Source organism: Ylistrum balloti, unplaced genomic scaffold (genome assembly GCF_031769215.1).
Source record: "Ylistrum balloti isolate Yb309-2 unplaced genomic scaffold, AGI_CSIRO_Ybal_v1 Utg369808, whole genome shotgun sequence".
NCBI classification, from domain to species: domain Eukaryota; kingdom Metazoa; phylum Mollusca; class Bivalvia; order Pectinida; family Pectinidae; genus Ylistrum; species Ylistrum balloti.
The window spans coordinates 1,481,722-1,553,810 of NW_026781982.1; the positions used below are offsets into that span (position 1 = coordinate 1,481,722).

The following is a 72,089-nucleotide window of genomic DNA, read 5'->3' on the forward strand; positions in this document are numbered from 1 at the left end:
ATCAGTTCAAAAATCAAATGGGCACAACTAGGGACCAACGGAAACCTACAGATGAAATTTGAGAAAGATCCATCCAATACTTCTCAAGTAATAGCGATGACAAAAAATGTTTACAGACAGACAGACGAACAATGGAAGGACGATGTAGGCCATTTGAATATTCCACCCTCTGATGATGGTGGGTTAAAAAGTACAGTTAGGCCACAGCAGTTTGGGGAGGCAAGTAACTGTGAAGATGAATGGATAAGACCACCTTGAATTATTTTTAATGAAATTGAGGTTGGAAGTGGAAGGAGTATTCTCTCAAGATTTTTTTTTATACAATGCTTTCTCCCTCTTTGGTGAGTGTGTGTACTTTGTTGGTACACAATTAGTTCCCTCAACATACACACTACAAACAGGTTACACCATTTTTACTTTAGTAGAAAATACAACAAAACCCTGATACATTTTGTTCTTGAAAATTGTTTTTAATAAAAATTACAAACAACAACCATTACAAAATAGCAATTGTGTAACAAAAATATATAGCATAATATAAATAACAGTGTTGTTGATGTCTACCTTCCAAAGTATCTAACAACTTTACTAACACGAAAACAAGGAGGAGAGACAACAGGCCGTGCAAGTCATTTTCATACTGTTATAAATCCTTGCTGACAAAATTTAAACCAGAATTATAAGCATTAATTTATCTTCTTTTCCTTGCTTGTTGCAAATCTATTTTTTCTGGACTTGATGATAAATTATAAATCCTTGCTGACAAAATTTAAACCAGAATTATAAGCATTAATTTATCTTCTTTTCCTTGCTTGTTGCAAATCTATTTTTTCTGGACTTGATGATAAACAATATTGACAGAAGCTGTGATAAAGAGAGATTTCACGACTTTTTTGACAACTTGATTTTCTACTGTTAAGTTTTTACTAAGAACTACATAACATTAATGTCATCCCAGCTGAAGTATTGTAGTAACTAGAAGCCTCTAGAGTGCAGTAAAGGACATCACCAGGCAACACAATTGTAGGAAAATTCCGAAAAACTATAAGGAAAATACACCCTTAAACTTTTTCAAATAGTGCTACTATAAACTTTGTTGTGTACAATAGAACTTTGTACAATTGCATCAAAATCTGAAAGTATCCAATCCTGTCACTACTAACCAAATAACCATAACAACAGGGATAAACGAAACATTCTACATTAATTAAATTTTATCATATATGTCACTCTGTAATAATCTATACAGAATGTTAATAGTTCCAAAACATGTGATATTAGGCTTTCATGTCTATCTAAAAATATGTATTTTCAGTACTTTTCTTTTGACATTTAAAAATTTTAAAAATTAAACAAAATTAAAATTCAATATAAACAATAATCTGCCATTCAGTTCAGTTCAGTGTTTTTTCTTCTCCCTTACATACAAAAGCTACATAATATGGTGCATGGTGAAAACTTAAGTTTTCTTCAAATATCAGACATACTGTAAAAAACATATTTTAGTGGGGCTGAATTTCTTAATTTTTCAAAAAAGCACTATTTTGTAGACATTTGATTTCATTGATAAGTATAGTTTTATAAATGTACTAATGATGACAATTTGTGGACATCAGAATTTGTGGATCTAAAGTACCCACAAAATCAACAAACCCCCTCAAAAATAACTGAGTAACAGTATGATTCATATTCATGATTTGGGAGTCTCTGTGAATCATACCATATTGGCACATGGATGTCATAAAATGTACAATTACGCCTTGTAAATAATTACATTGAAAATTTCACTCTGTAATTGAAAACGAAAAAAAAACCCAAAATCCATAAAGTCTTCAATGACTTTTTGTCAAAACACCGTTTTCCAGTTAATACATTTAAACTGATAAAAGTAATATCATTCTTTTAGTACACTCAGTAATGCACTGCAAACCTAAGGATTTTTACAGAAATGAAATGTATCAGACGAAAATTAAATATCTCGCTTCTTTTTACACTTCCTTCCAATTTAGAACAAACCATGAAGAACTTCCCGAAATCCTAGATTTATAGTCATTTTCCATGACACAACAAATAATCTTATACAAATTCTAAACTATGAAGTTTCGGCTTTATCAATGGCAAAATTTAGTATGTTGAGTAAAGTAATCACATTCTATATGAAATGTGTAAATGCTCAGATTTCAAAATTTACAAAGTCTACTATATCCAAATTACCAAAGCACGTATTCAGTCCCGATTTTCTGTTTCGAGTCCAGGTTTTCAAAACTCTGCACTTGTCCAGATTACCAAAGTATGAACAAGTCCATATTTCCAAAATCTGTATTCATCCAGATTACAATATTCTGTCAATGCATGGTCAGTTTAGAAAAAATTAATATCTAGTAAATAAATGTCTCGATCATATGTAACATGTATGTGGGCATATTCTGAAAACAGTTGGAATCTGGAAAACTATTGATCAGAATTCAACCAGAGGTCATGTATCACAATGTCCTAAGTTTTGATTATTATAACAACCTGAATCTTTTTAAACTCAAGACACAAGTATAATATTGAATCCCACAAAATCAACAACAATTTAAACAACTCCAGTGGTATTGTTTACAGGAAGGATTTACAAAGATGTACAAGATAAAACTCAAAAGTACCAGATAAAATATTTGCATGGTGTCCAGTTGGTGTTCAAAATATTTCTTAAAATTACCTGAAACAAACAGTACTTATGCATTTTTTTTCTCATTATTACTGTAAGTAGAGAATCTTCCTATACAATAAATATAATAATGTTTTAAAAAGGAATAAATTTAAAGGCAGAAGTTGTTTGAAGTAATATGTCTATTTGAAATGATCTTGAATTACATGTCTATTTTTAGGTGATAATATAAAGAGATAATCTTATAAGGAGAGTGCTTTATCAAGGAAATAGGCTACAGCTATGAAACAGTGGATGTACATATAACATGTGTTAAATCAATTACTGTTTATAAAAAACATATATAAAATGTATGTAATGTACACATACTAATCACTAACATCAGCGTTTAAAGAAAAAACGTTAAAAAGTTTAAATTTGTGAAAATGAAACAATGCATGATGCTGTTACTTAGGGGGTTCAACCTCAATCATATGACATGTGCTTAAACGTTGTATACCACCAGGATGATGGCAGACAGCAGATGTTCCGTAGCACGATATATTATACAAATTAAGTTGAACTTCCTTGTTATAGAAAAGGAATGCAAATCACTCAACAAAAACACAAGAGACCCCTGTGACCTGAATCGCTAACCTATTTTCATCATTTCTCTGAACCGGAACAGAAAATGGAAATTCTGTTGACATCAAAGGTCAAAGTTATCAGCCATAAATTTCAGACTGTTATTATTGCACTCCTGTATGGTTACATAATTTGGACATTTCTACTGATGACTGACCCCCTGGTACCAAGTGTTTCTTTAGAACTCAAAATTACACATAAATCATGCCATACTGAAGGAGTGGAGGCTAAAATCTCTTTTTCCTTCAACTCTTTTGGACTGTATTAATTTAAAATCTCATCAGGTATAAGAAAGGGTTAGAATTATCAGGACATACGGACGGATGTTGCACTATGGCATAATGTCATTGGCACTGTACCAAACATAAACAGCAACATAAAATACACAATAACAAAAATGATAATTATCTAATGGAATAGCACTTTAAATAAATTAATCAACAACAATAATGTTTACAAATATCTAAATATAATCTTCTATTTAGATATGAATCTTATATATATCAAGCTATTGTTAAACACTTGTAAACAAAGTTTGGAAGATGTGTAGTTGAGTTGGACTACCACACAAACAATGCTACATTCAAATATAATTTTCATAAAATTCAAATACTATTAAGTTGAAATAATATAATTTGAATTCCAGCAACAATCTTTACCTATCAAAAGAATTGATAGCTGTACCTTGCTTGCTTTTTAAGACTGAATATATGTAATATGGTAGAGACAAAAGTGCTGTCCAGGTACACTGTAATATATAGTTTTAAAAAAGGTAATTTATATATACAATGTTCTGGATTTAACAGTAAGTTTGATTTATTTCAATAATATCTTGATTTTATGTTATTTAAATTTGATGATGTTAAAGAGACCATCTAGTCAATTTGAATAGGCTAATCAATCAAAAGTAAAGAGAACTACGGTATAACTGGTGTTTTTTAAAAGTTGAAATTTTTGTGATTTGCTGCAGAAAATATCAAATTATGTTTCACCAAATTTAAAAACTTTACAACCTGCATTAAAAAGGCTGTGCCTCACTCTTTCACAGATTAAATATTGCAAAAATATCCTCCTTTGAGAATGTAACCAGTAATACAATGTACATATCAAGCAGAGGTTCACTATATTTTACAAGATTACAAGCAAAATGATCTTAATATATGTATGTTACTGATATGTCATCACAATTTGTAAGTTATCAAAGTTGATCACCAAAAGAAAATACTTCTTTTTGAAAATTAAGGAAGATTTTCTCTTTGTAATCAGTGTTATTTAGAGGACCAGTAATATCTATATATAATTTCTTATATATTACATCTTTGTGTTATCACATCACCATTCACTTGGTCGTCCCAATATCCAGCCTTGGTGCTCCAGTCACCATTAATCAAGTTATCCAGTCTCCAGTATTTATCAAGTCATCATCAATGAACTCTCTATCATCATGTGTTAATCCAGCCATAACCAATCTCGTCTATTCAGTGAAAAAGAGTGACTTTTAATCTTCTACACAAAATTGTATCAAAATTTCATCTACTACAGAATTTGCATTTTGTCACTGCAGGAAATACGTTTTACGGGACAAATCAGCTGATTTGATAATGAATTTCAATTATACAGGAAACAGAATATCTACATCAAATTACTTATACCACAAACAACACTCCACAGCAACAGTTACAAATCATCTGTGAATTAGTATAAGGATTGAATTTTTGATGGTAAAAACAGGCTATTTTAAAACTTCTTGTATTTACATAACTTTTTTTGATGTATAAGACAGAGAATTTACATTTATTTACACAGACATATATATATATATATATAATAGCTGCCATCTTGTACTGTTGATACTATTGACTTAACACATCCTACAGTAAACACGCTGTTACCAAAATCCTATCCCCACACCAGTATTAGGATCGTCTCATCATAAATCCAGTGTCCAGTAGATAAATCAACATTGTTTAATCATTTAAACACCTCTAAATCCAACAAAATCTGATGAAAACAAAGACGTCTCTACAGGAGACAAAGGTGACTGGATAACTGACGAGGAACAAAGGTGGCCAGAATACGCAAGGGGAAGAAAAACACTAAACTATTAAAAGGAAACAAAGGTGACTGGATAACTGACGAGGAACAAAGGTGGCCAGAATACGCAAGGGGAAGAAAAACACTAAACTATTAAAAGGAAACAAAGGTGACTGGATTATCTAAAAGAGCAAAAGTGACTGGATTATCTAAAGCATAAAAGGTGATTGGAATATCAATGGAAACCAAGGACACTGGGTTATCTACTGGTAACAAAGGTGACTGGATTATTTTATGGAAGTGACCGAATAATCTACTGGGAACAATGAAAGATGCCTAGAATTTATAAGGGGAATATAGGTAAGTGTCATAGATTATCTCAGATCAAAGGGAACTTGGTTATCCTCAATTAGGACCAAAGATGTCTATATTATCTACGGAGAAGGAAAGTTACTTGATTATCTATCAAGAAGGAAGTGACTGGATAATTTACTGGGAACAAACGTTTTGCACCAACTTTTCCCCAACACAGTGACAAAATGCTTTCACTGCTTGATAATATTATCAACATTCAGAATTGGCAATGAAAAAATGCTTGAGGACCGATTCAATGAACATCACAACAGATGTATTTTTACCTGTTATATACTTACAGGTAACAAATGGATGGATATCAGATTTGATACGGATGGCTGGTTATCATAGAATATATCATAAATATTCGTCTAATCTAGATATAACTGTTAATATAAAACACATCATAAGGATCAGGGCCATGTTGTCAATGATGACATGAAATTAAATTTAGGATCGAATCTATTGCATTTATTTAACTGTGAAACAAACTGAAGCTCTAGTTTATAAAACCAACAACTTCACTTCAGTGATGATATAAAAATGTTTAAAAGTTAATTTAAAGTTTTGTTCAAAACAAAACCAAAAAGATAAAGAATAACTTACTCTAAAAGAACTGATATTCATAATTTTTTAAAAAAGGCAAATTTCTCCCAGGCATTTTCAATTTATAATATTCCTACATTCCCTTATATAATCATTTCTAAATGAGAAGAAAACCAAACTTAATAAACAGACATGATTTATCAATTAAAAACTGCAGATTTTCCCCCTTTACTATCTTAATTGTTTTATTATTACAACCATTCTCCTTTACACTGTAAACCTATAGATTCATATAACACTACATTTTCTGATCTAGTATATGGAAGGCTCTGTTTGGAATTTTATTGATCCTAATCACAAAGTAAGGCATTGTCTGTAGAATAAACTGATATTAAAGTAACCTGAAATGTTGTGTCTACCTCATACATATTTGTCAAGATAACAAAACCCCTTGTACAACTTAGCCCGACCTTAAAACACTAGAACTTTAAAGTCAATGTTATCTGTCTTCGGCAGCAACATGCCCGATAAGGTATATGTTGTCATAGAGATGACCTGCAAGGTCATCACTAACACCCTCAGCAGCTCTTCGTGTGTTCCGGATAAATTCTCGCTTGGACATCTTGTTTTTAACATGAGGACTTGCGAGATCAACAGACAACATGATAAGAGAAAAACACAACACGAACACTGCATCTACAAACAAAATAGAAAGGAAAATCCAAAATCCAGTAGCTGATTACAAAGACATACATTGAAATATCCTCAATAATCTATATCAATGTTTCTTCTCATACTAAAATTCACTTATTTCCGAAAATTCAACTTCACAGGAAGAACAACAGGCATTTTCATTTTATCATAACCATATATATAAATATGCATGGAATGTACAATATATAAATTCTATTATGAAAAATCATGCATGTATATTTGTTTTGTTAATTAATAAAATCATTTCACACTACAACTAATATCATTCAGAGGTGTACCTTTAGAAAGACCTAACTGAGGATTGCAGTTGCAAAACCGCTCGGAGAACTTCTCTATAATATCAGTGAGATAATCTCCCCTTTGATCAGGTGCAGATACTTCACCAAAAAAGTTCCTGAGAGCATTGGGTAAAAACTGGTTTTCAAAATTCTGTAGTTGCACCATCTTAGATAATGCATCCCTCCTACAAAGTAAAAATGTAACATTATTTTATTTGTTATTAAATGTCTCCTTAATTTCAATATATTTTGTAACTATGAAAGTAATGTTAAAGAAAAATAAAGAGACATTTTTGAAAATCATAAAAAAAATTGAAAGTAAAAAGCAAAAGGACAAACTGGTGTTTTCACAAAATGATAGTGAAGTGCACTGAATGGCCAAAATGTCAGAAAATAGTATGAGTTGTAATGTTCTCACCTTTGATCCAGATACTCTCTCTTCCTGGCAGGTCGGATCCTTTTTGTATGGTGAAGGAATCTGGCTATCTCTGTTGGGTTGTCGTTCAGTAGACCATGTTGGAACAAGTACCTTGCACCCTACAGTTTCCAAATCAAGATAAAATGGAAAGCTATAACCACAACTGTACCTAATAACTTATTAACAATTAAAATGTTGGAAGACAAATGTAGAAAGTCAGGCATGATACTTCAGTAAGCATATTAGAATTTTGTCATATCAAACTTTTTCAGAAAATTCTAAATCTATGATGGAAATGTAAGACAGCTACTGCAAGCTGGTAATTTTTTTTTACTTTAGATCTTACCTCAAAAGGATCAAAGTTGAAAGTGAGACTGGCTTCATCCAGCAGGAGATACAAACGTTTGTAGGTGAGACCTGTTGGCTTCTTTCTATAGGCACTAGTATATCCCCAGGAGTCTCGGCATAACCTGACCATATTATACAGATAAAACAATGTTATTTTGAGTCCTGACATAACCTGACCATACTGTACAGATAAAACAATGTTATTTTAAGTCCTGATATAACCTGACCATACTGTACAGATAAAACAATGTTATTTTGAGTCCTGACATAACCTGACCATATTGTACAGATAAAACAATGTTATTTTGAGTCCTGATATAACCTGACCATATTGTACAGATAAAACAATGTTATTTTGAGTCCTGACATAACCTGACCATACTGTACAGATAAAACAATGTTATTTTGAGTCCTGACATAACCTGACCATATTGTACAGATAAAACAATGTTATTTTGAGTCCTGATATAACCTGACCATATTGTACAGATAAAACAATGTTATTTTGAGTCCTGATATAACCTGACCATATTGTACAGATAAAACAGTGTTATTTTGAGTCCTGACATAACCTGACCATACTGTACAGATAAAACAGTGTTATTTTGAGTCCTGACATAACCTGACCATACTGTACAGATAAAACAATGTTATTTTGAGTCCTGACATAACCTGACCATACTGTACAGATAAAACAGTGTTATTTTGAGTCCTGACATAACCTGACCATACTGTACAGATAAAACAGTGTTATTTTGAGTCCTGATATAACCTGACCATACTGTACAGATAAAACAATGTTATTTTGATATAACCTGACCATACTGTACAGATAAAACAATGTTATTTTGAGTCCTGATATAACCTGACCATACTGTACAGATAAAACAATGTTATTTTAAGTCCTGGCATAACCTCTCTAAACAAGACAAACCAGTAACTAGACCATATGGAAACTTCACAAAGGTTTATATAGAATCAGTGATGCTGGTACATATATAGATATTGTTGAATGTTTATATATCACTGTTTGTTCTGTACAATTTTATATTACCATAACTACCCTACAGACAAATTTGGAAGAAACTTATGTTATTGGCTAATTTCTTTATACAATAAATAATGAAAAATGAATCAATCAAGGACAATGTACCGGTAAAATTGTACATCTGTATTTTTTCCACATTGTAGTTATGTGTATGTAAACTGTGTACAGCACATGTAAAAAAAAAAAAAAAGAAAATTCTTACCAGCGTAATTATCTGTAACTGGCGTACAGAAATATCATATAGTGTATCTTGTGCAGGAAATCTGGTTCTTAACCAACAACACTAAATCTATTGTATGGTAAAGTGCTTCCAATCATAATTTAGGATTTCCTTATGTAACATAAAGTACCATTTATATTTAAAAGTTACACTTGTTGAGATTTCACTTTACATTTATCTTATTCATGAATTTCTAATCATCGGATATAAAATGTCATTCAATGCAAATTACCCAAGCCAGAGAATTTCATCATTTGCTAGATTTTCCCAGACACACGCTGCTAGACAAAGATCAGTGGCATTGAGGTGGGAGAGAATGTTTAGACTGAGCTCTGGAGGAAGGTCCTCAATGTTAGGGAATCTTGTAATCACATGGTCAGTCTGTCTTTTTTTGCGCAGATGGGGACTATTGGTGGGTTCTTCTGTCAGTTCGGTGGGGCCGCAGTACCCCAGACGATCAAGTTCCTGTAGTCTGCGGAGTGTCTGGCCCATCCTGGCACTTCTGATTATGCTCCTTTCGTATCCCTGAAGTAAAGGGTTGTAAAGTGTCGAGAGCCTTTTATGCCATTTTCAGATATTTATTAAAGAGTATGTAACAGAGATCATTATTTATTTCAATGCCTCCGCTAGATTTTGATTATGAGATCCCTGACTTACTAGTCTGACCGTCAAACTAAAAAGAAGTTCTCTGTAGCCAAACAGCATATTGTGACTAGAATTTACAAGGGTTTCAGGTATACTTCACATGTATTTGTTGTCCCAGTGCATATGTGATAATAGGTCACATGTAAAGAACTTTTTTTTTAATTTCAAATTTGGAAAATGACTGAATTGATCTACCTTCATAGTTATCAAAAACATACAATCTATACACCATTTGTGTTTAAATTACAAGCAAATACTTACTTATTCTGTATACAAAATTCCAGAAAGAGGCGATGCGTATTGTTTGCATACATTGTATAGCGGATCCATGATATATCGAAGTCAAAAATAGATCCATCATTTTCTCGATGACTTTTTAATTCCAATGTCAACCGTTACAAACCAATAGCCGATCGCGAAAACAGACTTGTTTGCAAAATTACTTTTTCCCACCTATCTAGAACAAAACATTTTTTGATATCCGAGTACTGAAGTACCTAACATTGTAAACAAGAGTTGTTCGCCTGCACACCTGTCTGGACAAATCATTGATACGATGGTACTCTTTTATATAGCATTAATTTATCTTATCACTCGACAAAAATGCAAAAACATGCCTAAATATTCTGACAATGCCACGGGTCATCCTGTATCTGATACTGGTTTAGAACAGAAACTCATAACACTGAAGAAATGTTTTCGAGACAGTTGCTCCAGTGACCCAGATTTGCATCTTGACTGACATAGCAAATCACCACTTACCGATTATGTAGTGCGATTCACGAGGCGTGCCATTTATCGATAACGGTAGAAAACGTGTGTATGTGTCTTACCAGAAAGGGAGAGATCTTGAATACCCGGTTAAGGCTGCAATAATCGGCGCTCCACCCGTGACACAATTATTGCGGTCATGGTCGAAATGACGTGGAAGCGAAGGAAGTCAACAATGTGTTGTGATTATTCTCAGCACTGAAATTTCCTTGCGACTTGATTGGTTGATATTAAACATGGGTACCGATACATGTGTAGGAAATGTATTAATTTTCTTTTTTTTTTCGTATTGTAAAAAGAACAATAATTCATAATATATGCTGATTTTAGTCTTTACCATTTTGTCTATTATTGTTCAAATTTATCACCACCAGAAAATATCAAAATTGTAAAATACTAGACATTGATCTTATCAAGTCCCTGTGTCTAATATAGACGTAAGTTACCGTTATTTAAAAGCATTACTTCTATCATCCTAATGAATGTGTTCTATAATTACATCACACTTGGTAATTGACATGGATCTGACAATTGAAATATGAAAAGTACATTTACATATTACCGTAATCAGTTTTCACCAATTAACCAATATTCATTAAATGTGACATTTCACCAAAGTTATATGCTTCATAAGAGAGAGAGAAGAAATGATATTTGACCCGTGCATCTTCCAGAATAGATTTAATATATATATATATTGTCATTCATGTGAGGGAAGCTGTGGCATGAGCTGGTATACACCCTCCAGGATAACATATGCATGGAAAATTAGGACAAAACCTTAGAAATAAAGTATTTTCCCGCACAATGCACCAAAAGTTTGAAGTTTTGGCCATGATTCAACAAATTTATCTCACAGAAACCAGGTAACCATTCTTTAAAGTTTTACTGGCCAAAGCACTAGATTGAGAGCTGAAATTAATAAATCTTATTGTGAGGTCCATCAATTTTCTTTCAATGGTGGGTCTCAACACCCCAGGGGCATATTGGAAGGAGGGGGTGGAGGAACTCAATTTTGTATATGTAGCATGTTTGATCCCCTGGGGCCAGAGAGGCCAAACCCAATATATATGGGAAGTAGAGGAATATATTTAGGTATTTTGTTTAAATTTGGTCATAAGCATCCTAAGGCTAAAAAAAACAATTTTATCTATATTGTGAAAGTCTACAAAGGCCATAGCAGCCAAGTGGCTAAGACATCTTTATCACTTGGCCTCCACCTCTGGGCCACTTCCAGGCTTTCATAGGGCAGTCAACAGGAAGCTGGCTACAGGTTTTTCTCTGTTAATTCCAGCTTTCCTCCACCACCAAAATTTGGCTCATCCATAAATAGCTTTGGCTGTTTTTAGGACGTAAAGCAACAATAAACATAATTTTGTCTAAATTTGGTCAGAAGCATAATCAAAGTGTTAATGGAACTCAATTTTCCTGGGGCCCAATTGGGGAAAGAAAATGATTTTAAGATCCTTCTGCTTGGATAAACATACTTTTACAAAATCAAGTTTGAAGCATCCCATGGTGGAGGAAAACAAAATTTGCATGGTTGGTGGGTCTTGAGGGTCAGAGCCCAAGGGAGGAAATTCAGCAATTTCTTTGAAATCTTCTACTTCTGTAGGAATGATAGTGTTAATGGGACTCAATTTTGTATCATTGGAGAATTTGAACCCAACAAGTCCAAAGGGCTAAGGCCCAATAGGGGGAAAACAGGAATAGATTTGGGTGTACTCTGGAAGATTACATGATAAGTTTGTTCAATCTCGGAGGAAATCACACAGTGCTAAATAGTCTAGTCACATGTTACAAAACGTCCTGCAAAAAATTCCTTTCAATTGTTTGATCTGCAACTGGTAGAATACTGTTTCAGTAACCTGTAGTCACAAATTAGTCTCCTAACAGAAATGCTTCAAAACAATCATCAACCCTAGTAACAATAACAATAATAGATGTAAGACGTGAAAAAGGAAGAGACAAATTCTTTGTTATTGTTTATTTTTTTTTCTTTAATTGTATCAATGTTTGTGTAAACAACATAAAAATATATCTATATCTAACAATTAGTCTAGCGATTAATACAGTTAATAAAACACTCTTATTCTTAAAACATCAAAAGTAGAAAATCCTAAATTATGAGTTTCCAGAATTAAATGACATTTAATATACTGACCTCTATATGATATCTTTGACTTAAGTCTAAACGCTTGGGTATAGAGCAGTTTGTACTTAAGTCCTAGTCTGAATCTCAATGTTCAACTTCAATAGGAATATGACTAAATATGGTGAAAAATTAACGTACATAACATACTATGTTACCTAAAACAAAATTCAATTTAATTCAAACTTTGAATTTGACTTAAAATTTGTCCACTTTGTAGATGAAAGATACAGCTTGAATAGAAAAAGCATTCTACAGAAGTTGATGTGTCGCCTGCCGAGCTAGGTTTCTACAGAAGTTGATGTGTCGCCTGCCGAACTAGGTTTCTACAGAAGTTGATGTGTCGCCTGCCGAGCTAGGTTTCTACAGAAGTTGATGTATCGCCTGCTGAGCTAGGTTTCTACAGAAGTTGATGTGTCGCCTGCCGAGCTAGGTTTCTACAGAAGTCGATGTGTCACCTGCCAAGCTAGGTTTCTACAGAAGTTGATGTATCGCCTGCAATGTTTCTCGAGATGAGTTTTGTGGAATAATAGCCATAGATATTTATTGTATTCTATTTGTATAATTTGTCCATTTGTTTGAGATGTGAAGAGTAAACTTGTAGATTAGATGTACAGTGTCAAAGGAACTGAATTCCAAGGATGGATTTTCCTTTTTATACAACATAATGTTTTTATTTTGATTCTTATTTTTTAAGATAGTTAAAGACATGAAAATGTTAATTTGCAATAATGTCGATTTACAGTGTCTATGTATCAATATTTGTAATGTAAAGATGAGCATTTGCTATACATGTTGAAATAGATGTAAAACCAAGGAAGTAAATGTTATTTGTAGTACATTGTGTTATCTTGCAGTTTCTGTAACATACAGTAAAGAGTTTGGAAATAGCATAAGTTCTATGGATGAAATAAATATTCCCATAAATATCTCCAAATATTGACCAATCACTGTATCAAAACTACATATAATGTTACGTTGAAAAAATCTTTGACCATCAGACTTCAAAAGCAATCCCAACAAAGCACTTTTGATAAGGAAGCATTGTATGAAGTTTGAGGTTGTTTGGCCAGAGGGAACTGAAGTTATCGTGAAAAAAATAATTTTCTACTTACAGTAGTAATAGTGATCTTGACCTTTGACCTTCGGGCCTATAAAGCACTCCTAAGCAAGCACTTTTAGTAAGGAAGGACTGTACGAAGTTTGAGCTAGATTGGCCAAAGTTAACTCAAGTTATCAGGAAAAAAGTTTTGTGCAAGTGACACCACTGCCGTTATAGTAATACCTCTTGTCACCTTTGGCTGGTGACACAAAAACAAATCTTGTAGGACTTAATTATGTCATTACAGTCTTTTTTACACACATATTTTGTACTGTAAAATAGCAGTGTGACCATCTAACTCCACATTAGATATCTGATGTAGTCTGAATCTATGGTACATAATCATAGATATTTTTAAAGTTCCACAAATCTGGATGGACAATTAAGAAATGCATAGTTTATAACTGGAATGGCACCTCTGTGTAGTTAGACTGCCGTGATACAAGGGAGTCAGGACTTCCCCCCTGTCAGGGTCGAGGAAGGCTTTGTCAGCATGTGCTCCGTTTCCTTAATCCTGTAAAGAAAAGGTTAAAAAGGATGGTTAATATTGTTGTTTTCTCTAACAGATGACAGAACGTGGCAGAAAAAAGCTAGTATTCTGTTTAAGGTACAAGGACAGATGCCAACTGAACATTAGAACATATATACTACAGAAAAGAATTTGATAAGGGTGAGAGTATTACCAGCCACAGATTTATTGCTGGATAAATATGGCATTGTATTTTACACATACATGGTTTTGATCCTCAGCAGTCTCTCCTGTGATGTTGTGTCTCCAAAATGAAATGATAGGGAGTCTTCTAGGCTCTCAAGCATTAAAGGATGTTTAGTGGGTGTGCTTGAAAGTCGCTTCTCATCTTGTGACACTGCTGCAAATGTGTCATCATTGGTCAGATCAAAAGGTGGGAGTGTCGCACTATGGTTAACAGATAAATCTGTAGGCTTTCTAATCGGTGAGAGGCCCACAGCTGCTGAGTCGTTGATGTCACTAGGTGTCAGGTTTGGTTGAGGTTGGCATAAAAGGTCACTAAATACACTGCTTCCTGATAAAATATATACCAAATATCTCCATTTTAATCAATAAATCAATTACCAACATTTAAATCAATTATCAACATTTCACTTCAACAGAAGTATTGTTTTTTTAAACAATGCTTTCACAATATTTGAATGGAAATTGTCCTGATGACAATTATAATCTAAAATAACTATTCCACATTAGACTGTATAATTACATAACAAAATTGTACTATAGACACAGTAGGTTTTGACAGTATTTATACCAATTATCCATACTTCATACTGATGGTTCAAATATATAAGGAAATATATATGGACAGAGCCAAAGTTGTATTCAGCTGTTGTATACATTACATTATAAGAAACAAGGGGAAACTGAACTGAATCAACACTTCAACACATTGTTATATATACAATATACATATGTACAATATACACCATCCCCTGCTTGCTTTAATGCTGATGTGATTATTGACAACTTGGGAGATCTATATCTCAATGATTTTGTGTTATGAATTAGAACTTAATATTAAGGCATAAAAAGTTTTTTGTTTTAATTTATTGTCCTATGGTTGGCACAGGATTGAGGACAAATCTAGTCACCATAGCTAATATTGTATTTATTGTCCTATGGTTGGTACAGGATTGAGGACAAATCTAGTTACCATAGCTAATATTGTATTTATTGCCCTATGGTTGGTAAAGGATTGACGACAAATCATAAAACCATAGCTAATATTGTATTTGTTGTCCTATGGTTGGTAAAGGATTGACGACAAATCATAAAACCATAGCTAATATTGTATTTATTGCCCTATGGTTGGCACAGGATTGAGGACAAATCATAAAACCATAGCTAATAATGTATTTGTTGTCCTATGGTTGGCACAGGATTGAGGACAAATCATGTATCCATAGCTGATATTGTATTGTGATCAATACAATATTACTTTGCACATGAGATTCGAACAGTTCCTAGAATCATATCCAGGATCAGAATCTACTAGGATTACTGAGCGACATTGTAAATATGATTGAACAATGTTAACTGTAGCCAATATAAGCAGAAGGGTCAAACCATCACTAGACAGGAACATAATTTTTTATAAAAATATTGTTTCCATACTATCCACCAACTTCAACTGATTAGAGGTTCACTATAAATTATGAGATAGGTTATACATCCACTTTATTACTCAATTAAGAGGGAAGCAGAGGAGGGTTTAAGACAATGACATTACCGTTAGAGTGATTTGCTGTCAAAAGCTGCATCTGCTGGTCTGCAGGTTGAGCTTCCAGTGGTGTGACAGAAGAAAAGAAAGGTTGTACATTGTTTGTGTCCACTTTGTCTCCAGCATCTTTGCTTTGTACTGTGTGAATAATATCTGTTCCACCATGGGAATGTGTTTTACTCTGATAAATATTTGTAAAACTTTTTACATTTGGTTCCTGGTGAGATTCAGCTCCATGCCGGGTATACGTGGTGCCTTGGGACTGATGCACATTACCAGAAGTCTGTGCAGCTCCATGTGGTGCCTCGTTATTTCCATGTGGAGTGTCCCTGAATCCTTGACTTGTTGGCTCACTAAGTACAGTCTGTGTAAAAAAACACTTTCATTTGCACTGTACATGAATGAACTTTAAGGAACTTAAACAGACCTTCCAGAATTGATTTCTCAAGGTTTTCTATCTTATTTCATTTCATTAAAAATCACTTTTTTATGGAGTGACAGACTCATAATTGGAATGATAAAATAACTGTTTTAAATATATTTTATGTATCTATTACTGAAAAGTCATGCTCATAGAAAATACTGAAAAGACTGGAAACATTGAAAAATGGACAAAACTATAGAGTAGTAATGAAGATTAAGATATTTTCTCACTTACCCTGTTCCCACTAAGTCTAGCCTCTACCAGGGCTACTCTATTCTCTACAAGTACCATCCGGGCCATGAGAGTCTCCAGCTGCTGTTGGATCATGGTCAGTGTAGCATTCACCTTCTCATTGGAGTTGACAGCACCCTGTGACTCAACAAGTCCTGTAATGTTCTTTACCACTGTATCTAAACTGTTCATCCGGTCCACAACAGCCTGGTGTTCATGAAACAACTACATCTGTCAGTAATTTTTACATGAGATATGAAATAGGAGCTAAGCACTGTTTAAATAAGTCATGATTGGGGATTGTGTTTGATATCCAAACTTACAATACTTCTTGTCTCACCTACAGTCTAGATTTTCTGTTTCAACACATCATCAGTCTACTTTGTTTAAAATCACTCCATCTTTGACTTATGCAAGTAAAGGTCAATTATATTATATATCCTTTTCCACAAAGAAGTTTGTTTTTAGGGGGCACTCAAATTTAACTTTCATGGACAGTTTGTTTTAAAGAGCAACTTGCATGTGATAAGATCAAAGTCATTGATACCATCAAGACTGAATGGGAAATAAGTTTTCAAAGAGTCTCGAACTTATCGGATCAAAGAAAGTTACACAAAATGGAGGGCACCCTTGTCCAAACTTTGTTCATGACCTCTCTTCAATTTGTAAGACGGTGAAAATTGTTTCATTAAAAAGATGAAAGACTGTTGAGAAGAATTGTTTCTCTCGTGGTTGCACACCTTTTCCTAGTAAGAAACTGATGTACAAACTTTACCTGTATTGTCCTGCTATACTGTTGAGATTCATCATGTACTTGTGGCTGACTTTCAGGGCTATCTACCACGCGTGGTTCTAGAAAAGATTCACCACGAGTTACAGCATTAACAGTCTCTATTTCATCCTCCTCACTTTCTTCTTCATCCTCCTCTTCCTCCAGCTGAGTATCTACAAAATCAATGTTGCTTCCTTTTCACAATGACTGCAACTAAAGTTGAATTCAGAAAAAATGATGCCACAGAACAAAAACCAGGAATCGCTTTCATTTCCAGTGCTTTTAGAATATGTGTACTAACAATTTTTCTGACAACAGTTTTGTGAAATGCCTCTTAATTACAGGAAAACTCTCCTTCAAATTAGAGCATTGTTGAAAATAAGTCAAATTTTCTACCTTAATTCTGACAATTCTTTTCCATTATTTGTAGATATGTTTTTTTTCTTTCAATTTGTAGGTGTGGAATAATTGTACCTTGGGAAACTGTTTTTACAGGGACAGATCTGCTTCTGGTCACACTTGAAGTTATTGGCAAGAAGTGTACTTCTGATGACTGTTGAAGTGGTGCCCTTGTTGGCAGCCTCTCTTTGGTAATATGTGGTGGTGAAGCTACCTCTGTATAAAGTGGTGGGTGCTGCATATAATCTGTCATGTGACTAGTCATGTGACTAGTCATGTGACGTACAGGATGACTTTGAGGCTTGTGAGGTTGTAAAAGCTCGTTCACAACCTGTGCTTGTGGTGAATCTGTTTCTTCAGAAGGGGAAGTAACTCTAAGATGCCTATTTGTTGTCGTCTTTGGCCTCTTTGTCAACCCTGAACTGACCTTTGGTACTTCATTGGACACTGGCTCTGTTGACTTTGGTCGATTTCCCTGTTTTAAGGGTCACATGGAAAAATAAACATCACCTTATATTTTCTATTTGACAACAACTGACGACAAAGTTACAAACAAATCTGACTGGTTTACAATCTTAAATTTCCATTTGTTATCAGATATCATTTATCACATGTCATCTTTTTCTTATAAAGGATTGCTTCTGAAGTGCATCCAATCTGTCAACTTTTATATACCTTTTAAATGTATGGTATTTTATGATTAGTTTAAGGAGTACCTTTGTAGAACCAAGTTGAACAAGTCCACTGACAGCAGCGCCCCCTGTAGCTGACTTTTTGGCTGGGTTCAAGATACGGCTTTTCTCACGAACCATGTGAAGCACCTCAGAACACATAATAATCTTCCTCTCAGCAAAACCAGCATTGAAGAATTGTTCTTTTGTTATGAGGGGTTTGTAGCTAAACAAATCCCGTAGGATCTGAAGAGACAAAGGAATGTTTCATGTTCATCTGTATGTGCAAATGAAACAAGTTGAAACAATGATACTTGCAAAACCTGGACAGTAGGTTGATTTTTACATAATAAATATACTATATTATAGTTATACAAACTCAAGTTTTATGAAAACAAATCAGTTTTCATACATTCACTGTTAGATTTTTATTTTTAATATTGAAAACCTAATAGGAAACTCAAACAATAGAGCTTTGTTTTCATTTATTTGGAATAGGGGCATTTCAGTCTTTCAGTATAAAAATTTGATTAAATTGCAGTTCATTTCAGGAGTTTACTATGTTTAAAATCACAAGTAACAAAAAATAAAAAAACAAAAATGTCAACTTGTTTTTTAGGTAATAAATAAACCTAAACCATCTGATAATTTTTAATCACGAATCCATAAAATAAAAAGATGGCTGCCAGATTGACACCATTTCAAGAAAAATACTTATGATTATTTGTGAAAACATCAGAAATTTTGAAACTCTATAAACATGTACAACTGCAACACTATATAACCTTGTACACAGCTTCAATAAACCGGAAATCTGTCTTGCCGTAGAGCTCTGCATCTGATGCTGAGATAAGCTGTGCCAGTGCATGACTGTAACTTGTAAAGGCATAGTGATAGATTGGTAAGAAGGCTGTTGGTTTTCCAAGAGACATACTGTAAATAGAGATACAAAAGTGCCTAATATTTTCAATTCACACGGAGCTCATTAAAATCAAGCTATCAATCAAATCAATAAGGTAGGCCAGACGAGTTCTATAACACAAATACAAGGTCACAACAAAGAATAGATTTTCCACACAACATATATTTTTTGAACTTGGATTATTTTGCTTTACATGTAAAACATAAACTTAGTGACCTTGACCTTTTTAATTTGTCCTACCTTTGATTTTGAAAATCAGTAGGGATCTATTTCTCACCATATTTACAAAGTTCAACAAATTCAGTGATTTTTGTAGAATTTTTTCAAGACATCAATCCCAAAATTTTGATGAGTCCCACTTCAAAGAAATAAACTGGGTTCTCATAATCTGACTGGAGTCCCACAAGAAAAGCAAAATATCTGAGTCCCAAAAATCACTAGCTACCCTTCATTGCACCATTTCTCCTTGTTGTCCTGCAGATCACCATATGTGGCATTCACCTTTGACCCATGAATCCTGAATTTAATCACATTTGCCAAAGCATGAAGAGGAAAGGATAAGAATTTAGGCAAGTTTAATTATCCTAAATAACACATTTCTAAATGTATAACTGACAACCAACATTGACATGACTTCAAATAACCTTGACCTTTAATCCTCTGTCCTAAATTCGTTCATAACTAGTGATAGATAATAAGCCAAATCAATCAATCATGACCTTTGACTCCTCAATTTGAAAATCTTTCTCTATGTTCTCTATGATATATTTTCATTAAATATGCTGACATATATACACTGTATTGCATACAACTGATTTTTCTCAATAGCCCAAAAGCGACCTTGACAATTATTGACCCTTTCATTTTCATTACCATCAATGTTATTAGTTAATCATGCTAAAATGCTTTGTCAAAAGGACAAACAGAAAGATACAAATAGTTATGTTGTGATAAGCAAGCACCATAATTAGCAATAACCCCTATCTTAGTGAAATGTCTGAAGTCATACTTGGCAAGGTCAATGTCCTCATTGTACTTGATCAGCTTGACTTCCTTCTGCAACTTCCTTAGGTTGTTTGTTAAATCACCAGTAGGCATTCTCTGCAACAAAAATTAAACAGAATATAGAAAACATGGTTATAACAACCATGACACATGCATTGCTGAATGGTTACATTTATAAGTCCCTTACTGGAAATATATACCATACATTTGCACTAAAAACTGAGTTATATGTATTGTGTCACCAAAATAAAAAGGGAAATATCCCTGCCAAGAGCTTTAACAGAAATCATGGTGCTTCTGTACATGTACAAAACATAATAAAATGATTGAAAATGCATTTTTTATTATGGCCTAACAGCCAATGCGACACTATATATTTGCATAAGAAATATGAATTTCTGTTATCTAACTCTTTGATAGAATGGTACATAAATCGGGTTTGAACATACTTTTTAATTCGCGAGGATGCACAGGAAGCCCATCATATCCTCTCATTACTGTGGATTCAGACACATTTGTGATCAGGTAAGATTTCTTTTTTTTCGAATCTGTTATCTTTCTATATAGGAAGGAATTTCTGACTATAATCATCATGTATTAATAAAGAAATACTGAGTGATTATTCAATAGTAAACATATTAGACAACAGACGTTTGATTTTTTATTTACAAGTGTGGTCAGTTAAATGTAAATATGCCATTTTATGTGGTTATTGAGTTTAAAAGTTTACTACCTGTATACAAATTATTAAAATTCTGTAATGAGAGGATGCACGGACCTAAACTTCTCGGGCATCCCCACAAATAATAGGATCACCCTTTTATATATAAAAAAAAATATGCATTTTTGTTCAACTTCATGTGTTTCTATTTCAAATTATTCCCGATTGAGTAACAAATGCATTTTGTTTACCTTAAACAATAATTATCACTAATATACAGGGTTATTAACCGTATGCAGGGTTGTGCCAAACCTGATTACAATGGCTTCAGTCCATCAGACGTTTCATATGTGAAATATAGCCATATATTATAGCCTACTACAAAATAGTAGGCATCATCTACAACACTTCTCCCCGACCTATGCAGTTTGTGGTAAAATAATGTCGTTATTTCCAAAAAGAATTCATAAATAAAATTAAAATTGCAAACGAAATCATAGAGAATATTGCCTGTGGTAGCATTCCATTACAAAAAATTGGTAGCATACCTCAAACTTTTGTGATGACAGGCATCGACAGATCTGTTTGTTTATAAATGGCGCACCTGTCAAAATTGACAGGCGCGCCATCTAACACTTCCGGTTTGGAATGTCATTAGCTTCATTGTTATTTCGAAGGAAAAGTACACCTTGTCAATGGACTTTCTTCATTAACTAAAGTAAATGACAATGTTTCATCAAAAAATATTTTATTCTGCTTTAGTAAGTGTGGTTCTTTTTGTACTTTGACAGCGTTTCCTTCTGAAAAAGAGTGATCTCCCTTCTTTGTTTATTTTTGATACTTGATGAGGGCGCTCCACCACCACCATCACGTGTTGGTGGAACTAAACATACCCGTCAGTCGGTTGTTCTGAAAACGTGAACATGTCACGTTCTGTCAAGTGTAGTGTGTTTTTCTTGGTGTTTGGAGTGGTTTTGATAATACTGGGATGTGTTTTTATCCCTGTGTTCCATAATATGATCCACAATGAGATAAAGGAGGTAAGGTTATAGGCGCATTCGGTCACCCGAAAGAAAATCTCGGTGCACATGCACTAATTAAACAGGATCTCGTTACTGCAAATTTAACACAACTTTAAGCACTTCATTTGTACGTTTCGTAAAATTCGGAATATTGTATGTTCTTTATATACAGATGTGCTAAAGTGTAGTTTGGCCTCGAGCCTTGATCCTTTGACCTGATATAGCATGCTATTATGTACGTGTAACGATTACATTTCGGTTTTCTTACTTGTCTTGTTTTTATTTATTTATCTAGTAATGGGGAGGGAAAGGGTGTAAAAATGTTTAAGAAAATAGACGGCGGTTGCTTTTTTTTTCTTACAAATAAGGAAAAATAATTTCCTTATTTCTTTCCATACAGAACATATTAACTATGTCTTTGAGGACTTTAAAGATAGCTATATAGGTTGTCACTTTGTGGTGAAAAAGTATGTCATAGGTACATACATATATATAACAAACAAGTTATGTAATATACCAGAGTGCTCTTTGACTAATGTAATTATTTACACTGGATTAAAGTTATAAAACTGAAAAGATGCCACTTTTTTTTTTAAATATGTGCTTTGAAGGAAATTGATTGAATTTAATTTGTGTTATTGTGTAAATGTGTTTTTGGGTTTTTCTTTTTTGTCAGGGGAAGCTAATAAACTCAGAAAGAAAGAATAACATATTCATAACTGGAATGCAGACATCTGAGCTCATGCTTTGTATGATATCAGAATCAATCAGAACATATAGATTTATTTGTGATATTTATGAGATAATTAATACATCATGCATGTGACATGTTGGAACAAAATTAATCCTTATAATCTCTTCTGACAGTTGTCTAGTGTCCATCAGATATTTATAATGTCTGGTGATGGACAGCCAACCGAATTCAGGCTATAGTGAAGTTTAATTTGCTCCAGAGAAGGAAGTATCATGGTTTTTTGCACTTAAACTGAAGTATGTTATATCCTTTAATAGAATACAGGCTTTATGTACTTAAAAATATTTCCTGAAGTCAACGACCTAGATTCTAATCGGTTGTTGTTATATTATCTTCATAAAACATAAACATATGCAGATATAATTAGTTGTCAAAGATCTGTCTATTCTTTCATTGTCTGTAATGTAAACTAAGACATTGAACTTGATAAGAGAAATACACAAACTCAATTATCAGACAGCTAAAATGAGTTGAAACCGCTAACTGCAAAATAGTTGTGAGTTTTCTGTTACTTTAATGCATTGAGCAAGTTATATTTTTTCTTTGATAAATGTTTTATAATTACTGTACAAGGATTTGTATTTCCTGCTTATTGATATACAATGTATAAAAGTAATGCATTGCTGCTAATTGTAAATTACCTCTAAATGAACCACACTACATAAGGAAATACACTTGAATTCAATGTTTCTGTGATAAGTCATTCAAATTCCTGAACTCTAGCAATTTATGTTTTTGCAATTTGGCATTGATCAATCGGTAAGGTTTAGTATAAGTGGAAGTATATTCACACTGCTGAGTTCCTGCACTTCCTAAAGTTCTTTAAGGGCAGCAGAGAAAAGTTTATTCATAAGTTCCACCTTATTCACTTATGATTTTACCTATTTCATTTCCTTGTTGTTGTATTTTAGCAAATACCTCTTAAAGTTGGATCTAAATCCTACAACACCTGGTTGGATCCTCCTGTACCGATCTACTTCCAAGTGTGGGTTTTTGACCTTGTAAATCCACTAGAGGTTGTCCAGCAAGGAGCAACTCCAGCTGTGATACAGAAAGGTCCATACTCATATAGGTAAATTTACATGGCTTTAAACATGATGAACCTCAGAAATGATATTAAGCTGACTTTAAAAACCAAAACATGTTGATGCTATGAGACTGAGATTGCAAAAAGTCAGGAATCAAATGAAAACTTGAGTATATATATGAGGATAACCTAGTTTTACTTACTTCCTGTAGTTTTAAGAAAGACAATGATCAAACCTGATATATAAACTAAATATTGCCCAGTCCAGCAGTTAAGTAATTTATGTCAATGTATAAGGTTTCCAAATGTGATCTAGAATCTTCTCATTTTGTACCCTTTTTGTGATTTCCAAAACTTTAAGTGTCATGAAAATCTCAAGAGATGTATATGTCATTTAGTCATTGTAATCATTTCTTGATCACATGGGGCCGTGATAGCTCATTCAGTTAGGTCGTTGGTCTAAATAACGTCAGATGACAATATGACAAGCATGGTTTGATGCTCCCTATCCATAACTGTTTGTGTTTCTCTGGAAGCTGAGAAACAAAGCCGTCTTTGCTGATGTGGTTGTGTGCCCTTGGGTAAGACATTATACCCTAATTGCTGTGGACGTCATACAACAGGTCTTCTGTGTGGTGTTCAGTGAGGTAGCCAATCTCCAAGGAAACCCTGTGATCCAGGGTCTTCATTGGGCCTGAAACCCATCAAACAAACAAATCTGGAAGATATATCACAATTCTGTTGTAGGGAACACAGACAAAAGGTCAACATCACTTTTTTTGAAAATGGCACATTGGCCTACAGAGAAAAAAGATCTTTTACATTTGATCGAGAAATGTCAGTGGGCCCTGAGAGTGATACGTTTACCACCGTCAACCTGCCAATGATTGTGAGTAGATCTACCAATCTTTTACTACAAGGTCTTGTTTTAGTGCATTGTGAATCCTGTTATAGTAAATCTGACTATCATAGTGTAATGTCTTTGTTATACAGTTTCACTTTACAAATGGAATGTTGTCATTCCAGAAGTAGAATAGGACAAATATACTTTTTATACACCCATCAAAAAAATTGAACACAACATATTGTGATTTGTTCATCAGTTGTGATCTTAATTTATCTTTAAGATTCTCACAGTTTTCGACAGGTGTCTTTGGTCAGCTTTATTGTCAGGACATGATCTAAATATATCAGTAGTATTTATAGTAACATAAAAACACCAGGTAGCTATATAGTTTGTGTACAGTGACATTACAAACACCAGGTAGATATATAGTTTGTGTACAGTGACATTACAAACACCAGGTAGATATATAGTTTGTGTACAGTGACATTACAAACACCAGGTAGATATATAGTTTGTGTACAGTAACATTACAAACACCAGGTAGCTATATAGCTTGTGTACAGTGACATTACATACACCAGGTAGATATATAGTTTGTGTACAGTGACATTACATACACCAGGTAGATATATAGTTTGTGTACAGTGACATTACATACATCAGGTAGATATATAGTTTGTGTTTAATGACATTACATACACCAGGTAGATATATAGTTTGTGTACAGTGATATTACATACACCAGGTAGATATATAGTTTGTGTACAGTGACATTACATACACCAGGTAGATATATAGTTTGTGTTTAATGACATTACATACACCAGGTAGATATATAGTTTGTGTTTAATGATATTACATACACCAGGTAGATATATAGTTTGTGTTTAATGACATTACATACACCAGGTAGATATATAGTTTGTGTACAGTAACATTACATACACCAGGTAGATATATAGTTTGTGTTTAATGACATTACATACACCAGGTAGATATATAGTTTGTGTACAGTAACATTACATACACCAGGTAGATATATAGTTTGTGTACAGTAACATTACATACACCAGGTAGATATATAGTTTGTGTTTAATGACATTACATACACCAGGTAGATATATAGTATGTGTACAGTGACATTTCATACACCAGGTAGATATATAGTTTGTGTTTAATGACATTACATACACCAGGTAGATATATAGTTTGTGTACAGTAACATTACATACACCAGGTAGATATATAGTTTGTGTACAGTGACATTACATACATCAGGTAGATATATAGTTTGTGTACAGTGACATTACATACACCAGGTAGATATATAGTTTGTGTACAGTAACATTGCATACATCAGGTAGATATATAGTTTGTGTACAGTGACATTGCATACACCAGGTAGATCTATAGTTTGTGTTTAATGACATTACATACACCAGGTAGATATATAGTTTGTGTTCAGTGACATAACAAACACCAGGTAGATATATAGTTTGTGTACAGTGACATTACATACACCAGGTAGATATATAGTTTGTGTACAGTGACATTACATACACCAGGTAGATATATAGTTTGTGTACAGTGACATTACATACACCAGGTAGATATATAGTTTGTGTACAGTGACATTACATACACCAGGTAGATATATAGTTTGTGTACAGTGACATTACATACACCAGGTAGATATATAGTTTGTGTACAGTGATATTACATACACCAGGTAGATATACAGTTTGTGTACAGTGACATTACATACTCCAGGTACACTAAATCTAGCAAACAGACAAACAAATAAATCTGTATACACAGTGTAGATAAGTAATTTGATAACCTTGATATGATGAACAGTATTTATGTAGCATATGTTACATTAGAATGTTTTCCTGTCGAGAGTGGAGGGACCTCTGTACCACACATACTTACAGTATCTGTAGTATACCTCAAAGTTATGATTCACTGACCAGAGCTGCAGTGATTAAATGTCTTATGACAACACATGAATGGTACACACACTTAGTTGATGGTATAGTCAGTGTGACATGTACTTATCAGGGTTAAAGTACATTTACAAATAGCTTATACACATCATAGCATAACTAGTTGTACCCAAAATAAATAAAAACTTTATCTTTTAAAATTTTAATTTTTCTTACCCTTTCATCTTAAAAGTTATTGTGTAAAACTTTTTAAGCTCTTTATAAATGCAGTTATAGTTATCGTCAATTGCTCAAAGATATTGTGAATATAGATATTGGGTTAGTCTATCAGGGCTCTTGATATGCCAGATTTTGGGCCGATATTCGGCCCCATTCCCAATGCAAAATAGTATCCTTTTTCCCAATTTAGACCCCAAATTTAAGAAAAACAACACTATTTTTCCCCAATTCTAAGGGCCCTCCCCAGTCCCAAAATAGTATGTGAGAGCCCTCTATATGTATGGCTTTTCACATAGACTTCAATGTCATGAGCTTGCAAAGTACTGTGATTAGTCTCAGAACATTTTCTACAGGTTGGTAATCACAACAAAGTGCACGCATTGATATAACTGCACTGTCCTCTTTATCAGACAAATGACCAGAGAGACATCATTCAACCTAGGTTGATGACATTTACACCTGGATGTTACCCTACATTACAGGTACCCTAATTAATGACATTTACACCTTCATGTTATCCTACCGTACAGGTACCCTAATTAATGACATTTACACCTGGATGTTACCCTACAGTACAGGTACCCTTATTAATGACATTTACACCTGGATGTTACCCTACGGTACAGGTACCCTAATTAATGACATTTACACCTGGATGTTACCCTACATTACAGGTACCCTAATTAATGACATTTACACCTGGATGTTACCCTAAAGAACAGGTACCCTAATTAATGACATTTACACCTGGATGTTACCCTACCGTACAGGTACCCTAATTAATGACATTTACACCTGGATGTTTCCCTACAGTACAGGTACCCTAATTGATGACACCTGAATGTTTTAGTTCGTATACCCATGTGACAGTCACACCTGGCCTTGACTGTCAGATAATATATAGATTACACATATTATCATATAGAACTAAGATACTTTAAGACCTGTACACATTTTCTGACCTAGAGATGGTGGTTTTTATAATTCACCTGGTCCTGTAAACAAAGATAAGTTTTAAGTATAGGGGAAACAGACTCATTTTCTGAAATCAATGAATTTGCCAGCCCTTGTCGATTTTGTCTTTATATATAAACAATTGAAGATCACCATCCTATAATTGATTGACGATTAAATACAAATTTTACACCCAAAATTACTTTCCTGAAATTACTTTTAAGATACAAAATCCAAGATGAAAGTCCCAATAACAGGATTAGAGAACTATTCATTTCCCTCTGTTGACTTACCAAAGATACTTGATGTGGATATGACCTGAATCTCACTCAGCTGAATCCTCTAGATCTGTCAAAAATGGGCCTCTAACAATACCTCACAGACTTGACAGGTCATGACCACCAATTTTTACAGGAGCACATGCAATATGTATAAACACTGCTGGATTATGGGTAGAATCCTGGCGCAGTATTTAAATGACCCAATTAGGTTCAAATTTGTCATTTTTTAGGCTTACAGCACTACCTGCTAAAATTGATATCAAGAAGTTCAAGCCAACATATAAGCTTTTTCACTTTAAGGCTTTAAAATAGTCAGGGACTTTGTGAGGATTATAAAAATGTTAGAAACAAATACGGTAGTCCTAATCTATTCAGAACTATTAGGGATTTTGTGAGGATTATAAAAAAGTTAGAAACAAATAGTCTTAATCTATTCAGAACTATTAGGGACTTTGTGAGGATTATCAAAAAGTTAGAAACAAATAGTCTTAATCTATTCAGAACTATTAGGGACTTTGTGAGGATTATCAAAAAGTTAGAAACAAATAGTCTTAATCTATTCAGAACTATTAGGGACTTTGTGAGGATTATCAAAAAGTTAGAAACAAATAGTCTTAATCTATTCAGAACTATTAGGGATTTTGTGAGAATTATCAAAAAGTTCAGAAACAAATAGTCTTATCTGTTCAGAACTATATTCTTTAGTAATGACACTTTTGCATATAAGATATGAGCCTCATCAAAGCATTAAAGAATTCTTTGGAAGTTAAAGGCTAGGAATTCTGGTACATGATACAGGGAAATCTCATTATTAGACACTAGGGAAAGGCTAGGAATTTTGGTACATGACACAGAGAAATCTCATTCTTAGACCCTAGGGAAAGGCTAGGAATTCTGGTACATGACACAGGGAAATCTCATTCTTACAACCCTAGGGAAAGGCTAGGAATTCTGGTACATGACACAGGGAAATCTCATTCTTACAACCCTACGGAAAGGCCAAAGTACTGTTAAAAGTATTGATTCATCTGTCCAGAGTACAGTTAAAAGTATTGATACAGCTGTCCAGACTACTGTTACAAGTATTGATACACCTGTCCTCAGTACTGTTAAAAGTATTGATACACCTGTCCAGATTACTGTTAAAAGTATTGATACACCTGTCCAGAGTACTGTTAAAAGTATTGATACAGCTGTCCAGAGTACTGTTAAAAGTATTGATACACCTGTCCAGAGTACTGTTAAAAGTATTGATACACCTGTCTAGAGTACTGTTAAAAGTATTGATACACCTGTCCAGAGTACTGTTAAAAGTATTGATACACCTGTCTAGAGTACTGTTAAAAATATTGATACACCCGTCCATAGAGTACTGTTAAAAGTATTGATACACCTGTCCAGAGTACTGTTAAAAGTATTGATACACCTGTCTAGAGTACTATTAAAAACATTGATACACCTGTCCATAGAGTACTGTTAAAAGTATTGATACACCTGTCCAGAGAACTATTAAAAACATTGATATACCTGTCCAGACTACTGTTAAAAACAATGATACACCTGTCCAGAGTACTGTTAAAAACAATGATACACCTGTCCAGAGTACTGTTAAAAACAATGATACACCTGTCCAGAGTACTGGTAAAAGCATTGCTATACATGTCAAATGTAAGGAAATGTTGTTTCCTTCACTCAAATTTTTTTATCACCTCTGTTACAGACAATAGCTGAGTTGATTCGATTTGAATATGGCTGGCTTCAAGCATTCGTTGATGCATTGCTGGAAGCTGTTGGCGATGCAGAACTATTTTTGAAGCTGTCTATTGCAGACATACTGTGGGGCTATGAAGATGCTCTATTGAAATCTATTAAAGAAATTGCTGAACGGTTTAATCACACACTTCCTGATGAATTTGGTTTGTTCTTGAATGTGAGTAACAATGAATTAGAGATATTTACCTGTATAACAATGAATTAGAGATGTTTACCTGTATAACAATGAAATAGAGATATTTACCTGTATAACAATGAATTAGGGATATTTACCTGTAAAACAATGAATATTAGAGATATTTACCTGTATAACAATGAATTAGAGATATTTACCTGTATAACAATGAATTAGAGATATTTACATACTAGTCTAAGACTAATATATTGATATATTAATAGAGAAATTAAGAGAAACATTCAACTTTTAAAATAATAAATAAAGATTAAACACTGGTGGGTGCACAGATCCCTCTGGGTTCTCTTGTATTCATTAAAAAAAAACCAAAAACTTCAATGGAATTGTCACGTAACATTTGGAATAACACCTTGTCAATTTGAAATGTCACAGTTGTGCATAAATATTTATCACTGAAAAATATGTAGATTGTCAATCCATTCATGCCGACTTTGTGTGCATCTATGGTAAATTTAGTATATAAGAGACCTGGTGACTATTTTTAGATGAAGAAATAGGGGCATACTTATTGTATCATACTAGTTATAATGGAATAGAATGGATTTGAAATAACGTTAATTTTTATTTTGATGTTATTTGTTAAACAGAATAATGGCTCAGATGATGGCCTATACACTATTTTCACTGGATCAGATGTTCAGGGAATTGACAAGTTCAATCTTATAAACAAATGGAATTATAAACAGTAAGTTCTTTGATAAGCTATAAATATATCTATGTTGTTTTTCTGTCATTTTAAAATGTTTATTAAAGAGATAAAATGTTTGTGACTAAATCTGTGACCCCCAACACAGTATGAACATGCTGTATGAAAAAATGTTTGTTTCTAAATCTGTGACCCCCAACACAGTATGAACATGCTGTATGAATAAATGTTTGTGACTAAATCTGTGACTCCCAACACAATATGATCACATTGTATGTAAAAAATGCTTTGTCAAGTTTTTTGACTGTGTATTGTAGAAGTTCTTCACATATATTAACATGCACTGCGTAAAGAGATTTATGGTATAAAACTTATTGTTATGCTGGTGTTTTAGGAGACTTGGATACTGGAATACAGACTTCTGTGACATGATTAATGGAACTGGTAAGTAACTTTTACCATAAATAGTGATGTGATGTATTCATGTTGCTTAACGTCCAGTCCATGTCTACTGACCACCTCTCCAGGTATGTGAGTACCCATGTTGAGTACATGTGTTTATTCAAGGCTGTGATATTTTCATGTAAGTCTTATTGCAATGGTGTGGATCTGGAGTTTACATTACATTACTACCAAACTGCAGAATACTGTCCCAAGGCCCCAGCAAATCACACCGCCCTGTCATACTCTGACAAACATAAGTATGTAAGATTGACTAATTTTGTTTTTAATGTTCAGTGCTTTTCTTTTTTGCATATTGAAAACCATTTCAATATCATCATGATTCATATAAACCTCAATCATTGTTTGCTGACCGGACTAGAACGGCTAAGATAGGGTTCTATTGACTAAACTGTTTATATTTAAGTATTATAATTTTTAGAAACATTCTCCATTTTCTTTCTTTTTTTCAGATGGGACAATGTTTCCTCCTTTTCTAGAAAAGTCAGATAAACTGTACATCTTCTCCACAGACATCTGCAGGTAAATTTACCTTCTTACTAAATCATTTATTTACTTTTACAATTTGAAAATTGTATGGTCAGAATTACGTTCGGTACAAATATGTGGTGATGGTTAGTTCTTTTGTTTTATGGAAACCTCTTTCGGACTCATGAGAACTCTGAATTGTACTTATAACTACTTTAGACTGTGTTCTGTAAATGGTAGTCATTCATATTTTGATGGAAATGCTGAATATTATTGATAAACAACTAAATCTGCTGTAGGATTCAGTCTATTTTCCAGGGCTGACTGAAATAGTATCCCTCAATGTTGTTTTCCCAAAGAGCATTTAAAAAAAAAAAAAAAGGAGAGAAAGAAAAATTCTGTTTCCTTTGTTTTCCACCTAGTCATTAGCAGTTTGTGACATCAAAATATATACAACTCATAAAAAGGAGGAGTTTTCATCTTGATCAACAGCACATGAAAAACATCTGTTGATTTATTTAATTATTGTTATATCATGCGATGTTTTTATTTTGCATTCTAGACTTTCGATTTATGATGATTTATGTTGCTGCAGAAACGGCTTTTTACAAAATTTTGTTCGTTGACAGATCTATCTATGCAGCTTATGAAAGTGATATTAAACTGAAGGGAATCAACTTGTATCACTTCACTGTACCACCAAAGGTGTTTGAAAGAGCGTCTCTAAATGAGAATAATGCTGGGTTCTGCTCTCCACCAGGTCATTGTCTTCCATCTGGTGTTCTCAACATTAGTGTGTGCAAGTCAGGTATGATTTTGGTCTTCTCCCCTTGGTGTTGAATAGAATCTTACATGGGACTTCACTGGACAGGGACATCTCAACCCAAGTGTAAGATATTGGTTGTCTCCCCTTTGTGTTGAATAGAATCTTACATGGGACTTCACTGGATAGGGACATCTCAACCCAAGTGTAAGATATTGGTTGTCTCCCCTTTGTGTTGAATAGAATCTTACATGGGACTTCACTGGACAGGGACATCTCAACCCAAGTGTGATATTGGGTTATCAGGACGAGATTTACTAGTAACCAATTGTTAGTTATTGTGAAAACTTTTCATTCCACCATCATTAATCACTCATTAAAATGTGGGATGTGGTTATGCTACAGAAAATGTAGCGTCCGAGCACATGCAATTTGTTATAACCGGGGGATGACAGAGAAAACAAGGTACAACAAGAGACAAATCTGTGAATGACGTTAGAATATTATACTCCTTACTTATGTATGGGTGAAGTGGTCACATTATCTGTTAGTGGTAACTAACAAGATATCTCATACTCCTCAACAGTTTTGTTTCATATTCACATCATACCACCTAGGTCTTCACCAAATTTAATATTGATGGTCATTGGTCAAGGTTAAAGGTCAAAGGTCACTCTTTACCACTTTGATTAAGGGGTCATGGTATATCTATGTTAGCCACTGCTTACTTTGTTTTCATTAGTACATTGTGTATTTGTCTGCTATTTTGGAATTTAATGAGTCTTGATAATTCAATAACATTCAGTCAACCACTATTGGGTAATGGCTCAATTGATGAAGATTGAAGAATGCAATTCAGATAGCTGTCTGCCATTAATTTGTTGTTCTATGGTCAATATTACCACTAAAGCAGAGCGAATAACAACCATGAATGGATAGATTGCTGTCATAATATCCACACAATTTAACATACTGATGAATAAGCTTGTAATTATTTCATTTCTCTACTACAGATTCACTTGGGCCCTAGGTTTACACTCAACATTTTTTTAATTACCAGGGTTATATGAATTTTTTAAATATCTTCTGCTGTTGAAATTTTAGACAATATGTAAATGACATCATTTTCCAAAACAAAACATTGACATTTGATGATTGTATTATTACAACAGGTGCTCCTGTGGTGATTTCTAATCCACACTTCCTCCAGGCAGATGATGAAGTCATTAATGGGGTGATCGGGATGCACCCAAACAAAGAGGAACACCAAACAGTCCTGGATGTAGATCCAGTAAGGGTTCAATTTTGTTTTCTCAGATTTTCTTTTATGATTGAAAAATGGAAGCTTTTTTCATAATTGATTCATAAAATTCATGAAAATTCAGAAATTGAAATTTAGCTTTTACTTGGAAAAGTGCCAGAGTATTTTCAACTACTAATTGTTCAAAAAGTTTATCAGATTTTAACCATGTTTGGTTTACAGTAGCAATATATGAAAAGTGTCAAGTGATTTATAAAACAGAATGGTGTGCCATGATATCTGCAAGACCAAGGAACAGAAAACCTTGACCATGTTGTCTGAAAACTTTCAAAAAACTGCATTCATGAAATACATCCAATACTTTCTGTAACAATGAACGGTATCTAAAAGGCAGTGTTATAAACAGGTGCTCCTATCGTGCTGTATAATGTATAAGGCAGTGTTATAAACAGGTGCTCCTATCGTGTTGTATAATGTATAAGGCAGTGTTATAAACAGGTGCTCCTAACGTGTTGTATAATGTATAAGGCAGTGTTATAAACAGGTGCTCCTATCATGCTGTATAATGTATAAGGCAGTGTTATAAACAGGTGCTCCTATCGTGCTGTATAATGTAGGAGGCAGTGTTATAAACAGGTGCTCCTATCATGCTGTATAATGTATAAGGCAGTGTTATAAACAGGTGCTCCTAACGTGTTGTATAATGTATAAGGCAGTGTTATAAACAGGTGCTCCTATCATGCTGTATAATGTATAAGGCAGTGTTATAAACAGGTGCTCCTATCGTGCTGTATAATGTAGGAGGCAGTGTTATAAATACATTATTGCTAATTATAGTACATGGCTTGCATTTTCACTTTTCCCATCCACAGCTGACAGGAGTTGTGATGAATGCAGAGAAAAAACTTCAGCTTAATGCTTTTTTACAAAAAGTAGATAATTTCAAGTAAGTATGACCTTGCTTCAATAAGATAAACATATACATTGTAGTTACAAAGTACACACAGATTTACGGTGAAGATGGTAGATTATTTTTGCTATTTGAAGTTCTACAAAGATTAATTTTGCATTATTGAGAGGATTTCTGTACTAAAGTTTTGTTACTGATGCTGAAGTTATTTTTGTATCATTCTTCAGTGATTTAGCAAAACAGAAAATACCAAATATATCCAGTTAAACATTTTGATTTTCTTACAAATTTGAAATTTGTCTAATACTGAAAAATTCTTCTCTATTTTAGACAGTTTACATAGTTAAATTCTTATTAGAAAAACCCACTGATGTCAATGTACTAAGTACAGCAGGAATGATTTTAGGTTTTAGTTTTACTATGATAGCAAAGCAGCCCAGCTTCACTGCTCCTAAAAACTTCATCATAACTGTCATGAATTATTATTGAATTTACAGATCTACTTCAAATATAAAGGATGTTTTTTTCCCAATCATGTGGCTTAATGAGGTAAGTATATTGATTTATTGCAGTGAATAATTTGTCTTAAAAAGTAGGAATATGTGAACATTATAACTTACTCCATAGAGAGATACAAGTATTTGGTGTTGTGCATCATCATGCATCATTTGCCGTCAGTAAATTTTTCGTTAAAAACACTACTCCTGCTTAACGTGTCGGCAGATTTCAACCACATTTGGTCAGAAACATCATGGGGGGCAGGGATCATTTCTTCTATTCAACCCCCAGGGACCTGGGTATGTGGCTCCAAAAGGGTAATTAGACAATGCTTTGTATCAAAATGCTGCTCTTCCTTAATGCTTGAGTGGATTTCATTCAATTTTTGTCTGTAACATCAGTAGGGATTGGCAAATTTTCTTAAATTCAGAATTTTGATTCAACCCCTAGGGACTTGGGGGTAGTGTCACAGTTTCCCGTCATCATTGATAAGCCTCTCTAATTTTAACTGATATTCTATGAAGGATTTTAACTGATTTCCAATCTCTCTATAGAGTGCCTTGATAGATGATAAGTCAGCCAATGAATACAAGACAAGTCTGGTGACTCCAATAAAGATCACACAGGCAGTCCAGTATGGTCTCATTGTCATTGGAGCATTCCTCTTTATCTGTGCCTTGGCCTTCTTCATCAAACACAAAGTGACTCAGAAGGTAACCAGTTACAGGGATTGAATTGTGTTTCATATCTTTATTTGACTGTACATTAGACTGTTTAACCAAATGCAATGGCAGAAAATTTGACAATTATGAATTTTACTCAAAATCATTTTTATTGCTGAGATATGAGAGTAAAATGATTTTGATGTGGACTGGGTAGATTGTATGCTTCATCATTGACTTATGTTGTTAACACACTGTTCATAGATATTTCTTAAATTAATGATCTCAAAGGTCTTTGGATTTTACTTGTACATCTGTTTAACAGTTTGTTTATCATGCTAACAAACATCCACATGCTCATTAAACTTCAGATTATTTCAAAATTGATATAAACTTGATGTCTTAAGCAATTAAGTAAGGAAGATATTTTATTTGAATTATAGGGTTAAAATAAACTGAATTCTATGTCACCTAGTAATTTGATAAATAAAGAAGAATGATTTTATTTTTTCCTTATTTTTTTCAGAAAGCTGACGTACTTGTAGACATTCCAAATGAGAGGTTAACTAATGACCGTCCAGATACAGAGAGAACAAACCTCATACAAACATAACAGGGCATCATGGGAAAATTGGTGTGATTGTAACAGTAGTCATCTCCTTTCTGGAAAGGTTGTTCTCATACCAGGGAAAACATATCCCCTCTTGTGAGGACAGAAGCCCAGATGAGGCAGAGTCCATCTTTATAAAATCAGGGGAAATCAAAGGGCCTTATGGTAATCAAAAAAAAATTATTAATACTGGATTAAATAAAAATCTTGTTTTATTTCTGGATATGAATTTGATAAAGTTGATTAGGTAATGTTTATTAATACATAAAAAAGGTTGTAAATATAACTTTCATGAGCATACAATTTACATTTCTGTCTGCTTGAGTTATATCCCTTTGCTATCTGAATAAACAGGGGAAATTTATATTAAAATTATCAAATTTTTCAGCAACTTGCAGTGGATATTACCAGCACATAACATTTTAGAAAGCTGTGTTCTATATCACACCCTGCCTTATTTTGTTTGGTCTAACATGACCAAGTTTTATAAAAATTTACATCATGTTAAAACAATGCTCATCAAGTTATTTTCCTGACACCACATGCCTTATATCTGTATTTTATCTTCATGTTGACTGTTTTTTATGACAGTAGAAATTTTTGGTTGAACAAAAATTAGACATAATGATGTTTCACTATTGACCTGATGTTGTAACTTGGTAATAAAAGGAATATGTAGCTTTAGGCTTTAGATGATACAGATATGTTTGGCTTCTTCAATATCAAGACTTAAAATGGACTACTTTTATTGGGTAAATGCAGAACAAGGATAAAGTAGGAAAACCAGAGTTCACAAGGTATCAAAACATTTCTGGATGGCTAACATATGGTATTCTGTAGAGATTTTTGTGATTTTTTTATCATGATTGCCTAATGATCAAAACATGTAGAAAAACAACTGCCATGGACATTAAGGATATCATTAAACCTGACTTAAATTGTGTTAAAATTTGAATACAAGCTTTTGTATGAAAAGCAAATGTTTTGTTACATTAAATTACACATTCAAGTACAGCTGAATTTTTTTTTTTTTTTCAATTGAAAATTTTTTTATGTCGTTTTGAGATTTTATTCTTATTGTAAGGGTTTTTGCTTTTTTTTTTTTTTTTTTTTGTTCTTTTGAGGAAATGTAATAATAATCCAAAATGTGGTTCAAATACTTTACATAGCAGACTTACTTTCAAGTGTTAGGAACTTCAGTACAATGAACAACCTTTTGTTAGGCATTAGTTGAGCTCTTTTAGATGAATTAGGAACAATTCAGACAAAATGTGTCAGCAGATGATGATTTCAGGATAGCTCAGTTATCAGTGAATTTTTCACAAGAATAATTTAAAAGTGAATAATTGATGTAGTACAGAAGAAGAATACCATTTTAATTTAATTTCAAATTTTTTTTTTTTTTTTTTTTTTGACAAATCCATCCTCTGTCTCTGAAAAAGGAGTTGCCTTGGAATATAGCGACACTGTGATAAATCATGTATGCATGTGTGTGCAATATTGCTAAGTTTATTTTTACTGTGGTATTTAATCTATTTACTCAAGATGTTTTGACGCAATGTTGCGATGACATTACTGGATTACCTCCCTTGGTGTATTGAAGACCGACATAAATAGATTGAAGTCAAGGAACCTCCTCAGTTAGAACTGATCTGTAAATTTATATTGCTTGGATGTTTTTAGCAAATTTCTTGTTGTCCTCAGAATTTTGGTCCATTCATTAAAAAAAAAGACATTTGCAAGCAAGATTGTATGGACAGACACAGAAAACTTACAGAAGTAGGATATTAGAATAAGATTAAAGTAACTACCTCCTGTAATGTCTTGATGTGTGTTAAGTGAGTTAAATTACAGGTTATTTATAAAACATTACTTAATTTGTTGACTTTTGATAGATATTTTCTTTGACAAGAAAAATCTCTCACCATTTGAGTAATCCAGATGAGAGCATCATAATTGTGTTTCAGTTGTTCATGATATGTATTAATGTTCATCATTTTATGATTAATATGAAGGAGGTTTTGAAAAATATAAACAAGGTTATGTGCATGATCCATTTCAACCTTACATTACGTTGCTAATATTGATTTTTGAGTCACTTTCTTTTGTTCCTGGTGTGTTTTAAGATTTCATATACCATAAAGATATGTTTCAGTTTAAATTTCCAGATCAGATAGCATTTTCTTTATACCATTAATATATTTCAATTATCAGATTAATTAATAATTTCTTTTTTGTACTATGTATCATGTCTTTAGAAGACTCATGGTGGTCGAGGTCTCTGACTGTCTTTGTCACTAGCCCTGTGACTGTTGGCCGCTGGCTTGAGGCCTATGTGGGGCAATTGTCAGGTATTGACTGAAGGTCAGTGTTTTTTCCGCGGGAACTCTGGCTTTCCTCCACCATCCATACCTGGCATGTCCTTGAGTCACCCAAACTGGCAGGATGTAAAACAACAATACATCCAATGTTTACACTGGTCATGAGATGGCTGTGGTTACCTGTATCTAACTTATAAATAATCCTATCTATTGTCTGTTGTAACTTTTTTTGGTGCAGATTTTTTATCAGTTTTTATGTGTCACTGTTTAATGTTGATCAGGAATTATTTCCTTGTTTTTTCCTGGTTTATATTTTCTACATTAATGTCACTATCCTATTACATTCATACTGCTGTAAATGCAGGAAAAATAGTGTTAAGTGTGAGTCAGTAGATTTTTATACATATGTGAGTCAATAAGTTTAGATACGTTTGAGAGTCAATAGGCATATATAATTTTGTGAGTCAATAGACTTTCATACATTTGAGAGTGAATAGGTTTATATACATTTGAGAGTCAGTAGGCTTTTGTATACGTGAGTCAAAAGGCTTACATACAATTGTGAGTCAATAGACTTTTGTATATGTGAGTCAATAGGCTTAAATACATTTGTGAGTCAGTAGCCTTTTGTTTATGTGAGTCAATGGACTTTTGTATATGTTAGTCAATAGACTTTTGTATATTTGAGTCAATAGTCTTACATACATTTGAGAGTCAATAGGTTTACATACATTTGAGAGTCAGTAGGCTTTTGTATATGTGAGTCAATAGGCTTTCTTGTATATGTGAGTCAATAGGCTTACATACATTTATGAGTCAATAGACTTTTTTTGTATATGCGAGTCAATAGTCTTACATACATTTGTGAGTCAATAGGTTTACATACATTTGAGAGTCAGTAGGCTTTTGTATATGTGAGTCAATAGGCTTACATACATTTGTGAGTCAATAGACTTTCTTGTATATGTGAGTCAATAGGCTTACATACATTTATGAGTCAATAGACCTTTTTTTGTATATGCGAGTCAATAGTCTTTCATACATTTGTGAGTCAACAGACTTTTTTGTATATGTGAGTCAATAGACTTTTGTATATGTTAGTCAATAGGCTTTTGTATATGTGAGTCAATAGTCTTACATACATTTGTGAGTCAACAGACTTTTTTGTATATGTGAGTCAACAGACTTTTTTGTATATGTGAGTCAATAGGCTTACATACTTTTGTTAGTCAGTGGGCATACATATGTAGAAGCTGGCTGATCAGTATATAGCAATAATATGATAAAACACATTAGTAATGCTTCATCATCATGTTGATTTTAATATTTTGTTTGATTTTTCAACATTTTCATTGTTAGTACTGTGTACTATATATGTCAGTACATATTGGTGTGATGGTCCCTACCAACAGCAGTTTATGTTTCTCAGGAAAATGAGACAGGAACTGGTTTGGGTTGTTGTGTGTCCTTCGGCAAGGCTCTTTATTTTTTTCCTCAGGATGGTGTGTGATGGGCCTCCTGGATGTTGTTCAGTAAAGTAGCTACCAGCTACAACAAGGGAGACCTGCCTCAAAATAACCCTGGGTGTTCAAGGGGTAGTAAGCCCAGCACACTGATAAACCAAACTAATTAGGTAGTCATTTCTATATTTGTATATTTAGTCTTACAATACAACATTGTTATTTTCTTAACTGTAAACAGTAACTGTAACAAAGTGTAAATTTATTGTTGGTGCAAATTATTTTATTACAGTTTATCCATATAGAGTTTTTTCCCCTTATTATTGTCTTCCTGAATCAATATTTTCTACCAAAATGTTCCCTGTTACTTTTCCTACTGTATATATATAATGCTGTAATTCTTTCAACAAGTTTTTTTACATGGTGCTTTATTTCTGCCTTCTAATGAAATACCTCACTTATCCAGTCCTGTTGAGTATTCAGAACATATGTTTGTAAATATTCTGTCTTTGTGAGCATAATATATGAAGTCACTCCTCATCATCAATCCTTGTCTTAATATTTTATCACAAGGGTAGAAGTGGTTTTGGTTCCAACACCTTTCTGATGATGTGGATACAAGACATTACCTCACAATTGTTTAGAAATGAAGGACAACTAGGTGGATTAATCATCACACTGTTACGTACACATACAATTATATGGGTTTGAAGATATTGGTACGCTTTACTTCTAGTCATAGACTAAGTTTGAACAGAAAGATTAAAAAACAATACAACATTATCCAGCAGGATTACCTCAGGGTAAACCTTCTGACTGGTGTGCACACACATATATCATTCATTGTAGGTTCATGGTAGCCACCCATGATATTTGAGTCTGTTAGAGTGATGGCATACTTAACCTCAGGTAGAGATCAGAGGTGCGTAGTTCAACGCTTTGTTGGTGTTTCTCAGGGAGCTGAATAACGGTTTGGTGTGTGCTGACATGGTTGTGTCCATCGACAAGACAATTTACCATTATTGTATTGGATGTTGTGTGATGGACCTCTTGTATGTTGTTCAGTGAGGTAGTCATTACAAACGACCTCAAAATGACCCAGAACCATTCATAGGGCTATAAACCCTACAAGCAAATAATGGTTGTATGAAAAGCCATGTTGATGCAATATAATTCACTTAGATACAGACATGTTACTAATGATTTTGTTTACTATTTATAATTCATTCACTTGTTTATATTTATTTGGTGCATTTTCTTACATCATTTGGTGCCTTTCTATTACATTATCTTTAGGTACATAAAGCAGGTTTGATCATTCCGTTTTGTCACAAGTGTGTTTGTCAGGTCGGAAATTATCTGTTTCTGCCTGTTTAATGTAGTGAGAAGAATTTAACATAAATGTCAGACATTTTTATGACCTTCAAACAACTGCTGCTCTTTCTGCTGAAGAATAAATGATTCACTGGTGATTTTCTACTACTGTATCAATAAGTATAACATATAGGAATCCAACCCAGGACCTCTGGTTTACTGGTCTCATGATGAAGGGAAGTTCTCTCTAGTGTTACAGTGTACTTAGGATAGTATTTATCAGAGTTTAATAAAAAGAAATAAATATGTGGGTATGTTTTTTTCAATTAGAGCAAGTTGAACCAGTTTTCAGATTTATAAAAGCCATGCACATTGGTTTACCTGAAGCTCCGTCAGTTCAGAAGGACTGTACAGTATTACTTAGGAGGAACCTAGTTGTTCAACATAATCTAATTCATATACAATTATATATGACTTTCTTGGCATGAGAAATGGTTTGTTATTTGTTTTCAGTGGTGTTCAGAGGGAATGCTATGGACATATTTAAAGCTTGATTAAAACCTGATACAAATCTATTAAGGAAGAGAGTCCCATTACTTTGTTGTAATCATCAACAAGTTCGAAATTGTTTGGAATTTTTCTTAATTGCATTTGACCACCATTTTATTGTTGAGTAAGTTTCTGAGAAATCAAAAATTGTCTTGAGCATTTTTACCACTACACATTATTACATGCAATATTTTCTCTTTTCAAACAAATATATCGGATCTTACATTGGCTTCCATTTGTGTTACAGAATTTTTCACTTTAGTGAGCCTTTGGCAATCTGGAATGAAAAAATTTGTATCAGCTACACAATAAATGGAGATGAACTTCATATTTTTATCACATGATCCATTATCCCAGCAAATATGATAGAAAACAGACATTTCTATGTCAGACATGAGGTTTTGTCTGTTCTATATCTACCGTATAAAACAGACATTTCTATGTAAGACATGAGGTTGTGTCTGTTCTATATCTACCGTATAAAACAGACATTTCTATGTAAGACATGAGGTTGTGTCTGTTCTATATCTACCGTATAAAACAGACATTTCTATGTCAGACATGAGGTTGTGTCTGTTCAATATCTACCGTATAAAACAGACATTTCTATGTCAGACATGAGGTTGTGTCTGTTCTATATCTACCGTATAAAACAGACATTTCTATGTCAGACATGAGGTTGTGTCTGTTCTATATCTACTGTTATATTATATGGTAGAAAACAGACATTTCTATGTCAGACATTAGGTTGTGTCTGTTCTATATCTACTGTATAAAACAGACATTTCTATGCCAGACATGAGGTTGTGTCTGTTCTATATCTACCGTATAAAACAGACATTTCTATGCCAGACATGAGGTTGTGTCTGTTCTATATCTACCGTATAAAACAGACATTTCTATGCCTGACATGAGGTTGTGTCTGTTCTATATCTACCGTATAAAACAAACATGAGGTTGTGTCTGTTCTATATCTAGCGTATAAAACAGACATTTCTATGCCAGACATGAGGTTGTGTCTGTTCTATATCTACCGTATAAAACAGACATTTCTATGCCAGACATGAGGTTGTGTCTGTTCTATATCTACCGTATAAAACAGACATTTCTATGTCAGACATGAGGTTGTGTCTGTTCTATATCTACCGTATAAAACAGACATTTCTATGCCAGACATGAGGTTGTGTCTGTTCTATATCTACTGTTATATCATATGGTAGAAAACAGACATGAGGTTGTGTCTGTTCTATATCTACCGTATAAAACAGACATTTCTATGCCTGACATGAGGTTGTGTCTGTTCTATATCTACTGTTATATTATATGGTAGAAAACAGACATGAGGTTGTGTCTGTTCTATATCTACCGTATAAAACAGACGTTTCTATGTCAGACATGAGGTTGTGTCTGTTCTATATCTACAGTATAAAACAGACATTTCTATGTCAGACATGAGGTTGTGTCTGTTCTATATCTACCGTATAAAACAGACGTTTCTATGTCAGACATGAGGTTGAGTCTGTTCTATATCTACCGTATAAAACAGACGTTTCTATGTCAGACATGAGGTTGTGTCTGTTCTATATCTACCGTATAAAACAGACATTTCTATGCCAGACATGAGGTTGTGTCTGTTCTATATCTACAGTATAAAACAGACATTTCTATGTAAGACATGAGGTTGTGTCTGTTCTATATCTACCGTATAAAACAGACGTTTCTATGTCAGACATGAGGTTGAGTCTGTTCTATATCTACCGTATAAAACAGACGTTTCTATGTCAGACATGAGGTTGTGTCTGTTCTATATCTACCGTATAAAACAGACATTTCTATGCCAGACATGAGGTTGTGTCTGTTCTATATCTACCGTATAAAACAGACGTTTCTATGTAAGACATGAGGTTGTGTCTGTTCTATATCTACCGTATAAAACAGACGTTTCTATGTCAGACATGAGGTTGTGTCTGTTCTATATCTACCGTATAAAACAGACGTTTCTGTGTCAGACATGAGGTTGTGTCTGTTCTATATCTACTGTTATATTATATGGTAGAAAACAGACATGAGGTTGTGTCTGTTCTATATCTACCGTATAAAACAGACATTTCTATGTCAGACATGAGGTTGTGTCTGTTCTATATCTAGCGTCTCTTGCTCTGTCACAATGCCTTTTGTGAATGTATGACGTCATTTAGATAACACCACATTAACCTATATCATAGGTATTCAATATGCAAAAGATATGAAGAAGTGTATTTTTATTTTCACTAAATAACAAGACAATCATGTGATAAATTTTAGTTGGCGAAGGAAATTCTAATCTTTTGTTGCTTAAATTACAGGGAGCTTACCCCTAGTGCTCTCAGCCATCAGTTATTTTTATACTTATCTGCAATATTAAAGGAAATAATTGGCTCCCAAAAACAGGATGTATCTGTATAATATATATTGCTATCGTGTGGATGGAGAGAAAACATGAATTTCCTGTGAAGTTAGTCATTAGGAACATGGTTGTAAAGTGCAAGGACTGTATTCCTGATTAAGAAACCCTACTCAGTAAATATACTGTAGCCTTGCTGTACTGGTTACTATGGTAACTATTTAGATATTCCAGCATTAAAGGTCGTAAATAAATATAACAAATGCATCAGTCTATACATGTTTTCTGTTTTCTTTTGTATACGATGATATTTTTCAATTTTGTCGATGAATCTCGTAGTGTCTGATATATTGTTTGTCAACGTTATTGTTCTTCTAAATGCTTCAAGCCGTGATAATTAACGGTTATCAATCATTCAAGTTAGTGAATTTAACCCTCAATTAAGGTGTTGAAAATCTCATGTGTTTCCATATAGCAGGATATTATTGTGGGGATGATATTTTTGCTACTTTGCAGTATATTAAAGTGATTCCAAAAATTCATTCTATAAAATAATGAGATATTTGTGAATAAGATGTCCTTTTACATCAAGAGCGCTATATTTTAGAATATAATTTAATCGTTTTAGAAGAATATCACAAAAATTTTGATCCGCAAAAAATTCCAGCTGTATGATATTCAGGAGATTCATAATTTTAGCCAAAAGTATGCAGAGATAAAGTTGAAATCTTCCTGTAAAAGTATACAGTTCTACCATAAATAAAATGATGATTTTATAGAGGTTAGATACAAAACCGCTGAGATACAGACATATCTGACACATTCTCAAGAAAAGCACTTCATATAATGTCACCAGGTTCAATATTGTAAGATCTTCAAATAACCTATTACTGGTATGAAACCTTTTGGTGGAGTTCAGTAATATTCTTGGACAAGTAGATTTTCACGTGACACAATCAGCAAAGTCTCAACAGCACGATCATTCTTTTCACCTCACTGTACAATGTAGGTGCAATCTTACAGGTCACAGCATTAACTAATTCTGCCCTATATGGAAGAGTTAGATGGGAGTTCTGATGCGTGTCTTGTATGGAAGGTCAGATAACAGGTCTTACAAGATACAACATGATATATTTGTATATGTACAATAAATCTAAGCACTTTATTTTACCACAAAACAGAAATTTCCACCACAAAAAATATTTTTTACGTCTTGTTTAATCTTGTAGGGATCATATTTTATTATCTGGTAGCCGCTTAACTTTGCTTCCATGTTCAAGAGATTGTCCATTAAGGTGTTCCAGCATTTCATCAGTACTAGAGGTTTAGACTGTTCCTCTTGGCAGCAAGTATATCTATTTTTGTCTATATTGTTTTAGGGACCCGAGTGCTGGATAATGTACAAACAATTTCTATAAATGGTATTTCAAGATTTTAATGTGCCAGCTCAATGATATAACTTTAACTCTTTCAGTTTGATTGGGAAGGGTTGGGGTGTTACATCTAGGTATTCACCACAGGTAAATAGACATCCTCTGCTTCGCAGCCATATAAGCATATAGAGACCAACCCTTTGGGTAATAACAATGGTGTTCTGAAGTTTGTAGACAGATATAAGGCTTATTTATCTAGGTGTTATAGAACCACTAGACGTGTAAGGACTCTCCATCTTAACACGATAAAAGTCACTTTGAATTTTATATGAAAAGTTGGTGTGATAAAGCTGGTGTAAAGTTTAAAGTGCAGCCACATTGAAAATTGACCCAGGATCCATTTTCAACGTCAAAGAGGGAAACAGCTAGTCGCGGGAACTTGTCTGTTCTATATCTACCATCTCTTGCCACCATACCTTATGTGAATGTATGACGTCATTTAAATGGCATCACAATAAGCTATATTAGCTATATTCAGTATATAAATAATACTCTGCCATTGAAAATAAACCCAGCAAGAGGGTCCAAGGGTCCATGTGCGCAGGTAGGTCTTGGAAAAGTGTCTAAAAAATAAACCACATTCAAATACTTCTGTTGAGATTGTCACTTCTGGGAAATCAAAATTGCTCCCACAGTTGGCCTAGGGGTGTGTTGCTCCACCATTTTGATATTTGTTCCAGTTCAGTATAGTTTATATATTTCTTTGTCATTTCGGCCAACCAGATTTTACATATCACATAGAGCATACACATCAACGACACAACATCGTGGAGAGTGATTGGGTATCACAACATTGCATGAATTGCTTACTCAGCACTGTAGTTGTTGTAACTTATGACTGAGATACTGAGTAAATATAACAATACAGAACCAGGTATAATGTAAGTAAGCGAGGGCGGTAAGATTAAACTTAAAAGCAAAAAGTCTTTTTTAGATAAAAAGTATGGATATGCAGGAATTTAAAATATATATATATATATTTTTGGGTGCATTTTTTTACTTCAGTGAATTTCCCCTCCTTGCTAGACATTTTTCTCACTTGTGTCTTGTATTGTCTTTGTTGCTATGCTCTTCGGAACTAATACAAATGAAAGTAGTAACGATAGGATTTCCATTTATTGTATTTTTGGTAACGATTCCAGGTAAAAGGCGCGATGTGTAGTAATGTTCGTCCATCCAAGACACGACGTAGATTTAAATTTAATCTCTGTGATGTATTGTGCTTAAACATACCTAAATAAGTCATCATCGGTTAGTCGAAGGTCTACTCAACTTTGATCAAAATGTATGTCTGTAGAGAATATGGAGAGAGAAAGTTATAAAATATTTAACGAGACCAAATTAGGTTTAATCGCTCCTGATGTGTTTGGTCTGGAAGTAGTGGTCATTCCATGAGAGATATTTCCAGTCTCTCCTCGTGTTATTTGCTTAGCATAGACAATGTATTTTTAACATTTTCAAACATTGCTGTTACCTGTGTTATATTAGACAAACAACATCGATATGCCGGAATTCAGAAAATATATTTTTTGGGTGTATTGTTGACTTCAGTAAATACATTCTCACCATGTAGTCCGACAGCGAAGCACAAATTTTCCCTTCTCTGTCCATCTTTTTGAAAAAGAAGATGAAGTTATTTTTTATTATTGGATTGATGTACATTTTGTATTAACAACCAATGATGTGATCAATATGCGGTAAAATGGATACATTCAAAACTCAAGATGGTATTATCACAATGAAGACAAAACGAAAATGGCTAATTCGAGCTCAATTTAATGCACTGATTCAAGCAAAGTGGTATTAAGCTATATAACAGAATGTTATCATCAAGGAAATAAAGGATTTTGTTGTAATGAATACACTTTCTGATAAAATAGTTTTATGTAAGATCATCAGCTATCAATATACATATTACTCTGAGTCATCAGTGAAAAATCTAACATGATTTGTGAAATATAGGAACCATTCTAATGCTGTAGATATTGGAGACGTGGAAATGTCTTTCATATTTAAATCTTTCAAATTATATTTAATGTGAAAATCAATGAATACTTATTCCGATGTATATTAATATATACGATGCATTTCGTATCACCTGGCACACTAAACACACATTTGTTCTTGAAATAAATTAGGATTACTCTATTCTTTATATGTAGTTTCCAATTTCACTTTTCAGTTAGCCAGCTGGTTTAAAACTTCTGTGTAAAATTTATAGTTTAGTGTCAATTAAAAGTCAAAACAAGTTCATGTCGTTAGTTCTCGAGTCTATTTAAATTGGTGAATCCAAACAATGTTAACAGAAAGTCCACAATTAAATCACCATCTACGACTTTTCCCCGGCCGTTTCCTCCCTGATACACGTCAGCTACATTCATTACGGTTTCGTTCCAGTGTTTGATAGAAGACATATATGTGTTATGATTGTGTTTGAAATAAGCAATCTGGACAAACAGAAAACACTCCAGCTCTAATGAACCTGGTTAATCTTCATCTGTAATAGAAAGAAAATCTAGTTGTAATCACTGACATTTTCGATCAGGGCAATGAAATGATGGTGTACAAATTCAAGTTAAAATTGGTTATATCTGCTATGTGATTAGGTTTCGATTATCTTCATCATATTATGCAAAAAAAAACCTGAACACTGTTGGATAAGTTGTTCAAAGTTTTTCCTGGTATCACAGCGGTAACTCGATTTTTTATCGCTTTTCAAGTGTTGGTGCATATTGGGGTTCCTATTCATAAGCAAATTATTTGAACTCAAACGCAATTTGTTAGAATTCAAAACAAGTAATATGCATTTCAAAGATAACCTTCCACTACCCAGTATCCAATTAACTAAATGAAAGGATGCGTATTCTTTTATCAAGTTCGCATTGAAAAAATAACACACCTACTATCTAGTCATCGTCCCACATAGCCTCGCCAACTTTACCAATGGCTTTGAACGGGTTGGTAACCGTCCTTCCAACCACATTTCCTGGCAGTGTACCAATGGCTTTTGCGGCGCTGTCTGATTTCTCACCGTCTTCTACCGAATCCCCTATCGCTTGGAATGGAGCAGCCACCAAACCTCCGACGGCCGCCACTGGTACCCAGACTGGTGCCGTTATAATTGTGAACAATTTACGGAGACCACTTTTCTCTCCCTTGCTAGACATTTTTCTCACTTTTGTCTTGTATTGTCTTTGTTGCTATGCTCTTCGGAACTAATACAAATGAAAGTAGTAACGATAGGATTTCCATTTATTGTATTTTTGGTAACGATTCCAGGTAAAAGGCGCGATGCGTAGTAATGTTCGTCCATCCAAGACACGACGTAGATTTAAATTTAATCTCTGTAATGTATTGTGCTTAAACATACCTAAATAAGTCATCATCGGTTAGTCGAAGGTCTACTCAACTTTGATCAAAATGTATGTCTGTAGAGAATATGGAGAGAGAAAGTTATAAAATATTTAACGAGACCAAATTAGGTTTAATCGCTCCTGATGTGTTTGGTCTGGAAGTAGTGGTCATTCCATGAGAGATATTTCCAGTCTCTCCTCGTGTTATTTGCTTAGCATAGACAATGTATTTTTAACATTTTCAAACATTGCTGTTACCTGTGTTATATTAGACAAACAACATCGATATGCCGGAATTCAGAAAATATATTTTTTGGGTGTATTGTTGACTTCATTAAATACATTTTCACGATGTAGTCCGACAGCGAAGCACGAATTGTCCCTTCTCTGTCCATCTTTTTGAAAAAGAAGATGAAGTTATTTTTTATTATTGGATTGATGTACATTTTGTATTAACAACCAATGATGTGATCAATATGCGGTAAAATGGATACATTCAAAACTCAAGATGGTATTATCACAATGAAGACAAAACGAAAATGGCTAATTCGAGCTCAATTTAATGCTCTGATTCAAGCAAAGTGGTATTAAGCTATATAAGAGAATGTTATCATCAAGGAAATAAAGGATTTTGTTGTAATGAATACACTTTCTGATAAAATAGTTTTATTTAAGATCATCAGCTATCAATATACACATAACTGAGTCATCAGTAAAAAATCTAACATGATTTGTGAAATATAGGAACCATTCTAATACTGTAGATATTGGAGACGTGGAAATGTCTTTCATATTTAAATCTTTCAAATTATATTTAATGTGAAAATCATTGAATACTTATTCCGATGTATATTAATATATACGATGCATTTCGTATCACCTGGCACACTTAACACACATTTGTTCTTGAAATAAATTAGGATTATTCTATTCTTTATATGCAGTTTCCAATTTCACTTTTAAGTTAGCCAGCTGGTTTAAAACTGTGTAAAATTTATAGTTTAGTGTCAATTTAAAGTCAAAACAAGTTCATGTCGTTAGTTCTCGAGTCTATTTAAATTGGTGAATCCAAACAATGTTAACAGAAAATCCACAATTAAATCACCATCTACGACTTTTCCCCGGCCGTTTCCTCCCCGATACACGTCAGCTACATTCATTACAATTTCGTTCCAGTGTTTGATAGAAGACATATATGTGTTATGATTGTGTTCGAAATAAGCAATCTGGACAAACAGAAAACACTCCAGCTCTAATGAACCTGGTTAATCTTCATCTGTAATAGAAAGAAAATCTAGTTGTAATCACTGACATTTTCGATCAGGGCAATGAAATGATGGTGTACAAATTCAAGTTAAAATTGGTTATGTCTGCTATGTGATTAGGTTTCGATTATCTTCATCATATTATGCAGAAAAAGACCTGAACACTGTTGGATAAGTTGTTCAAAGTTATTCCTGGTATCACAGCGGTAACTCGATTTTTTATCGCTTTTCAAGTGTTGGTGCATATTGGGGTTCCTATTCATAAGCAAATTATTTGAACTCAAACGCAATTTGTCAGAATTCAAAACAAGTAATATGCATTTCAAAGATAACCTTCCACTACCCAGTATCCAATTAACTAAATGAAAGGATACGTATTCTTTTATCAAGTTCGCATTGAAAAAATAACACACCTACTATCTAGTCATCGTCCCACATAGCCTCGCCAATTTTGCCAATGGCTTTGAACGGGTTGGTAACCGTCCTTCCAACCACATTTCCTGGCAGTGTACCAATGGCTTTTGCGGCGCTGTCTGATTTCTCACCGTCTTCTACCGAATCCCCTATCGCCTGGAATGGAGCAGCCACCAAACCTCCGACGGCCGCCACTGGTACCCAGACTGGTGCCGTTATAATTGTGAACAATTTACGGAGACCACTTTTCTCTCCCTTGCTAGACATTTTTCTCACTTGTGTCTTGTATTGTCTTTGCTTCTATGCTCCTCGGAACTAATACAAATGAAAGTAGTAACGATAGGATTTCCATTTATTGTATTTTTGGTAACGATTCCAGGTAAAAGGCGCGATGCGTAGTAATGTTCGTCCATCCAAGACACGACGTAGATTTAAATTTAATCTCTGTAATGTATTGTGCTTAAACATACCTACATAAGTCATCATCGGTTAGTCGAAGGTCTACTCAACTTTGATCAAAATGTATGTCTGTAGAGAATATGGAGAGAGAAAGTTATAAAATATTTTACGAGACCAAATTAGGTTTAATCGCTCCTGATGTGTTTGGTCTGGAAGTAGTGGTCATTCCATGAGAGATATTTCCAGTCTCTCCTCGTGTTATTTGCTTAGCATAGACAATGTATTTTTAACATTTTCAAACATTGCTGTTACCTGTGTTATATTAGACAAACAACATCGATATGCCGGAATTCAGAAAATATATTTTTTGGGTGTATTGTTGACTTCAGTAAATACATTCTCACCATGTAGTCCGACAGCGAAGCACAAATTTTCCCTTCTCTGTCCATCTTTTTGAAAAAGAAGATGAAGTTATTTTTTTATTATTGGATTGATGTACATTTTGTATTAACAACCAATGATGTGATCAATATGCGGTAAAATGGATACATTCAAAACTCAAGATGGTATTATCACAATGAAGACAAAACGAAAATGGCTAATTCGAGCTCAATTTAATGCTCTGATTCAAGCAAAGTGGTATTAAGCTATATAACAGAATGTTATCATCAAGGAAATAAAGGATTTTGTTGTAATGAATACACTTTCTGATAAAATAGTTTTATGTAAGATCATCAGCTATCAATATACACATTACTCTGAGTCATCAGTGAAAAATCTAAATGATTTGTGAAATATAGGAACCATTCTAATGCTGTAGATATTGGAGACGTGGAAATGTCTTTCATATTTAAATCTTTCAAATTATATATAATGTGAAAATCATTGAATACTTATTCCGATGTATATTAATATATACGATGCATTTCGTATCACCTGGCACACTTAACACACATTTGTTCTTGAAATAAATTAGGATTACTCTATTCTTTATATGTAGTTTTCAATTTCACTTTTCAGTTAGCCAGCTGGTTTAAAACTTCTGTGTAAAATTTATAGTTTAGTGTCAATTAAAAGTCAAAACAAAATCATGTCGTTAGTTCTCGAGTCTATTTAAATTGGTGAATCCAAACAATGTTAACAGAAAGTCCACAATTAAATCACCATCTACGACTTTTTCCCGGCCGTTTCCTCCCTGATACACGTCAGCTACATTCATTACGGTTTCGTTCCAGTGTTTGATAGAAGACATATATGTGTTATGATTGTGTTTGAAATAAGCAATCTGGACAAACAGAAAACACTCCAGCTCTAATGAACCTGGTTAATCTTCATCTGTAATAGAAAGAAAATCTAGTTGTAATCACTGACATTTTCGATCAGGGCAATGAAATGATGGTGTACAAATTCAAGTTAAAATTGGTTATGTCTGCTATGTGATTAGGTTTCGATTATCTTCATCATATTATGCAGAAAAAGACCTGAACACTGTTGGATAAGTTGTTCAAAGTTATTCCTGGTATCACAGCGGTAACTCGATTTTTTATCGCTTTTCAAGTGTTGGTGCATATTGGGGTTCCTATTCATAAGCAAATTGAACTCAAACGCAATTTGTCAGAATTCAAAACAAGTAATATGCATTTCAAAGATAACCTTCCACTACCCAGTATCCAATTAACTAAATGAAAGGATACGTATTCTTTTATCAAGTTTGCATTGAAAAAATAACACACCTACTATCTAGTCATCGTCCCACATAGCCTCGCCAATTTTGCCAATGGCTTTGAACGGGTTGGTAACCGTCCTTCCAACCACATTTCCTGGCAGTGTACCAATGGCTTTTGCGGCGCTGTCTGATTTCTCACCGTCTTCTACCGAATCCCCTATCGCTTGGAATGGAGCAGCTACCAAACCTCCGACGGCCGCCACTGGTACCCAGACTGGTGCCGTTATAATTGTGAACAATTTACGGAGACCACTTTTCTCCTCCTGCTAGACATTCTTCTCACTTGTGTCTTGTAGCGTCTTTGCTGCTATGCTCCTCGGCACTAGTACAAATGAAAGTAGAAACGATACAGATATATAATGTGAAAATCGTTGAATACTTATTCTGGTATATATTTATATCTACGATGAATTTCTTATCAGCTGGCACACTAAACACACTTTTATTGTTAATGAAATAAATTAGGATTACTCTTTTCTTTATATGCGTTTTTCAATTTGACCAAAAAGATTTGTTGTAATTTCAAGCTGTCGGGTGTACTTTTTAACAGAATATGTAGAGAAAAAGTTATAAATTGCGTTAAGAAACCAAATTTAATGTACTGCACATTAAAATAGTGGGTGCTTTACCCTGTTCGGAAGTTTCACTAGAATGGTTGTTTTAAATGTCAAGTGTAACGTGTTTAGAAACAGAAATGTTATATATCTCTCGGCATTTAATATCAGTATATCAAAGATAAAATGTGTTAGATATTTCTACGTCTTTTCACATTGCTGTTACTTTTTGCTGTGTTGTATTGGATAAATGGCAGTGTCACAACACTGAAGAGACAAAAATGAAAATGGCTAATATGAGTTGACATAATGCTTACATTCAAACAAAGACGGATTAACCTATCAAACAGGGCGCTATCATCAAGGGTAGAAATGAATGAATATATTGGATTTATAATCTCACGTCGATGAATCAGAAGACGTTTACCCTTCCGCAGAAATACTAGTATTATTCTCCTTGTACATTTCGATGACATCCGTATTTTTCGTGTTTTACCATTATTTTATCGAGGTTGCGGTTTTTGTCTTTAATATGCTATAAATAGTGGATAAACAAAGTTATCTTTCAGTTTCTATTGATATCACAATCTGACCATTGTATAAATTTGATTACAGATTGTGGTTATCACTGATAATGTACCGATTTTATATAACGGTCCAGCCTGATAAGTGACATCAGTAACACACGATTGTATACACTCGCTACATCTGTCATATAGTTTGCCGTGTCGAATTGTTGTAATGGCCTCTATTTGCGTTGAAACTTGTGATTATTTGTGCTGCTTTTGTAGCATGGTTCTTCCCAGGGTGAAAAGAGCTCTGTGTCTATCGGTCGGAATATTTCTGCTTGCGACAGGATGTGTTTTGATTCCAGTTTTCAAGCATATCATACACCAAACCGTTGCAAAGGTTAGTGTTTCGCTGGACCATTCTCTATGTTAGTGAGTTAATAACTCATCATGTGTGTTAGCGAGTCAATAAGAGAACAACTGCCTGTGTAAGTAAGTTAGTGAACCATCCCTGTGTTAGTGAGTCAATAAACTATAGTATATGTTTATGTGTCAATAAAGTATTATTTGTGTTAGTGGGTCAATAAACTATCATCTGTGTTAGTGAGTCAATAAACAATTGTCTGTGTTAGTGAGTCAGTAAACTATTGTTTGTGTTAGTGAGGCAATAAACAATTGTTTGTGTTAGTGAGACATAAACTGTAGTCTGTGTTAGTGAGTCAATAAACTATAATCTATGTTAGTGGGGAAATAAACTATTGTTTATATTAGTGAGTCAATAAACAATTGTCTGTGTTAGTGAGTCAATAAATTATTATCTATGTTAGTGAGTCAATAAACTATTATCTATGTTAGTGGGTCAACAAACTATTATCTGTGTTAATGAGTCAATAAACACTTGTCTGTGTTAGTGAGTCAATAACCTACTGTTTGTGTTAGTGAGACATAAACTATTGTTTGTGTTAGTGAGTAAATAAACAATTGTTTGTGTTAGTGAGTCAATAAACAATTGTCTGTGTTAGTGGGTCAATAAACTATTGCTTGTGTTAGTGAGACATAAACTGTAGTCTGTGTTAGTGAGTCAATAAACTATCATCTATGTTAGTGGGCCAATAAACTATTGTTTATATTAGTGAGTCAATAAACAATTGTCTGTGTTAGTGGGTCAATAAACTATTGTTTGTGTTAGTGGGCCAATAAACTATTGTTTGTGTTAGTGAGACATAAACTGAAGTCTGTGTTAGTGAGTAAATAAACAATTGTTTGTGTTAGTGAGTCAATAAACAATGGTCTGTGTTAGTGGGTCAATAAACTATTGTTTGTGTTAGTGAGCCAATAAACTATTGTTTGTGTTAGTGGGCCAATAAACTATTGTTTGTGTTAGTGAGTCAATAAACTATTATCTGTGTTAGTGGACCAATAAACTATTGTTCATGTTAGTGAGTCAATAAGTATTGTTTGTGTTAAGGAGTCAATAAACATTTGTCTGTGTTAGTGAGTCAATAAACAATTGTCTGTGTTAGTGAGTCAATAAACTAATATCTGTATCAGTGGGTCAATAAACTATTATCTATGTTAGTGAGTCAATAAAATATTGTCTGTGTTTGTGAGCCAATAAACAATTGTCTGTGTTAGTGAGCCAATAAACTGTTGTTTGTGTTAGTGAGTCAATAAACTATTATCTATGTTAGTGAGTCAATAAACAATTGTCTGTGTTAGTCAGCCAATAAACTATTGTTTGTGTTAGTGAGTCAATAAACTATTATCTATGTTAGTGAGTCAATAAACAATTGTCTGTGTTAGTCAGCCAATAAACTATTGTTTAACACCCTGAAAATTTAGAGACATCTGCAAATAAATATATCTCCACTAGTCCACTGTGCTAAACAGGTCATTGATAAATATAACAAACAATAACGGCTCAAATACAGACCCCTGAGGAATTCCTGAAGTAACTTCTGTCCATATAGAACCGACTCAATTCATTTATGTCTACCTTCAATTTCCTTAGCGACAGGAAGCTGTCTATCCACCGTATCAGTTCTTCTGCTCAATCCTGTATGTAATATAGTTTACTCATCAACCTCCTATGATGAACCGTATCAAAAGCATATTGATAGTTCATATAGACACAGTCAACAGGATACCTACCTTCCATTGCCTTTGTACACATGTCTAATACTTCTAAATGTTAAATGATATCACACAGAAAGAGTAAGATAGAGTTGAAAGTTGTCGCCTCGAAATCGTTTGAGTCGAAATAATTTACATGTTCCGAATTTTCCCTTCTATTTCTTTGTAATTCTAGATCGGGTGACTTGAAATTTATCGAGCCGAAATTTCGTATGAGCCGAAGTGTTTTTTCAGTCCCTTTAATTGGAAAGTCATTCGTTGTCTCGAAATCAATTTTTATCAAAACATCGGCACGTCCCCTGACAAAAACGGTCAATACATACACAGTTAAGAAAGTCACTTGTATTTAACTGTTTTATGTTTTTAAAATAGACACTTGATTCGTCTAGTTTACCAGGCATTGATACCCGATTGGTAAAGAGCAACGTCTGGGTCACCTAGTCTTCCACAGCAGCATTCGCTTCATCATCACCATCCTCCAGTCTCCGTCCTGAAAGTATTTTTCCAGTCCGGGAAAACAGTGAAAGATGCTTGAACTAGGTCTTGAGAAAACGTGGTCGCTAAAACTTTCTTGATGGACCATCTCTTTCTTTCGAAATTTGGCGTGTTTCCATTCCATGCTATTTTTGGTTTTGGATTTTTATTGACAAAGATATATATATATATGATATTACAAGACTTTTCCTCTCACATCTCGATATACCATTGTCACGAAGTCCCGTTTCTTTCTCTAACTCATAAAGTACGACGGCAGTTTTCCATCTCTAGTCTGTGTGCAATGTTGATGGCATCCTGACCTGGTGTCACCATCATCTAAGCAACCTTCTTCTCTCTAGAATTCTTTCACCCAGCGTTTCATAGAAGGAGGAGGAGTCTTCCATAACGAGTCACCATCTCTTCAATCTATTCGTCAGATTGGTCATCCAGGACAACATTTTTTTCACGGCTCTATACTCCGTTTTGGCGGTATGACCAACAAATGGGTGGTGGTTGTCTCTCCAACAGAGTGTGGTGGTGCTACACGAAAGTAGCCAAACCACCATGTTGTGGTGCGGTTTACCATCCTACAGGGAAATGCGTGAGGCTCAGAACCTTGATATGTTAATTCAATGTTGATGTTGGATTTTCATTTCAAATTTTTGTTTGCCGAGAAGACGTGGTTTATAAATGTCACAAATATATTTGCCATTTTGTTTTTTTCGAGTTTAAAATCAAATAATCATTTCTTTAAAGATTAACACTGGAAGTAAGAAACTTTTTTCCCCATTATGACAGGATGTGCCTCTGGTAAAAGGTTCGCTGACCTATGATGACTGGGTAGTTCCACCTATACCCGTGTATTACCAGTTATGGGTATTTGACCTTGTAAATCCCCTAGAGGTCATTGCAGGAGCCAAACCGTATGTTGTACAGAGGGGACCATATACATACAGGTAATGCACGTGCATTCAGAAAGAAATGCGATTCTAAAATGTGACGTGAACCAGATCATTTAAACTAGAGTATTAACTAATGATTATGTCAACATTGATGTTAAAACATAGACTTTTTTTGTTTTTTGTTTTGTTTTGTTTTTTTGGTTTTTTTTTTTTTTTTTTTTTTTCTTTTAAATCTAATCAATACAATGCTTATTGTGTTGTCGTTAAAAACGACGTTATATGTAGCATGTTATTCAACCTTTCCCAAATACAATTTACTCAACTAACTAGTTATAATATACATGTTTTAATCATCAACCAATGATTCCCAACGGTGCAGAGCATTTATTCAATAGGGCTTATATAATTTTACTCTGTGTGCTTCTAGGGAACACCGGAAGAAGTACAACATCACGTTTGAACCAAACGGCACAATCACATACCGACAACTTCACTGGTACACGTTTGATCGGAGCAAGTCTTGTGGTCCGGACAGTGACAAATTCACAACCGCTAATGTTCCTTTAATGGTATATCAGTTTTATTCACCTTTACCCTCGGTCAGTGTTATATGAGAGAATATTACCGCAAAGAACTTTTTATTGTGCTTCATTTATCATCTTGGAGACATTATTTGGCAGTCATATTTTACAAACGATATGATTGGCTACGATTTTGAAAGTCTATTTATTTATAGACTTACCATTCCTTAACTTTAATATTAACACAAGTATATAAGGACGCTCCACGTCGTCTATCAATTATGTTACCTCTACACACTCTAATGCACATCTTGCTGATGGTGCGTAATTTCTATGGATGCAATCCTCTGATGTCTTGACCGGAAGTAAGACTTTATTCAATATAAAATGAATTCCAACATAATATCATTTACTTTTATAGTCTTATAAACTTTGTTATTTAGAGTTGTACCTAAACATGGCAATTTTAAGACGTTTTGAAGAAATTTCGCTTTTGTGCTACTCTTTTTGACGTTGTATTTGACGGCGTGATTCGATTAATAGCGTCAACAATAACAACGTTTCCTGGTTGCCAAGGTACTCCTTATGAGTATAAATCAGATTTCAACTAAATTTTGCATGAATTATCACCGCCAATCACAGATTTCAGTTTCATTAATTCTGCGGATTCTTGGGACCTGAAAACAAATAATTTAGCCTGTTTCTTGATTTTGGAAAAGCTACCTTTTAGGGCGATAATTGCAAAAACATAAAGCACAGTTTCCCCCTGAAAAAGCATCATCGAAAATTTCTCTGTCTTAATATGAAGTATTATTAAAAAAAGTTGAATACTCGAAAATAGTCAAATAAAAGATTTAGGTCATTTTCGAACATTTTCATTTTATGGTTGTTATGCTTTTTGAAACTCGTTGAAGCAAATGAAAGCGTATCATTATTTTCCAATAAAAGCGAAAAAAATATTTCTAAATAGGTTGCCGTGAAAATAAGACGGAATGCTTGTTATTCAGGAAAAAATAAGAAGAATACGTGAAAATGTATTATTTTCTGTTATACATATTCTGACGCTTGTACTGGAAAACGTAGTGCAGCAACATATTATTATTTTTTATTGTTTTTGTTTTTAATCTACTTTCTAAGACAAAACTTCAAAAAATCGTCATCGGAAAACAGTTTAATACTTCTCAAAAGAGAACATCCTTAATGAATATAATGAAAATAAAAGACAAATGGGTATTAGGTTTCAAGGTTGCTGGTACGTTAAAAGTTTTATCAAAATCACCAAGAAGCATTGCTGTGTTTTAATATTAATCTGCAAGATAGATTATAAAAATGACCGAATGAACAATCTCGAGAAAAAGCCAAGGTACGTTTACAAGCAAGAAATCCACGTCTTATTTTCAAAGCAGTTTACTTTCAAGATTCCAGGTCCTTTAACGATTTTTCTGAACATGTAACCTGGGGCTTGAAAGTAAGTACTTTTGTAACCTCATTTGTCCCATAGGGTACTTCGATATCCAAAAGGTGTTGAGCTACTCGTCGGTTGCTTAAAGTTCTACTGTAAATATTCTAATTCATATCGGACTAAAACCATTTTTAACACCATTCAATATGAAATAACTTCTGTTTCATTGTGACAGACGGTAGGTAACATGGTCCGCTTTGAGTACCCCTGGGTTCAGGAACTCGTCGACTTAGTCCTCAAAGCTACGAAAGACAGTGACCTGTTTCAGCAATATAGTGTGAGAGATATCGCCTGGGGCTACGAGGATCCACTCCTAAAGGCGGCCAAGGACATTGTGGGGCGATACAACATCTCTATTGACGACAAAATAGGGCTCTTTTACGGGGTAAATTTAGTGATATTAATTTATATACAAAGAGTGCTGTTTCAGTACAATACATTTTTCAATTACGTCATATTGTTGCTGTATTCATCATCATAAAAAAAATCACATAATACTTCATTGGGTTAGCAAAACGTTGGTTCAACATTTTCATTTTGTGTGACGTGAATAACTAAAATAAATAATTTTCACAAAATGGCTTCATAACGATTGGTCTTTGACACGAAGGCTTGATTTTACCGACATATCTAATAGCTAATAACTAATAAAATAGTATATGGAGATCTCAGAGCAAATTACTTTTCTCAAATATCATTGCGGTTTACCTTTTACAGAATTAACATGATGTAACGATAACTATACTGAACAATCAGAGGTCACCTGACAACTTTGTCTATGTAAATAATCTATCTTTTATTTCAGACGAACGACACTGATGATGGACTCTACAACATACATTCGGGAGGTGATGACATCAGCAAGTTGGCCATCATCAACAAATGGAATGGATTGACGTAAGCATTGATATATTCCATTCTTAAAATTCCAAATGAATAAGTTAGTAAATGGATATTAAAATCCTTTTTGAAATTACTGCATACGTTTGCATTGTATTTTATTGCATACATGTGAAATGAAGCAGAACATACGGAGTGCAATATAGTAAGGTACATCCCTCTACAGTGGAATTCGAGGAAGCCATAGTGATATCTGATTTCCATTTATCGGGTAAACGATAACGCGATGTTAGAAAACAGTCTTTGATGGAGATGGATGGTTCCAGTTGGCTTGTTACAACATGATACGAGTTGATGCATGACCATGTTACGTTTTAAAATTATGGCGTTAAATTTATTCTCCCTTGACGCCATTTTGTTGTACTTGTTTTTAGGAAGCAAAGTAGACATGTTTACCGTGAAACAATATTTATCTGTTCAAATATTGATTAAAGACATGGTTTTGATAGAAGTGTTATCATTGAATTCCTGACATTGCACCACTTTGATGAATTATGCGATTTATGATATATCTTTCCTAACCTGTCATATTCGTTCATCTTTTTGTTGTCATTTAAAGGAGGCTTCCGTACTGGTCTACAGACAGAGCAAGAATGATCAATGGCACGGGTAAAACTAGATTTCATATTCTGTAGAATTATTTGACTCGGTGCTTTTTTAATTCTTAGTAACTAAGATATCCTACTTTTCATTATATGATATTGAAATGTGGAATACCTGGCCGTGTCTTATGTATGGTTTTAAGTTGCTTAAAAATTGTTATGAATTTAGAAAGTTAACAGCTGTTAAAGAAAATGAATTTGCAGTATTCTCTGTAATACCTCTATCATATTAAGAGACCACTTTCCGTTTCTTCGTCCCATTGTGAACATTGTTATGCATATTTAAACTTTGAATGCACAAAACATGGGCTTTGTTTTAATTCCTCCTTTAAGAGCAAATGCGTCAAAACACTCAGATTTTTAAATAACATACCTTACAGATGGAACGTTTTTTCCGCCATTTGTTGACAAATCTTGGACAATGTATGTGTTCCAAACGGACATTTGCAGGTATGAATAAAGAATATACCACACCCTGAAATATCTATATAATATATTCCTTTTTTTCCCAATGTTGCGTATTTTTTATCCTTCATTTTCCCCGTTGCAAGCAAAAGGCGTTAAGCATATCATTTCCAATAGGCTTTCATCTGCATAGATGGTGAATGAATATCTGTCCAACTCATCAATTCCAAATGTGAATTTTCGCAAACATGTGAAAAGGTTTTAAAATGATTATCTGTGATTCCTGGTATCATCAAACTAAACCTCTTTACCAATCCTGATTGTATTCAGGAATTTCAGAGTTATCTTTTCTTAGGTCTCTGTATCTATACTACAAGGAAATGAAGACATTACGTGGTGTTGACCTGTACAGCTTTGTCCTCCCAGATCGTGTGTTTGAAGCCTTGTCTGAGAACGATGGCTTCTGTACTCCAAATGCGGATAATTGTTTACCTGCGGGTCTGCTCAACGTCAGCAATTGCAAAGAAGGCAAGTGTTTTTTTAGGTCATCTAACCCGAAGGGTCAAGTCGACCTATTACTATTGTGCGCCGTTCGTCGCCGTGCGCCGGCTGTAGACTTGTCCTTTAAAACATTAGTCCTGCTTAACGTCAAGCTGTATTTCAACCAAATTTGGTCTGAAACATCATTTAGAATGGGGAATAATTTCTTAATTTAAAAAATAAATGATTCGATCACCCAGGGATCGGTGGATGGGCCCAAATAGGGAAGTTAGACAATAGTTTGATTCAAAACACTCTTCTTTAATACTTGAATGGACTTGAATGGAATATTTTGCCGAACTCCCTTTCCCTCGGCAGATGTTAACCAAATTTAGCCTGAAACATCATTTGGGTTGATAAATTGTTATTGAAATTTAGAAAGTTTATTCGGCGCCTATGGGTTTAGGTGCGGGCCTCATAAAACAACTTTATATATCATTTTGCTTCAAAACGCTACTCTATCTCAATTAATGGATGGATTTCACCCAAATCTGGCCTGAAACATTATAAGGCAGTGGCAATGCTATCAAACTTGCATGAAGTGATACTGAAGTTGTCCTGACCAAGTCTTAATTTTCGGTCTGGTTCAAATTCTAACATAACTTGAACAAATTGTCTGAACTACATTCATTCACACCACTGAGAAAAGTTGCAGTGTTTAATTTGTTAAGGAGAAAAATGTGTGTGTGTTATTTCTTCAGCCTGGTCAAAACGAATGGTAGCCACAGTAGCCATTTTGTAATGTGTTTACACAACTGTTTTTCATGAATAAAGCTTACCATTTATGAGTTTCTGATACTTTCGAGGAATGCTCAAGATTTGTTAAACCACCATCAGCAAATTGTGAGGTCTGTCAGTCCACCCGTGAATTGTCAGATGACCGTGAAGGGCCATGGCCCTCTTGTTAAAGAGCCACCATGACGTCATTTGTGTTCTGTAACTGGGATACTAAGTTTTAGTTTTATATGGCGATTAGAGACATACTCAATCTAAACAAAGTTGCTTACTACTGCATCTCCTATTCGTGAGCAGCTGTAAACACCAGCAAGATTAGTTATTATGACGTCATGAATAGTATAGGGCTATTTTCACTATAAAAAGTGTAATCAATTAATGTCATATTACCGTGAATGACACTGACATTGCCATCTATTTGAATGCATGAAAGTAGTATAGCAATAATTGAAGCTAAGTAAATGCATCTATCAAGGTGTGGGGTGGGGGTGGGATTGAGGAGGGAGCCTAGTGGAAGGAGGATTAAGCACTTGTGGGTCGCTTGGTGGAATCATACTCATTGTTATTACAATTTTACATTCATTCAACGTGACCAAAAACGCAAGCATCAGTGGATAAAAAAAAGATGTTTTCATCCATGCAATGTAAACGTATTTTCAGAGTTCGCACCAATAGTTGGTTCTCAGCCCCACTTCTACGCAGCTGATCCATCTGTACAACAGGCTGTGGAAGGACTTAACCCTATACCTGGGGAACACCAAACTAACATTGATGTAGAACCGGTAACTCGAGCCTTGCTATCTTTTCTAAATGACGACGATTCCAATACTATAATTACATAGATTTCAAGCGTATATCTATCATTGCATACGTGAATTAATTCTTTGTTCCCCAGAGCCGCTGCTGTTAATCCGTTCATAAAATAAAGCCCGTGCGGTGATGAAGCCATCTATTACATTACTGGCATTATGAAATTAAACTATATCATTATGAATATAATAATAATATAAAGTAGATTGTAAACATGCTTTTGTAATGCTGTTTTGTAATAGTTTAGAAGTTATTTTTTCGATATTCTGTTTTTTATTATAAAAATAGTGTTTTGAATTAAACAATTACAATATGATTCTAAGGCTTGCGTATGTATTTGAAAACCGCGTGTACTATATCTATGTCATTGCTCCAATTTTCCCACAGCACACCGGCATCGTTATGAATATAGACAAGAGGCTTCAGGTCAATTTGTTCATACATAATATTAGCCACATCAGGTAAGTATGAATACCATATAAGGAAATACATATGGACGTATTTCCCGTGGTCGCTTATTAAGTTAATATTGGCATAAAGAATATTGTTACAGGACAGTGTTTCTATATCTAATACCATAGACACAAATCTTGCTGTTTTTATATAATGATAATGATGATGATGATGATGATAATTATAACACTTGTAATTACGGTAATATACAAGGTAAATTAGATCTTACATATCTAATAACATGGACACAAATCTTACTGTTTTTATATAATAATAATATTAGTAATGATTGTAATAGCACATGTTATAGCGGTACTACACAGTGTTACCTATTTATCATTGCTGTTACAGTGCCACCAAAAACTTTAACCGTCTTGTCTATCCAATTTTGTGGCTAAATGAGGTAAGTTATAATAATGGGAGCGACTAGTAAATTATTCCGGATAAACTAGACTTAAAACAGTTAATGTCTAAAACTGGAACTAACTCATATAACGATTTCTATAAGCAACTAATAATTTTTTGCATCACTTTAAGATTGGGGGTTGGGGGGGGGGGTTGGGGGTTGGGGGTGCGTTGCCTCATATTTCAATAAATTTCCTAGTTTTCATGTATCAGTTGAATTAATGTACATGTTTATAAGTCAGGAATTCAAGGGATTGCGATTACTAAAGATCGCTAGTTTTCGTAACTGCTGGATTTTTGAGGATGTGAATGACTTTGTTACGTATCTAACATTGCTAATGTCGACACATTAGTATCCGTAAACTACAGTAAGTTTGGGTAAAGTCGATTTCATTGTGCACATTTCTCATTCAGCTAGACACCACTCATATGGTTGTCCGCCTATCTTAAGTTTTTTATCCTGTTGTCTCGCTATCTCTATTAATCTAGTCCTGCTCTTCAACCTTCAGGCCTAACCACTTCATGACCGGTTGTCCTCCTATCCTACCCTGTTAATCTAGTCCTGCCGTCTAACCTTGATACCCTAACCACTATTTATCTGTTGTCCTCCTATCCTACCCTGTTAATCTAGTCCTCCTATACTACCCTGTTAATCTAGTCCTCCTATCCTACCCTGTTAATCTAGTCCTCCTATCCTACCCTGTTAATCTAGTCCTCCTATACTACCCTGTTAATCTAGTCCTCCTATCCTACCCTGTTAATCTAGTCCTCCTATCCTACCCTGTTAATCTAGTCCTCCTATACTACCCTGTTAATCTAGTCCTCCTATCCTACCCTGTTAATCTAGTCCTCCTATACTACCCTGTTAATCTAGTCCTCCTATCCTACCCTGTTAATCTAGTCCTCCTATACTACCCTGTTAATCTAGTCCTCCTATACTACCCTGTTAATCTAGTCCTCCTATCCTACCCTGTTAATCTAGTCCTCCTATCCTGCCCTGTTAATCTAGTCCTGCTGTCGAACTTTGATACCCTAACCACTATTTGATTATCTTTTTCATTAAAAATATTTCCGCAACATTATTCCATTATCTTTAGGGAATGGACAAAGTGAAACAAATATACAGGTGATAGTTAAAGGGGTCCGCCGTAGTGACAAATGTATTTCACGAGTATGGCCAATATACTAAACAAAAATAAAGAAAGGTAACACTACTTTATTCTGTGATTAATTGATAAACCCCTTCATAAATCCTTACCAATCATGCACGAATAAAGTAATTGATCAATTCTGATAAAACTGCAGTCATGGTTCATTATAAAACTTTGCGTTCAGTTGATTTTATTCGACTGTAAAGGACGTTGGGGTCAATTTCAAAGGTAACACCATAAGTAACGGGTATGGCCACTCTTTGTGAAGTAAACAGCATTGCAGCGTCGTCGCATGGAACTCGTAAACCGGCGGATAATTCGAGGAGAGATGTTGTTCCCTTCAGCGATCAAGGCTTGGGCCAGCCCCTGCAAGTTTGACGTTCTCTCACGCGTCGCTCAAGAACGTCCCAGACATGCTCAATCGGTGACAAATCAGGTGATTTAGATGGCCAATCTAACACCTGTACGTTATTTGCTACAAGAAAGTTCTGCTGACGCGACTGGTGTGCGCTGGTGCGTTATCCTGTTGAAAATGGCGCCAAAGCCATGGCGTCTTAAGAATTGCAGAACCACTGGTCTTAAAATTTCGTCCCGATATCGAATGCCGGTTAAATTGCCATTTAACACAACAAGCCTGGTACGAGTCCCCTCACAAATACCACCCCAAACCATTACACTTCTGCCGCCAAAGCGGTCCCGTTCTGCGACGCAGCAGTTCGCAAAACGCTCCCCTCGTCGCCTCCACACTCTGCGCCTTCCGTCACCGTGTTGCAGACAAAACCTGGACTCATCTGAAAACAGAACATTGTTCCATTGTCGTAAGGCCCAACGACGGTGAACATGGGTCCAGTTACGCCGATTATTACGGTGACGTCGCAACAAATTGGGTCCAGTGTAGGGACGCCGCGCTTTCAATTGGTAGGCCCTCAACCTGTTGCGGACTATTTGGGGAGACACACGACGCCCAAACAATGTCCTTGTAGTCTCTACTGCAGTTACGAATCGATTGCGCAAGTGTATCAATCGTATACGACGGTCATCCCTGGCCGCTTCGGGGACGATCGGATGTTGACCCAGTTTGGTTTAAACGATTTACCAACTGGCAAATTGTCTTAACACTGCAACCAAAATGCCGTGCAACTCGACGGCGAGACTCCCCAGCCTGGATCATGCCTACAGCCCTTTCTCTCTGTACTTGTGACAGCCGGGGCATAATGATAAAGTTGATAGCAAGATTCGGTGATTTCTAAGTCCTAAGGATCTAAGGAACAGTTGTCAGTTTGAATGTTTATGAAATTCAAGCGAAGCTACAAGTTAGTCGCAGAAAACCTCATGCAGCTCTTTCGCTAATACAGGCTTTCACGCTTGAATGATTTTGGTAACCCCCTTGGATTTTGTAAAGTAAAACATTACCATTTTCTAATATTGCACAAACGTCATTTTGTTTTCACTTATTTACAGGTATTCGCCAAGGAAATATGTTAACCTTTCTTTTTTTTGTTGAGTATATATACACGAGAGCGTAGCATTAGTAAAGATACGGAAATATTAGCTACACTAGCGAAATATGCTTATTACATTTTATGTGTTTATATCAATTTTCTATTGGTCAAATTTATAGATGATATGCGTTCTTTGTTTTAATTGTATTAATTAATTAAGATAATATAATTAATATGTAGAGGTGGTGAAAAATAACACAAAGATGAGAAAAATAACACTATTTAATATACTTCTATACTTCGTCAGTGAAGCTGTAATGAAATCATTCGTTTTACAACAGAGTGCTACTCTAGACGGGAAGCTGGCTAATATGTTTAAAACCAAGGTTGATATTCCCATAAAGATTACACAGGCTGTTCAGTATGGGTTAATAATACTCGGGACACTCATAGCTCTGTGTGTAGTTACCTTCATGGTCAAGGAGTGTAACGACAGAAACAGGTGAGTTCGTGACATAACATTTACAACACTCGAATAACTTGATGGTTAACAACAGTAAAAAAATCAAATTGATATATTAAATGAACCGATAGATTATTTTAGTTATTTAACACGAGGTTGTCAATTCAAAAGAAAAAAAAAATGAAAAAAAATAATAACAAATGTTGAAATAGGTATATTTATGTCCAATTTGATACTTTTGTGTTTTGTCCAAATTATCCTGACCTTCTATCGACATTTTTATTGGTCTTGGAAAGTAATAGAACGTTAGCATAATTCAAGCAATATTTGTTCGACTTGAAACTAATATAACACGACACAGGAAGTGTAGGACTCAGCTAGACAAATCAGTGTATATATATAACACGACACATGAAGTGTAGGACTCAGCTAGACAAATCAGTGTATATATATATATATATATATATATATATATATATATACACGACACAGGAAGTGTAGGATTCAGCTAGACAAATCAGTGTATATATATAACACGACACATGAAGTGTAGGACTCAGCTAGACAAATCAGTGTATATATATATATATATATATATATATATATAACACGACACAGGAAGTGTAGGATTCAGCTAGACAAATCAGTGTATATATATATATATATAAAACACGATACAGGAATATATAGTATATATACGTAATCCTCACCGCAGATAACTTAAAATCAAACCCATAAATGTTGTTTTGAAACAAATGCTCTATGGAAAGTAAAGCACTGATTATACAACAGAAATCGTAAACTTTGACTACATTATATCAGAAATTACATCATACGATAATGACGTATTGTCTCTAGATACAGTTAGATTATTCAGTTATAAACAGACGATGAATATTTCTTATCGGTATCAATTCAAACTATGTTGCATGCATATTTGTTTATAGATCACTTCTTGCTAATATAAACAAAGAAGTGTCACAAATAATGTCTAGAAACATTAAAGCCTTGTCATTGTTTTCCTACCAGCAGCAAGTTATATATCTGTATATCAATTACTGATTTTGTTGAGGAAATACTGCAAGATTAATGTAATTATGTTGTTTTGTCTTCAGGAAAATACCTTATAAGAGAATGGCTGGCAAGACAAACAATGATAAGCCTGAATCGAGGACGGAAATAGTTAATGAAAACCGAGATCGTGTTCATGCTCCTGAACAGGATTCATAAACTCTTTCTCTTCTTCAATTTAGAATATGAAAATGAATATTTATTTAAGTGATGTTCTACAAAATAGTGTATATGTTTTAGATATTTCCTGATGTAATTTAATCTTTTCTTTTGTTTCACTATGTTATTATTTGAAGTAAGTGTTATATAATATGAAGATACGTACAGAATGTATATTGATAAGACTTCTTATTGCTCATTACATTTTTATCATAGTTTTTAAAAAAATCATCTAAATCGATATTATTAATAAATGACTCCATAAGATACCACCTCACTTTTATTTTGTCATATACCTTTCATTTTTATCTCTTTTTTTTACTTCACTTCTCATTTATTCTTTAATAAAAAGAAACATTAAGGCCTGTTTTACCTTTGTAACGGTGTGAAAGGTTGATGCCAGATTATTGAGATGTAGTACAATAATGCATCACTGTCCAGGGGTCTTTGTAACTTGAGTCGGTGTCTACATGGAAGGGAGTTAACTCTGTATAAAGTCAGTGGTAGTTGTCTATAACGCAACATGCCTAGAAATGTAGAATAGATCTAATGAATCAATAGCTATTTATATAACTTGACACAAGTGAGGCATTTACAACCAACATTTTAGAAGTCGAATTGAATGAGTAATCCGTTATGACATTGAAACATGTTAATGTCTTCTAGGATGAAATTCGTTGGATTATTTTCTCTTTCTTTATTTTCTTCATTAAAAATTTTCAAATGTCAATCATTATGCAATTTCCCCACATATTATCTAGTACATTGTAAATACACAAATTCATGTAACAATGTGTTTGTATTTCTATCACATCATAGAATAACGAATGTATCCTGTCAAAGTAGGTGTTATAACAATTCTTCTCGAAATGTCTTTATCAGCAGAAACGATATTGTTCTCGTGTCAGTATACACAACAGTCTTTACTGATCTGGTTATGTTACATGTCTCGGATGTGGAGAAGTTAGATTGGGTATTGATGACAAAGATTGTGAATGAGGGCTACAGTTGTTTTGCTCACTCTTTTAATGTCACAGACTTTGGATGTCGAGAAGCTATATTGGTCTATTAATTTCACATACTGACGAATTGTTTCCGCTCATTTACTTTTACTGATAGAAATATGGATTTGTAAAGTTGGCGTGTATTTTTTTTAAGTAATAATGAGCACGTCAAGCTCTGATTTGGACGTGTTCAATTATTTTTTCTAGATTTTTGACCATCTAACTTGTCTAACTCCAGTGGTAATTAAAAAAAAGAAAAAGACGCTTATGATTCTGAAGACAGGACTTCAATTAACAATGACTAGCCTACATTATTTACATTTCAATCATTCTGCTGATAGACAAAGAAAGATGTTTCGTTTTAACTTGATCGTACAGGTAAATATTTCCACTGCTTATGGACATACAATGTTTGACTTCGGTGATAAAGTGTAACCGCGAAATCAATAAATATAAATCTCACACGAAAATTTATGACTTTATATCATTGTGTTTAAAGTTTAATCCACGATTTTTCTCCTTAAGATAATATTTTGGAATTTTACCATTCTTTTAAAGTAACAGCAGCAAAGGAAATACCGACGTTGTAGTGGAATCATACTTCAAACACAAATTCGATCAAAATATGGTAAAGTATAAACAGACGAAAACACGGAGACGCTTGAAAATGTATTAGGAGAATTAAACCAGTAATTCCAGAAGCGTAAGAATCTCCTGCGTCATCGGCGAGACACTGTTCTACTTTATATCACTTATCTGCCATAAGGATTCATTCTGATTAACTCTAACAGTTCGACAATAAAACTAATTCATTGTGGCTTTAATAATTGCACAGCTATTATACAAATGTAATTGAAATAGCAAACAATAATGAATATTATTAATATGAAAAATTGTGTTGGAATTATTTGTGGGTTGTTATTTTATGTACAGTAATTGTAATATGAAAGTGTATCCAGTTGATATAATTTCATGTATTGTGATGTTGTATAAATGTATAATCATATTTGTTGGAAGAATAGACAGCCAATGAGCTTGTGTTCTTATGTTACATTTATCAGATGTTAAAATATCTTGACTCTTGACCTTATAAGGAATACCTGTGAACATTTTATACCATTCGATAGATGATGCCTCGTCAAGAAGAAGGCAGTTGTCTGCTCCACGATCACACAATGTTCACAGAAATATTCCCTCATAGCAAACACAGGTGACATTTCTACTCCCACCCAGAGAACACTTAGCTACTACAGGGGACTGTGACATGTCTACTCCCAACCAGAGAACACTTAGCTACTACAGGGGACTGTGACTTGTCTACTACAACCCAGAGAACACTTAGCTACTACAGGGGACTGTGACATGTCTACTACCACCCAGAGAACACTTAGCTACTACAGGGGACTGTGACTTGTCTACTACAACCCAGAGAACACTTAGCTACTACAGGGGACTGTGACATGTCTACTACAACCCAGAGAACACTTAGCTACTACAGGGGACTGCGATATGTCAATTACCACCCAGAGAACACTTAGCTACTACAGGGGACTGTGACATGTCTACTCCCACCCAGAGAACACTTAGCTACTACAGGGGACCGTGACTTGTCTACTACAACCCAGAGAACACTTAGCTACTACAGGGGACTGTGACATATCTACTACCACCCAGAGAACACTTAGCTACTACAGGGGACTGTGACCTGTCTACTACAACCCAGAGAACACTTAGCTACTACAGGGGACTGTGACATATCTACTACAACCCAGAGAACACTTAGCTACTACAGGGGACTGTGACATGTCTACTCCCACCCAGAGAACACTTAGCTACTACAGGGGACCGTGACTTGTCTACTACAACCCAGAGAACACTTAGCTACTACAGGGGACTGTGACATGTCTACTCCCACCCAGAGAACACTTAGCTACTACAGGGGACTGTGAGATGTCTACTCCCACCCAGAGAACACTTAGCTACTACAGGGGACTTTGACATGTCTACTACCACCCAGAGAACACTTAGCTACTACAGGGGACTTTGACATGTCTACTACCACCCAGAGAACACTTAGCTACTACAGGGGACTGTGACATGTCTACTCCCACCCAGAGAACACTTAGCTACTACAGGGGACTTTGACATGTCTACTACCACCCAGAGAACACTTAGCTACTACAAGGGACTGTGACTTGTCTACTACAACCCAGAGAACACTTAGCTACTAC

The 72,089-nt window shown here is 34.3% G+C and overlaps 4 protein-coding genes and 1 long non-coding RNA gene across 5 annotated transcripts; 3 read left to right on the forward strand and 2 right to left on the reverse strand.

The window, feature by feature from the left end:
- Positions 1–6,281: 6,281 nt before the first annotated feature.
- LOC132544750 (F-box only protein 8-like) lies at positions 6,282–10,804 on the reverse strand. The gene is made up of 6 exons (XM_060208400.1): positions 10,716–10,804; positions 9,470–9,762; positions 7,968–8,091; positions 7,622–7,740; positions 7,204–7,388; positions 6,282–6,907 (listed from the first exon to the last, which is right to left on the reverse strand). The coding sequence occupies exons 2-6, from the start codon at positions 9,727–9,729 to the stop codon at positions 6,711–6,713; spliced, it is 885 nt and encodes a 294-aa protein (XP_060064383.1). The 5' UTR covers positions 9,730–9,762; positions 10,716–10,804; the 3' UTR covers positions 6,282–6,710.
- Positions 10,805–14,153: 3,349 nt separating this feature from the next.
- On the reverse strand, positions 14,154–21,822 carry LOC132544744 (uncharacterized). Its single transcript, XM_060208394.1, has 10 exons — positions 21,793–21,822; positions 20,588–20,679; positions 19,442–19,589; positions 18,702–18,902; positions 18,061–18,460; positions 17,590–17,759; positions 16,818–17,021; positions 16,169–16,523; positions 14,641–14,950; positions 14,154–14,421 (listed from the first exon to the last, which is right to left on the reverse strand). Exons 2-10 carry the CDS (start codon positions 20,674–20,676, stop codon positions 14,358–14,360), a joined length of 1,941 nt encoding a protein of 646 aa, XP_060064377.1. The 5' UTR covers positions 20,677–20,679; positions 21,793–21,822; the 3' UTR covers positions 14,154–14,357.
- Positions 21,823–22,167: 345 nt separating this feature from the next.
- On the forward strand, positions 22,168–36,612 carry LOC132544717 (lysosome membrane protein 2-like). Its single transcript, XM_060208359.1, has 13 exons — positions 22,168–22,284; positions 23,932–24,092; positions 24,795–24,936; positions 30,015–30,224; positions 30,851–30,948; positions 31,304–31,353; positions 31,824–31,893; positions 32,469–32,647; positions 33,775–33,893; positions 34,736–34,809; positions 35,271–35,322; positions 35,826–35,984; positions 36,460–36,612. The coding sequence occupies exons 1-13, from the start codon at positions 22,168–22,170 to the stop codon at positions 36,544–36,546; spliced, it is 1,518 nt and encodes a 505-aa protein (XP_060064342.1). The 3' UTR covers positions 36,547–36,612.
- Positions 36,613–40,034: 3,422 nt separating this feature from the next.
- LOC132544718 (uncharacterized) lies at positions 40,035–44,845 on the forward strand. Its single transcript, XR_009554012.1, has 2 exons — positions 40,035–43,367; positions 43,422–44,845. It is a non-coding gene; the product is annotated as an uncharacterized LOC132544718 (long non-coding RNA).
- Positions 44,846–54,506: 9,661 nt separating this feature from the next.
- LOC132544780 (lysosome membrane protein 2-like) lies at positions 54,507–68,854 on the forward strand. The gene is made up of 13 exons (XM_060208426.1): positions 54,507–54,623; positions 57,632–57,789; positions 58,163–58,304; positions 59,894–60,103; positions 60,524–60,615; positions 61,178–61,227; positions 61,601–61,670; positions 61,981–62,153; positions 63,561–63,682; positions 64,098–64,171; positions 64,515–64,566; positions 67,503–67,663; positions 68,740–68,854. Exons 1-13 carry the CDS (start codon positions 54,507–54,509, stop codon positions 68,852–68,854), a joined length of 1,536 nt encoding a protein of 511 aa, XP_060064409.1.
- The last annotated feature ends 3,235 nt before the right edge of the window (positions 68,855–72,089 follow it).

Bases quoted from the DNA above. Each gene is read 5' to 3' on its own strand.
- LOC132544750 (XM_060208400.1), bottom strand. From the start codon at position 9,729: ATGGGCCAGACACTCCGCAGACTACAGGAACTTGATCGTCTGGGGTAC. The intron at 7,741-7,967 runs GTAAGATCTAAA...TGGAAACTGTAG, and splicing joins TCAACTTTGATCCTTTTGAG to GGTGCAAGGTACTTGTTCCA. The intron at 7,389-7,621 runs GTGAGAACATTA...TTTACTTTGTAG, and splicing joins AGAGAGTATCTGGATCAAAG to GAGGGATGCATTATCTAAGA.
- LOC132544744 (XM_060208394.1), bottom strand. From the start codon at position 20,676: ATGCCTACTGGTGATTTAACAAACAACCTAAGGAAGTTGCAGAAGGAA. The intron at 18,903-19,441 runs GTTATATAGTGT...TTGTCTCTTCAG, and splicing joins TTATTGAAGCTGTGTACAAG to ATCCTACGGGATTTGTTTAG. The intron at 18,461-18,701 runs GTACTCCTTAAA...CCCTTAAAACAG, and splicing joins TTCAACTTGGTTCTACAAAG to GGAAATCGACCAAAGTCAAC.
- LOC132544717 (XM_060208359.1), top strand. From the start codon at position 22,168: ATGTCACGTTCTGTCAAGTGTAGTGTGTTTTTCTTGGTGTTTGGAGTG. The intron at 30,949-31,303 runs GTAAGTTCTTTG...CTGGTGTTTTAG, and splicing joins AACAAATGGAATTATAAACA to GAGACTTGGATACTGGAATA. The intron at 33,894-34,735 runs GTAAGGGTTCAA...TCCCATCCACAG, and splicing joins CAGTCCTGGATGTAGATCCA to CTGACAGGAGTTGTGATGAA.
- LOC132544780 (XM_060208426.1), top strand. From the start codon at position 54,507: ATGGTTCTTCCCAGGGTGAAAAGAGCTCTGTGTCTATCGGTCGGAATA. The intron at 64,172-64,514 runs GTAAGTATGAAT...TTGCTGTTACAG, and splicing joins CATAATATTAGCCACATCAG to TGCCACCAAAAACTTTAACC. The intron at 64,567-67,502 runs GTAAGTTATAAT...GTTTTACAACAG, and splicing joins CAATTTTGTGGCTAAATGAG to AGTGCTACTCTAGACGGGAA.